The sequence below is a fragment of the Panthera leo genome, chromosome C2 (genome assembly GCF_018350215.1).
Source record: "Panthera leo isolate Ple1 chromosome C2, P.leo_Ple1_pat1.1, whole genome shotgun sequence".
NCBI lineage: Eukaryota > Metazoa > Chordata > Mammalia > Carnivora > Felidae > Panthera > Panthera leo.
In genome coordinates, this window is record NC_056687.1 from 143,611,017 (window position 1) to 143,683,105 (window position 72,089).

Genomic DNA, 72,089 nt, shown 5'->3' on the forward strand with positions numbered 1-72,089 from the left:
GGGAGCCCCTAGCTTGAGAGGCAGCAGGATCCGAAAGCAGTTTTATTCGGTGCCTTTAAAAGAGATCTTTATGTTTGAAGGTAAAGGCAAAGAAATCAGTACAAGAAAGATTGATGCTGTGGGGAAGGAAAGAGATAAATGCAGAAGGAGTTTACAAAGAAGATCTGCTCCTTTGAGGCCAGAGAGAATGTTAAGGGCTCAGAGATATTTTCAAGGTGGAAAATGAGGGATCACCTTTGGAAGGAGATGGCTTTATCCATTCAATAAGAGAGCTGCTGAGAACTGAATTAAAGAGAAATGGAATGAGATTAAGAAGAGTGAAGAAGTTTTCTGTGGCTCCTGGGGAGGGGGTCTTGGCAAACCTGTTAGTGTCGTAGTTACTAAGTAGTTTGTGGTAGTGATGATGTACGCAGAAAGGTGAGAAGAGTAATTTCAAGTTGGAATAGGAAATCCAATCGCCGCTCAAAGCCAGCATTAAAATTAATCCTAAACTTTAACTTTCATCAATTCAGAATCAATTAGAATTCTTTTAAGGGGTCAGGAAAATGTGGCCTCGGAGCAAGAACTAGAATAATCTCAGGCCAAAATTAGAGGAAGTAACTTTCAGAGGGGAGGCAATTCATGTTCATCTGCATTCTCAGTAGTGACGGAACTAAAATATAAGCTCCATGAAAGTACGCACTTTGCTTTACTACTGTATTTCCAGCACTTAGACTAGCAAGGCACACAGAAAACACTCAATGAGTATTTACTGACTGAGTGTTGAATGGATACATGCACGAAGGTTGTAATCACGTATTCTCTCTGCTCCAAACCACTGTTACTTTGAGTTACTGTTTACACACGTGCACACACACACATACACACTCTTTTGCATATTTTATAAAGTTTCTCTTTTTTATAAACTTTATTTATTTATTTTGAGAGACAGAGTATGTGTGAGCACTTGCACGTGTGAGTGGGGTAGGTGCAGAGAGAGAGAGAGAATCCCAAGCAGGCTCTGAGCTGGCAGCACAGAGCCTGATGGGACTGATCTCATGAACCATGAGATCATGACCTGACCCGAAATCAAGAGTCAGATGCTTAACTGACAGAGCCACCCAGGCACCCCTATTTTATAAAGTTTCTTAAAGGACCCAAGTGCTCCCTTCTTGAATTGAGTATCCTAGGCACCCTTCTGTGGTTCTGCCTACGTGGTTCCAGGTGATAATGGTTGATGGGACTCCTGAATTTCACCTGTGCTCACAAGCATAAGAGCTTAAAGACTCAGTTCAATGCCAAGATGAAGGCTCAAAAATAACAAAAGGAACATAAAGATCACCTACCTCTCCATCTATGGTAACTTTTATAGAACAATGGAATCATATGATAGACATTGTTTTATAACTTTTCTTTTGTTAACTTAATAGCATCCTGGCCATGTTTTCAGATCCGTAAATGTGGATCTACCTCGTGATTTCCTATTGGGGTTGCACTCTCATGAGTGTACCACAATTTACTTAGACATTCTGTTACTGATGGGCATTTTCACAGTTTCTGTTACAACCTCTGATCCAGTGAGCATGTTTGTACACATATCTTTTTAGGCTTGTGACACTTGAGACACGATGAAATCCTAAAGGTAGCTTTGTCACTGACAACTTTTTCATCAAACATTATACCCAGTAAGTCCTTAGCAACCTGCAAATGCTTCTTTTCCAGAACTTTGCCCACATTGGCTCTTAATAATCTTTTAAATTTTAGCCACAGAGAAGCAAAATGACTTCTGTTTTAAAATTTGTGTTTCCTAAACGTAAAATTAAATTAAAATTAAATTAAATTAAATTTGTGTTTCCTTAGTTACAGCTAATGTTTACCATCTTTTTCTATGTTTGTTGTCATTTGTGTTTATTTTTGTGTAAACTTCCTGTTCATATCTATTGCTCAATTTCCTATTAGATTGGCTTTTCCATGTTTATATCTGTATCCATATCTATATTTATATGTACTTGTATATCCTATGTTTATATAAATGCATTTTGTATTTGTAATCCTTTATGTGTCATATATTACTATTGTTTTCTCCTAGTCTGCCACTTTCATTTTAGTTTATGTATTCTTTGCTTTAATAATGTTTTTAACACTCATATAATTATATTTATTATTAAGTTTTTGCTGAGAGATTTTGGATTTTAAGTTTTCCCAATACCAAACTTAAAAAAATTATTTCCTGTACATTTTCTTCTAATACTTCTATCATTTTTTTATATTTAGATCTCTAATCCAGATGAAATTTATTTATTTATTTTTTTACAATTCAAGCTATCATCTGTTTCCTTAAATACAGATATCCAGTTGCTTTAACACAAGTTGCATCAATCCATTTTCCCCCAGGATATAAACTACTATTGTTAGTACATGTTAAATTTCCAATTGTTTTTGAGTTTCTCCAGATTCTGCTCCTGTAATTGGTTTATCTGATAGTGCTAACCTTTCATTATAATTCATTTTCTAAACTATATTGGCTATTCTCACTCACTTATTCAAGGGATTCCACAGTCAGTTTGTCAAGTTAAAAATTAAACACATATATGAAATAATTGGGATTGGTACAGAATCATCTTAAATTTATATATTTAGTGTTTCCATTTGAGCATATGACATATCTCTCTATTTATTCAAACATTAATTATTTCATGTCTTCAGAACAATTTTGGTATTTTTATTGTCCTTTTGGGCACTACTTTATACTAAGGAACTAACACTGTATTAATAGATTTTTTTTTTTAAGTGTGTGAGTCATCCTTAAAAATAGTGTCTTATTGTTTTAATTATTTTCTGCATTTGATTTACTGATGTTTTGTTTAGAAATTTTTGTGTATATATAAGTGCTAACCTACCAGCCTATTTCTTCCAGTGTTAATATTTTTGGCTTTGATGTTTCTGTTGACTTTCTCGTCTGAGTAACGTGGAAATTACCTGTTTCTGGAGGGTTAGGTTTACTCTGATCCTGGCACACTTTCAAAGAGTAGATCTTTGACAAACCTCAGTTTCCTGTTTGGATTTTAGACAATTTAGCTTATATATCTTTTCCTGAGTGTTTTCCCCATTTTATTTTGACTATTTTCATTCAGTCTTGACCTTCAAATTTTTAGTGAAAGGAACACAAAATAATTACTTAAAATTTTGGAACTTATTTAATAACTGTTGTAGTTCTTTCCTATTTCATTCCTAATATTATCTTTTTTCCCCCTTCTTTTATAGTTTTCCTTAGTATATTAAGTATTTATCCATTAAATTCAGTTATTTGAAGAAACTTATCTTAGTTTCATGTATAAATTTTATTTTTTAATTTTTAAAAATATTTTTATATTTTTATATTTCTTTTTAATTTTAGCTTTAAATGAATTCTTTCCTTCTATTTCCTTTTGGTTTATTTTATATTTTCTTCCTTCTATTCCTAGTTTGTGGAGAGTTTTTTTTTTTTTTTTTTTTTTTACCATAATTGTATGTTAGATTTTATCAAAACTTTTTCTGTACCTATTTTGAGGTGATCATACAATGTTTATTTTTGTATCTGTTAATATGGGGTTACTGATTCTTAGATGTTAAGCCAACATGGCCCAAGAATGCCCTTAATGGGTTATCCTTTTCTATATTGTTGAATTTAATTTGCTAATTTTTTTGTTCAGTTTCCTAATGTGTTCATGTGGGATGTTGGTGTGTAGTTTTCTTACATCTTTGATTTAGTATTAGAGTAATGCTGGCTTCTTAGAATGTTTTCTTCTCTTATAACTTCTGCAAAGACTTTGTGTAGAATCGATGTTATTTCTTCCTTAAATATTTGATAGAATTCACTAATGAAATCATTTGACCTGAGTTTCCTTTGTAGGAAGTTTGTTAACTACAAATCAAATTTTCTTTGTCAATAATGGTGACCACAATAATGCCTCATCTGTTTTATTGCTTATTATGTGCCGGACATTGTGAAATTTGTATGAAAATGTCAGTGCTTACAACATTCTTATGAAGTTTGTGGTATCATTCTTCTCATTTTTAGACTAAGTAACTATGTCTTAGGGGAGCTCAGTAAGTTGCCAAAACACACAGTAAATAATAAAGCAAGGCTTAAAATTCATGTCTTTCCTACAGAACCCATTAAGCACATATTGATTATAACTTTTTCATTTTAGTAATAGGCAGTGAGTAGGAAGTATAGTCTCTAATTCCTTTGTTTACTTATTCATCTATTCATTTCTTGCTGTCATTCAACAAGCATGCTTACCATGGTGCTTTACTACATGGCAGTCTCTAGGTACAGGGCATGCTTATTAGAGACCCAAGAAAAGAGGTAGGAATAAAGGGCAAGTTCCTGAGGATGAGTGTAAATGTCTTCTATACACATTCAGTGGAAGATTTTCTGCATAGATCCTCAGGAATGCTTACCTCTGCCAGTATTACAGTATTTTGATGAACTTCTTTCCTATCTAACTCTTCCCTGAACTCTTTCTAACCTCAGTCCCATGATTCAATATTTCCTCATGCTTAAGAAACTTTTTTACCTGGATGCCAGTTCAGTGTATTACCACCAATAAAATCACGCCATTCCTTGACAAATAAAGACAGAAAGTAAACAATGTTAGACCCTATATACCAGCTGCCATGCTAGGGCAAACCAAAATTCTCTGATGTGGAAATTTTCAAGAAGCAATTGAAACTAAGTCTACATAATTTCCTTAGCAATCAAAAAGACAGACACCCCCCAAACCCTGGCCCCACCCAATAGTTTTTGGTTTCTCACCAACAGTCCTGAAGTATTATAGACTGACAGATGTCTAACATTTATCGTCTTGCTAGGTACAGTAGAGATAGAATAAAATCATCTGTGGAGCTCCTAGGAGATTCTCAACTATTTTTTTCTCTTACTTGACACCAGTTGTTTCTTTCCTTTAAATATTTTTCAGTTGGGTTAAAGGAAGCTAGAAGATGTTCTTACACTTAAAAAATAGTTGTTGCCAGGAGGGTTTTTCCCAGTTTGAAAAATAATGCAGTGTGCCTCCAAACAAATTCGTCACAAGAACTGGAAGCCAAGAGGCTAAAAACAAACAAACCAAAAACAAAACAAAAAAATGCTCAGCCCTAACATCTGCTTGGGTATATGTTCATGCTTGGTAGAAAAAATTAGGCCCACATCTGTTATCGCTGTCTAGGGTCATATTATGCGATCTATGCTTTGATAGGTCTGATTGGAAAGCTGGACCCAGGAAGAGTCAGCATTACACTTGTACCCAGTGACTCCTTGGATTGTCAGAAATTTGGCTTTAAGTTACAGACTGTGGGGGCACTTGGGTGGCTCAGTCAGGTAAGTGTCCGACTCTTGATTTTGGCTCAGATCATTATCTCACGGTTATGGGGATCGAGCCCCACATCAGGCTCCACACTGAGCATGGAGCCTGCTTAAGATTCTCTCTCTCTCTCTCTCTCTCTCTCTCTCTGCCCCTCTCCCCTGCTAGCACTCCCTCTCTCTCAAAATAAATAATAAACGTTAAAAAAAGGGAACTTTAAGTTATGAACTCTGCTCTCAAATCTCCTGACGAACTACAGTAGACCATCAGATGATGATATACACAATTTTAAAGCATAAAGCATTCTTAAAAAAACTTTAGTCTATGACATCATGTTTTAAATGAGGGAACTGAGACAAAAGAAGCCTAATTAATTCAGCCAAAATCCAACTTCTAGGTAGTAGTAGAACTCAGACTAGAGCTGAGTAGATCTCATGACTGAGAACTAGATCTCATGACTGGGACAATATATATTTTCCTCTACACCACACAACCTTTATACAGGTAAGAAATGTGGAAGGGTAAGAATAACATTGGAAAAAAGTCAAGCCTCTTTGGTTCTCTGTGCACCTGAGGATTCCAGAACCTGCTTTACTCCAACTCAGAACTTCTTTTTTAATTTTCTTTTTCTTTCTTTGTTTCTTTCTTTCCTTCTTTCTTTTTAGAGACAGAGAGAGAGATAGAGGGAGTATGTGCGTGTGTGAGCAGGGGAGGGGCAGAGGGGGAGAGAGAGAAAATTTTAAGCAGGCTTCACACCCAGCACAGAGTCCAACCTGGGGCTCAATCTCATTACCATGACATCACGACCTGAGTGGAAATCAAGTCAGACACTCGACCGACTGAGCCATCCAGGCACCCGTATTTCTTTCTTTTTCTTAAGTAAGTTTTTAACTTTAATTCCAGCATAGTTAATGTACAGTGTTTTATTAGTTTCAGGTATACAATATAGTGATTCAACAATTCTATACATTACTCACTGCTCATTATGGTAAGTGTACTCTTAATCCTCATCACCTATTTCATCCATCCGCACCCATGTCCCCTGTGGTAACCACCAGTTTGTTCTCTATGGTTAAGGGTCTCACATAGAATTTATATCAAGTAATGAAAGATGTTATGGGGCAAACTTGAAAAGATATGCATAATCAGGATATGGTAATAAAACTTGTGAAGATGAAATGAAATAATACACATAAAACTACTTAGAGCTTAATAGATGCAAACAGCACCTGGAACACGTAGGCATGTACTTAACATTTGTCACATCAATGAGCATTTATCTCTTTTCCCAGCTATGTTGAGAGTAAAAGAAGCTGTCTCCCAGAGTGAGTACATTTCCGTAGGGAAGAGTGTGTCCCTAGCGCAAACTTAACACTTTCGGCTCACTAACTGGGACTCCTAATTTTTAGCTGCTCAGTGGTGGCAGGTAGATGGGGCTGGGCTCTCTCTGCTGATGGAGAAGGACAACTGGGCTTCTGTTTGTGGGGTGGTGGAGACAGCCAGGGGCATGCTTCATCAGCTGGCTGCTGCCACCATGCTACTGCATAACAAACAACCACAAAGCTATGGTGAAACCAGTTCATTGACAGAGCAGAGAGGAGGAAGGTGAGATGCCAAGGGGAAAAAGGGGAAAAAGGGAGGATGAGGTCTTTAAGGGAATGTTTTCATGGAAGAGTAATACAGGAATAGAATTTTACTCTCCCTTCCTCTTAAGAACTAAAGGCACTGAGCTGTCTTAGAAACAAGTATCACCAATCACGGTCTCCATCTCTTCATAAGACAGTGACTAAGAAGACTATGTACCGAAAATACTACTTCTGTTAGAGTGCCCTGTCATTGTTGTATACGAAGAAGTGAATACAGGTTTACAAATCAGACAGATATGGGTCTTAATACTGGTTCCTGCCTTAGTAGACCTTGTACAATATATCAGGAAGCCTTGATTGCCCTATCTGTCAAATGGCAATGAGAGTAGGACTTACTCAGAGGGCTTGTGAGCATATGTATATGAAACACCTTACTTAGGGCCTACCTTCTCATATTTGGTTTAGTCCAGCTGCTAAAACATCACCAAGTTACACCAGATCTATTCCTCTTGAAAGTCCTACCACAAGCCCGACTTTCATGGGTGGAGACAGTATCTTATCAGACTAACACGACACAGCTCTATTTTTTCTCTTATTCTTTTGGCTACCAGTTTGGTAGCCACCATCGCCCATGGCAGCACATAGACATGTAGTAAGAATTCAGTAAGTTCTACTTAGCCCTCTGTGGTTATACTGCAAGCAAATACTTAAAGAGCAAAATAGGTCACTAACTAAAAGCAACTGGAGAGTTGACAGGTTGGTAGGTAGCCAGAGTGGTGAGATGTTCGCTTGAGTGAAACAATAATGGAGAATCGTTGACTGTGAGAAATGATGAGACAGTGTCAATCCCTCTTCTCAAACCTTCTAGGCCAATGACATTATTTGCAGCAAACAGAGTTATGAAGCAAGAAATCAGTGAACATTTGCTAATGATATTGGAAGAAAAATCCAGTAAAAACCAGCAGTAATCGAGGATTGTACTTGCCATACAAAGGCTGATTTGGGAGTTCTGACTTGATCTAAATGTTGCTAAAGTATAAAATATTATGGTGCCTATAATAATACATGAGTCAGGAAATATTATTTTAAGTTAAAAATTTTTATTTTGGGGGCTGCTGAATGGCTCAGTTGGCTTCCAACTTTGGGTCAGGTCATGATCTCACTGCTCCTGAGTTCGAGCCCCACATTGGGCTCTTTGCTGACAGCTTGAGCCTGGAACCTGCTTCAGGTTCTGTCTCCCTCTCTCTCTGCCTCTCCCCTGCTTGTGCTATCTCACTCTCTCTCTCAACAATAAATAAACATTAAAAAAATTTTATCTGACATAATTGTAGACTCATGCAGTTTTAAGAATTATAGATTCAGGGGTACCTGGGTGGCTCAGTTGGTTAAGCATCTGACTTTGATCTCGCAGTTCACGTGTTCAAGCCCCGCATTGGGCTCCATGCTAACAGCTCAGAGCCTGAAGCCTGCTTCAGATTCTGTGACTCTCTCTGCCCCTCCCCTGCTCACACTCTGTCTCTCTCTCATAAATAAACATTAAAAAAATTATAGATTCATATGCAGTTGTCAGAAATAGTACAGAGAGAGCTCACGTAGCCTTTATCTGGTTTCTCTCAATGGTAACAACTTGCAAAGCTATAGTATAACATTACAACCAGGATATTGACATTCATGTAGTCAAGATACAGAACAGTTCCATTACCACAAGGATGCCTGGGGTTATCTTTTTAGAGTCACCCTCCTGCCTTCTGTCTCCATTCTCTCCTTAGCCCCTGATCCGATTTCTGTAATTTTATTATTTCAAAATGTTATACATATGGGAACATACAATGGAAATGAGGTAACCTCTTGTGATTGGCTTATTTACTCAGCCCAGTTCTTTGGGTTTGCAACCAAGTTGTTGGGTAAATCGATAGTTCATTGGTATTTATTGCCAACTAGCCTTCCATGGTACAGATGTACCACAGATTGTTTACCCATTCACCAGTTGAAGGACATCTGAGTTGTTTCTAGTTTGGAGATACGATGAATAAAACTGCTATAAATATTCTCGTACAGATTTACGTAAACACAAGTCTTCATTTCTCTAGATGAGTGTTCAGGCGTGCAATTGCTGGCTTATATGGTGGTTACATGTTTAATTTTGTTAAAGACCACCAAACTGTTTTCCAGAGCACCCGAACAATTTTACATCCCCATCAGCAATGTATGAGTCATCTAGTTTCTCCACATCCTGCCAGCATTTGGCATTGTCACTATTTTTTATTTTAACCATTCTGATAAGCATGTAGCGATATTTCATTGCGGTTTTAATTTGCATTCCCTAATGGCTAATAATGTGGAGCACCTTTTCATGTGCTTATTTGCCATCTGTATATCTTTGGTGAAATGTCTCTTCATATCCTTTCCCAATGTTCTAATTGGATTGTTTACTTTTTTACTGTGGAGTTCGAGTTTTGAAAGCAATTTATATATTCCAGATGCTAGCCTTTGTCAGATACGTGGTTTGCAAATATATTCTCCCACACCATCGTTTGCATTTGCATTTTCTTAGCAGAATCTTTTGCTGGGCAAAGTTTTTAATTTTGATGGGGTAAAATTTATAAATTTTTCCCTTTGTGGATGATGCTTCTGGTGTCAAGTCAAAGAACTCTGCCTGGTCCCAGCTCCCAGAGTTTCTCTCTTGTTTGTTTCTTAAAATTTTATAGTTTCACTTCAAAGCCCACAGTGAATTTTGAGATACTTTTTATAAGGTGTGAAGTTTAAGTAAATGTTTGGGTCTTTTTGTCTCTTTTTTACACCCCATTTGTTAACATTTATTTATTTATTTTGAGAAGGAGGGAGAGAGAGAGAGAAAGAGAGAGAGTGCGTGCACAAGTGGGGGAGGGGCAGAGAGAGAGAATCCCAAGGAGGCTCCATGCTGTCAGCACAGAGCCCCATGCGGAGCTCGATCCCACAAACCGTGACATCATGACCTGAGCTGATATCAAGAGTGGGGTGCTTAACTGACAGCCACCCAGGCACCCCGGGGTCTTTTTATTATTTTTTTTTTAACTATGGATTGCCTCAGTGCTACTTGCTGAGAAGGCTAAGCTTCCTTCATTAAATTGCACTTGCACCTTTGGAAAAAACCCAGTTTGGCATATTTGTGTGGGTTGTATTCTCTTTCTGAATTCTCTACACTGTTTCATTGGTTCATGTCCATTTACGTCTGTCAATATTGCAGTCTCAATCACTGTAGCTATAACAAGTCTTAATAACGGATAGATTGCTTCAACCCACTTTATTTCTCTATGTCAAGATTGTTTAGCTATTATACGGTATGTGCTTTCCCATATAAATTTTAGAATAAGCTTTTCTATATGTACAAAAAATCCTGCAAAAATATTAATAGGAATTACATTAAATCTGCATATCAGTTTGGGGAGAATTGACATCCTTATTATGTTACTTTTTCAATCAATGAATAGAATACATTCTCCATTTATTTAGGTTCTTAAAAAATTTCCTTCATCAGAATTGTATAGTTTTCAACATATAGATCCTATACATGTTTTGTTAAGTTTCTATCTAAGTATTTAATTTCTTTTGAGGTTGTTAGAAGTGGTATTGTGTTTTTAGTTTTGCTTTCCACATGTTTGTTGTGAGTACATAAAAATGAAATCAATTTTTGCATGTTGATCTTATAAACTGACATTTTAAGAAAGCAATTTTATTTCACAATATTTGTTAGTATTCTATCCTGTGGAAATAACATCACATCATGGGGGATATTAAAGTGTAGTTAATTACCACCTATATTTTGATGGTGTTCATTCCATTCAATTTACCCCAGCAGAGGTTCAAAGTGAAAACCATGAGAAAAAATAACATGAATCCACAGATTATACAGCATACTTGAAGAACTGATGAGAAGTTTGGCAAAGGGAAAAAACTGTTGGATGAAAGGAGTCTGAACACTATATCAGGGTGCACGGCACCCAGGCCTTGTGTTTGAAATACCTGAGCTGTTTGGCACTCCTGATTTTCTCTGTGGCTCAAGCAAGTCTCTGAATGATTTCCTCCTCCATCAATGGTTCGCATAAGTCCTTTCTGCCCCAGAAACATATTTTAGAATCCAAAGAAATCACACTTGTGGACAGGCTTTGGAAACACGGAAATACTACACTAACATAAGCTTTGAAAGCATTCTTTCCTCCAGTGATTTAAATCATTAAGAGACATTTTCCACTTGGAGAATGATTTTTAAGTTTTATCATAAAGGTGAGATGTGTCTGATCAAGGTAGTCTGCCTACAAACAGCCATGTTTCTGGGGAACAGGAGTTAATTACATCACACCATGTATGAGTGAGTGCCCCTTCCATCCAGGCCAACTGGGCATTATTACAAGTGAGTAATTGCACTGCTTTTCATCACTCGCCTAAATCATTAGAACACAAGATTATTAAACCAAGACCCTACCAATTTAGCTGCTCAAGGATGGAGTCTATTAGACCATCTGCTACCTTATCAACACCAGACACAGCAAGTCCAGGCAACTTTATACCCAACATGTAGCATCTTACCGTTTCCAACCGATCCATATACTATTTTTTAAGTGATGGTTATTTAATCGCTAGAGCTAACAAGCAATAACAACTGCTTCTCGGCTGTTAGTAAGATTTGCCAAAAGTGGACTGTTTGGTTCAGAAAGAACCATCGCACAACGTAAGGGTATTTCAAATCATGTTGTTCAGGGTAGTGTCTGGAAAGACTACTTCAGGAAGCACACGTGTTGGAACACAGATTTGTGACCTCACTCTCCTCTCTGCTGTAGTGCTTTCGATAGTGCTTTCACTATATGGAGGCTCAGTTATTTTAAATTTTTTTTTTTTCAACGTTTTTTATTTTATTTTTGGGACAGAGAGAGACAGAGCATGAACGGGGGAGGGGCAGAGAGAGAGGGAGACACAGAATCGGAAACAGGCTCCAGGCTCCGAGCCATCAGCCCAGAGCCTGACGCGGGGCTCGAACTCACGGACCGCGAGATCGTGACCTGGCTGAAGTCGGACGCTTAACCGACTGCGCCACCCAGGCGCCCCGGAGGCTCAGTTATTTTAAAAGGTGAACAGGAAAAGAGAAATGTGGACTCTAGAAAATATTTGCATTTATTTTTACCTTTTCTCTTCTAGTCCCTCCTCTCTACCTCATGTCTCATCTCTCTATGAATGCGGAAGTCATTTCTATATTGTTCTCTATCATTTACAGCACCTTGTAAGTGCTTAACAAGTATTTCATGAACAGATGAGTGTTGTTAAATGAATATATAGGTGTACACACATACCTAGGAAATGAGGCAAGGGATGATATACACAGCTTGGTAGGAGGAGAACAGGTTTACAGGAAGCAAACAGGCCACTCTCACCACTTCTACTTCCACTTCCATGACTTTCGAGGATCAGAAAGTCTGGGAGAAATTACCTAGGTGTGTTGGAGAACTGACTGGCCGGCAGAGCATCGTAGAAGAAAAACTAGAATGCTTCGGGTAAAAATGGAACGGAGAACTTGCCATCCTCTCCCAAATAAATCCTACCTTGCCATTCTTCAACCATGCAGCACCTCCATGAACCTCAAATTTCTGGAGTAATGAGATCTACCCTACTCACCAGTACTCAACCACTCATTGCTTAATAATGTATTTCACTTTTCGCCTAAGTATGTTTATAAGCATTACAAGTTCTTCAAATGCAAAGCCATGATTGCATTTATATTTCTCAAGGGCACCTGGCTAAGTATGGAGAGCATATTGACCACTGAAGACTGACTGATGGAAAGACCTTTGTTTTACCACCTCAGGAGTTGGGAGGAAGGAACCTGTGTGTCTATATAACTGTCCACTAGGTTCTTCAGAGTTCAAGGAGCTAAATCACTCAACTTTTCAAAGATTCCCTTCTGATCCCCTTTAAAAAATTAATGGATAACAGGGCCATTGCTTTAAAAGTATTATTTTAGTTAGATTGCTCAAGATGAAAATTTTATTTGAAACATTAAGAGTGAATCAAAACCACACTCAGATATCACCTCACGCCAGTCAGAGTGACCAAAATGAACAAATCAGGAGACTATAGATGCTGGAGAGGATGTGGAGAAACGGGAACCCTCTTGCACTGTTGGTGGGAATGCAAATTGGTGCAGCCTCTCTGGAAAACTGTGTGGAGGTTCCTCAAAAAATTAAAAATAGACCTACCTTATGACCCAGCAGTAGCACTGCTAGGAATTTACCCAAGGGATACAGGAGTACTGACGCATAGGGACACTTGTACCCCAATGTTTATAGCAGCACTTTCAACAATAGCTAAATTATGGAAAGAGCCTAAATGTCCATCAACTGATGAATGGATAAAGAAATTGTGGTTTATATACACAATGGAGTACTACGTGGCAATGAGAAAGAATGAAATATGGCCCTTTGTAGCAACGTGAATGGAACTGGAGAGTGTGATGCTAAGTGAAAAAGCCATACAGAGAAAGACAGATACCATATGTGTTCACTCTTATGTGGATCCTGAGAAACTTAACAGAAACCCATGGGGGAGGGGAAGGAAAAAAAAAAGAGGTTAGAGTGGGAGAGAGCCAAAGCATAAGAGACTCTTAAAAACTGAGAACAAACTGAGGGTTGATGGGGGGTGGGAGGGAGGGGAGGGTGGGTGATGGGTATTGAGGAGGGCACCTTTTGGGAGGAGCACCGGGTGTTGTATGGAATCCAATTTGACAATAAATTTCATATATTGAAAAAAAAAAGAAACATTAAGAGTGACAGTGATGATTGGGGCGCCTGGGTGGCTCAGTCAGTTAAGCATCTGACTCATAATTTTGGCTTAGGTCATGATCTCACCATTGTGAGATAAAGCCCCACATGGGGTCCATGCTGAATGTGGAGCCTACTTGAGATTCTCTCTTTCTCTCCCTCTGCCCCTCTCCTCTGTTTTTGTGCTCTCTCTCTCTCTCTCTCTCTCTCAAAAAAAAAGTGACAGTGATGGTATAACAGAGAGTGGTTTCTTTGGAGTCAGACATTTGGTTTCAAATTCAGGCTCATTCCTTATAACCCTGTGGCCAAAGGCAAGTTATTTAACCTTTACAATTCTTGGTTTCCTTTTCTATAAAACAGTAATGATGAGGTGCTGTGAGAATTAAATGTGCATGAAACCATAGGACAAGGGCTGGTACTTTGGTGAGTACTATTAAAGAGAGGTAATTATCAGCTTCGATTAACCTCTCTGATCCCTGATTTCCTCCTGTTAAAAAGGAAGATCGCAGAATATTCATCCCCACGGGGATATGGTGGGGAATGAGTATGTGCATGCAACTGAGGGTGCAGAGTCCTGCTGGGGGCCAATGGTGTACAGAGGTCGTTATCTTGAGGATACATTTTACTCTAGGAAGATGAATGCATGAAAGCAAACACAGAACTATATTAGAATAGAAAGTAAAATATGAGAGAATTATCAACAGTTAGGAGATTTCAGAACAAATCCCCTGTCTGCTTCAGAATGCTTAGTGCTACTCCTTAGGCCCTAGAGAGTTCCATTCACTCCACTCTGCCATTAGAGGTAGTTGGGAGGAACTGTTTGAGAAGCACCATGAGAAAATGACTGGTAAACCGTAAAATGCCATACACTGTTAGTTGAAATGATGCATCTGGTGTCTGCCAAGTTTCCTCCTATGACCAAGAGCCAGGCATCAGACACACGTAGAATAAAACAAATATAGTTTTCTTCTTCTACATTCTTAGCATAAGCCCGTCTCGCCATGGTTAGTCTCTCTGCCTCCCAGCCTCTCATTCCATGAAGGACTGCTCTTCCCTGAGATTCTCTCCAGGCTGGTTGATATTGTGGATCTATGACCCTAAAAGGATAGTAAGGAGAGTTTCAGCAAGTCCCTGGAGGTTTTCAAGTGAAGCCTATTCAATGTGTTGTCCCTTCAGAGAAAGTGGCAACTCTCAGTCCAAACACTAACCTACCATGTTCTCAGAACTCAGGAGTATCACATTTTATTTTGCTTACAAGCTTTTTCTAAGTTAACCGGATGCTTACCTTTCTTAACAACTCTTTCTATGTCTATCTAAATGTTGCACATTATTAGAATTTTGTGTGTGTTAGGAAAGCTATTTGTTGTAAAAGTTATACTCACACTTTTCCTGTCACTAATATAAGAGTCACTACACACTCCTGAAAACCCCTGAGTGAACCTGGTTCCAGGTGATATCCGGGTAGAATTGGACATGGTGTGTAGATTATAAGTGGCACATAGTAGACAATCAAGGTTTGGTGGATTTTTTTTACTCATTCATCAGATATTTGCTAAAGGTCTATAATAGGCCAGGCACCGGACAAGGCATTGGATAGACAAATGGATGGATGAATTTATGATGGTTATATCAATGGATGGATAGCTCTCCACAATGTAAGGCAGTTAACATCTGATTTAAATCAAACACAGCAAAGATGAAGGGTAGAAAGCATATTACTTTTTAAGGAACAAGGTCAGATTCATAAAACACTGGGACACACACTACTGCAGAAGTACCTTGGGCTCTGAGTGAAGTTTCTTGGGTGTTTGTGATAGTTAATCATAGGAAGAGTTATGAGTAATTTCAGATGTACTAGATGAAAGCTTTTCTTTGATTTTCACCCCCATAGACAAGTTCCTTTAATCCTATTGTGGGGTAAATGCTTTTATCTTCCAGGTCTATCTACCAAATCTGGTATGTTGGAGCAGAATCAGCCTTTCAAAGTCCAAGTAGAAACTGAAAGTGTCTGTTACGTTTTAATTTATTTTTTCAGTTTTTATAAGCTGTACCCAAACTTTGCCTTTAGAAAAATCATTATTTATTTCAGCGATTTCCCTGTCCATGTTATTTGGTGTAGTATATCCATTAAGAATATCAAAGGGGTGCCTGGGTGGCTCAGTTGGTTAAGCATCCGACTTCTGCTCAGGTCATGATCTCAGGGTTTGTGGGTTCCAGCCCTGCGTCAGGCTCTGTGCTGACAGCTCAGAGCCTGGAGCCTGCCTCGGATTCTGTGTCTCCCTCTCTCTCTCTGCTCCTCCCTGGCTCACACTCTGTCTGTCTCTCTCTCTTTCTCAAAAATAAATAAACAACAACAACAAAAAAGAATGGTTTTCAGCTTTTTGAAGACAAGGACTTTCTGGCCATTTGTAGCAACATCTTAGCAACATGAATTAGTACCTGGAGATTTTGTTGACTGAATAAATTCATTAATAAGTTCAAGGCTCAGATTAAGGTTTTCACTATGATAATGACATTCCACCTTGCCACATGAGGCACGATGCACCTATCCTCAGTGCCTTGTAACTGTTGTCATCTTTGCACTCCCCTTGAGCCTTGGTAACAATGCATAGTCAAAGAAAAGAGTAAAAGCAGTAGGAACAGAGTAAATGTATTAAAGTTGCCTGTATTGAAATAAAATCAGAAAACACCACCTGTGTCTCTGTGTCATACTGGTCATTTCTTTCTCCTGACCACACAATAACAGTGGCTCTAATATGTTTTAAAATCAAGTTATTCCTTACTACTTTCTCAGATCAGATTAGATTACTTCTCTTTAAAGAGATGTGCATCTTCTCTTTTTTCTAATCTAGGAAGTTCTGGGCAAAAATATCTGTCTTTTAGTGTAAGTTCAAGTGCTAGTTGACATTCTCTCCTAGCTATACCCAAGCCTGGAAGTAAACCAAGTCCCACCCCCTACCCCCATTTCCCCAGAATGTTATATGCAGAACATTCTAGAATCACAAAAAAAAAAAATAGTCCTAGTGGATTTCTTTTCTCAAATCTTATTATGTCTTCTGTCTGACCTTGGGATTATATAACCTTCATCCTTCAAGATAATGGCTAATACAATGTGCCTAGACCCATTTACACAGAAAATGTCAATTAAATCCTATCCTCCATGAATTCTGGACCAGCTTGCTTGATGTTTACCATACTTTACTCATTTGCTTCATTAAGACATATTTTCAAATAATAATAATCATAATCTCAATAATACCTCTCCTATCCTCCCCCCAGTGCATTAGGCTCCCCTGATATTGGATTCTGTTTTAATTTAGTCAAGTATCTTTCAACGCCCTGGATTGGTGGACTCACTCAAGTACAGGACCAGGAGAAAATGCCCATCTCTACCACTGAAAGCTGACTTGCCAGGATGTGTGTAGAACTCCCCTGTCTTGAGGCAGTACTTTTAACCCTGAATATTTTCCAAAGCAAGGAAAAAAATGGCTAATCCATCATTTAGGGCCAGAGACATCATTCACAGGTTCCAGTAGCACTTGGAATGTCCTGTTTGTTATTGCACACCCCGCTGCCCCAAATTGTGTCTCTCCTGAAATTCATATGTTGAAGTGCAGTGCCTCAGAATGTGACTGTATTTGGATATGGGCTCTTAAAGAGGTAATTAAGGTCAAAGAAGACATAGGGATGGACCCATTATGACTGGTATCTTTGTAAGAAGAGATTAGGACACACACACACACACACACACACACACACACACACACGAAGAGCATGTGAAGACACAAAGAAGATGGTCACCTGCAAGCCAAGGAGAGGGTCTTAGAAGAAACCAATCCTATCAACACCTTGATCTTGGACTCCTACCTTCCAGAACTAAGAGAGAATAAACTTCTGTTATTTAAGCCATCCAGTCTTTGGCATTTTGTTATAGCAGCCGAAGCAAACTAATACACTGTCTTAGAAAATCTAGAGAAGAGATGCCTGATTAAGGCAGAGGGGAAGGTAGAGAAAAACGGTGGGTCTTTGAGTTGCTGAGGTGGTAGGAGTCTGTGAAATGTGACTAGAGATAGTTGCCTGCTTAAAAAAACAAAACAAAACAAAACAAGTAGACCTTAATGAGGATGAGGGACCTTTCCTTTTGGCCCTACTTACATTCAGGTGAAAGCTAGATTGATTTCTGCTTTGTTCCCCAAGCAGCTTGCATTAGTAACTGGCCACTGCCAAGTTTGGGCTGGGAGGGGAGAGGGCTTTATCAGTATGCAGATGAGGCGCTTGGGGCAGGCTGCTAAACCAAACACCCTTGTGCCTTTAACCTGATGTAGGAATTCAGTCTCATTTCTGGCCAGCAAATCAATTCATCCCAGAGAGAAACCTTGGGGATAAAAATTCACACACCATCAGGAATTCAAAACCTTACCTCCTGCAAGACTGGCTTCCAACAATTTGGAATAATAATACACCCCAACACAAAGGCCCAAAGCAACAAAGGCCATCTCAGACTTAAACACATTTAAAAAGCTCTAAGCAGATGGTCAGTTCCATCCCAAACTGAACAGGCTGCACTGGACCTATCAAAATGCTGTGTTAGCCCCATGCTTTCATCTTGATTCCAAAATCTAACGCTCACTAAGCGTTTCCAGTTTCAGGCAAGCCCCATTTTCACTTTCATTTGGAGAAAGATGTGAAACAGTCCTCCCCAAAATTTAGGTAAATAACTATTTTTTTAATATCCACTAGCACCTTGGATACCTGAAATACCTTGTACATTTCTCCCCTCAGTATATACCTGGTTTATCTGATGCCCTGAGTGGCTCGTTTTTAACCCATCTTCTTCTGATCCACAAACTTATTTCCAGCAGTAATCATGCAATTAAATGAATAATGGCCAGAAAATCAATGCAAATGATAAAAGCTTTTCTTTCCTTGAACTTTGGATTTATAATCACGTTAGTGAAAAATAATAACAAAATAAAATGTCAATGTTTTAAAAAAGGAGAAAGGAATGAATTAATACTTTCCAATTAAATGCAAAAAGTCCAACTGATGTAACTATGAAGTCATACCGCTCATTTAACATTGTAATTTCTTGATCATTCACTTCTTAACTAACAAACATAAAGGAATCACTGTCAATTTTAAAGTTACTCGAATTATTTAAAATATTTCACATATGAACTAAAATTTGCACTTACCAAACAAAATATTGCACCTTGTGGTCCCCATCCTGGCTCACTGTTTTAAATTTTAAACACTCACACACAAAAACTCCACATGGTCACAAAGAAAGACAAAAAAATGAAGTAACTCAAGCTCTGTTTTCTTCGTCTTGATTTTTGTTTATAAAGAACCCACCCAGCAGGTGAAGACTCAAACTGTGCCTGAAGGGAACCTGAATGATTTAGAAGCATCAAGAACTCACTCTGGCAACAAACACGTGCCGCTGAGTCCACAGGTATCAGAGGTCAACTATGAAACGGGGTATTCTCCAAATTAACTTCCATGTAGACTACCTATGTAGTAAAGGGTCAGTAAGAAAAATGCATGCACTAATTTGAAGATTACGCATATACTAATTGTCTAGAACCTAGACCTACAAATTTTGTTGGGAGGGGAGATACTGTGCCACTGATAAGTTAAGAATTGTTGGTACTTGGTGACAATAAAAAGCATTTTCACTAATGATTTATGATTTTTAAATTCTTTACAGTGTATCCTTTTACTCTGTGTCTGGGAAGGACAAGTGTAATGCCCTGCCCTTGATATCCCACTGACTTCACTTCCCTATCACATCTGACACACGGGCTTCAGTTTTGTTCCCACACACTCCACCCTTTACAGACGTCCCTCCACTGAGCCACAGGACAGTTTGACCTTTCCTAGGGATGTTAAGATTTTGAAAGCAGGAACTATATCTCTCATTTCTTTATATCCCTCATGGAATAAATGCCAACTGAATAAATGAATGAGCCAGTTTATAAAAGGTTGACTAATTTATCTTATATGGATATACACATAGTGTATGATGGATAGTGATTTCAAGCATTTAAACTCTTGCTTAAAGAGTTATATAAAATGTTTAATATTATAAGTTTTAGGTAGATAAAAGGCAGAGCAAAAGAAATCAGATGCTAAAAGAGCACATACTGTATGGTTTCAATTAAATAAAGTACAAAAACAGGGCAACTATGCTAAGCTGCTAGATATCAGGATGGTTTCTCATGACCCTGGCAAGGCAGGGAGTTTGTGCTAATAACTAAATGGGGGTAAAAGGGGTATTGGGGAGGTTATAGTAATGTTCTGTTTGTGACCTGAATGCTGATTATATGGATGCTGAGCATTTATAATATGTGTACTTTGCAATAGGTACATTATGCTTCACTAAAAAGATTTTTCTTAGGGACACTTGAATGACTTAGTTGATTAAGCGTCTGACTCTTGGTTTTGGCTCAGGTCATCACCTCATGCTTCATGTGTTCAAGCCCCATGTGGGGCTCTGTGGTGACAGCCTGCTTGGGATTCTCTCTCTTTCTCTCTGCCCCTTTCCTGCTCTCTCTCTCTCAAAATAAGTGAACATCAAAAAAATAAAAAGGTTTTTCTTAAAAAAGGAATCACAGAAAAATGCATTATGTATTAAACAGTACAGATAGATTTTGACCACATATGGGAAATAGATATCAAAGCTTTCTACAGGGTTGGGTATATACTCTTAATCTCTCTAAACTTCCACAATCCCTAAAGCCACAGGATTTTCTTAGTTTATTCAGATTAGTTATTAATATCTGTAGAACTAAAACCAGGGTTAAAATCTGATCAATGGAATTTTTGGTTACAAACTCATCTTCTTTCATTTCTACAAACCAAGCTGACTCTGGAATGGTCTCTGGTTGTCAACGTTGTAATCATTCTTTTCTCTTGGTTCTTCATTCTTCTCCTGCCATGGCTCTTCTCTCCTCTCTCCTCATCCTAGGCTTTCTGCTTCCAGACTCTTGATGTCAATACCTTCTTTTAAGCATCCTGATAAGCACAGGAAAATTTTCTCCCTTTGTCCTCAAATCAACTCAGTTGATTCCCCACAAGTTTCTACGTGCCCTTAAAATTTATCAGTGAGGTCTCTGAGTGTCGGAATCAGCCAAAACTCCTCATCTACTTCATGCTCATCTCCTTTCCCCTGAAGACTCCCAAACTTCATGGTTTCCCATAAATCATACTCTTTCTCCAGAAAAGAGGATGATTTCTGCAGGAAGACAGTCTGTGAAGGGAAATGCCCATGAGCCATAGGTGAAATGGAAAGGCACTCGGGGCATGAGAAAAGAAGAGGAAGAGAGGAATTAACAACAGTAAGTAGGTGAACCACAGTGAGTCACGGGTTTGCCACAATCTAACACTATGGTAAGAGAAAAATATTTACTGGAGTTTCTCAGAATCTAATGACAATAGCAAGAGCAAGAGCAACATCAACACTAGCTGTTATTTACTGAGGGCTTACTATGTGCCAGGCACTGGGGTAGGAGCTCTACTTTAGTCTTATTTGATCCTCATAATAAGCCAATGAGGTAGTTATTTGCACCTCCATTGTGTAGATGCAATAGCCAAGACTCAACCAACTTAACAGAAGAATCAAACCGTAATTTGAATCCAGTTTTCATCTGGTGGCCCCTATCATCACATAAAATGGCAAATACGACACAGATAATGAAGAACACACAGTGAGCCCTCAATCCCAGAATCCATTTGAGAAACATTGTTAGTTTCAATGATGAGTGGTCCATGTTCATATAACAGAGATATTGGTTGAACTTACTCCTTTATCTTAGCATTTACCATGTTTTACTGAAATTGTCTGGTTACCTCTTGCCTACATCTTTAAACTTTCATGGCGTTAGCTATACAAAGTCATCTTTGTATCTGCAGCATCTTGTATGGTGCCTGACACATCAGTAACAATGGAGGCTATTACAGGAAATCTCAAGATTTTCAACTCTTGGCTTAACAAAATCTAATAGAGCACACCTCCCCCATTTCAATCAATCTACACTGAGCAGCAAACCTCCACATTCTTATATCATTTAGTCAGGCTGAAACTAGGACTCACAAAGCCAATAACTGAACCCAATGATAATGAATTTTAAACTCTTTGCCAAAGACCTAGGTGGCTTTTTGTAGGGAATTCCTTTTTGTTTACATGTTGTTTCAGGGGGATATGTTTAATTTATTCACTCTGGCACCATCTCGACTCCAAATTGCCTCATTTCTTCTTAATAAGTAGTTTTCCCACAGCTATGAAGTTATAGAGCAAGCAAAAATAAAACAAGCTGCAATTTGAATAAAAAAAAAAAACCTAAGGGTCATTTAAAGGTATTTATGCGTGTTTTTTGCTTTTATTTTATTTTTTATTTTATTATCATTATTATTTAATTGTAAAGAGAGAGCACAAGTGGGGGAGAGGGGCAGAGGAAGAGAGAGAGAGAGAATCTCAACCAGGCTGCATGCTCACCATGGAGCTCAACGCAGGTCTCAATCCCACAACCCTGAGATCATGACTGGAGCTGAAATCAAGAAACGCTCAACCGACTCAGCCACCTACAAACCACTGCTTTTGTTTTTTTAAATAAATAAAGAGATTATCAACCTTACATGAGGTCCATTTCCACAAGTTAAATGATTAGTAGCAGTAGGTTTATTTTATAGCACGGGAGGTTGTGTTTATATACAGAAGAAAGCTTGTTGACAAATAAGTGATGGAATGTACCGTAGGCTGCTGGCCAAGACTATCGTCTCTCTTTGCGACTCAACTAGTCATAGAATGAAGTGGCTACTTTGAGATAGTCGAAGTTTTCAGTCAAGAGTCAAATTCATAAGAATCCATCCTATGGAAAAAATAATTAACTCTAAATTATCTTTTCAGTTACATCTTGATACCGATTGACAAACCCTTCGCTCTGGAAAGCAGTATCATTAAAACATAAACTGGCTTGGCATTAAGTCCCTGTTTACAACCAAAATCTTAAACATAAAATATCAAACAATCTTCTCCATCAACCAAAGAGATACAGTGAAGCGTTGAGAATGAGGCACGCGTTCAGGTGTCTTAGTGCCCAGAACTTTGAAGTAAGAACAGGGCACAATTAACACTTTTTTTCATAATTCTTTCTGATCTTTCCTCACCAACAAGAGGAAGCACGAACTTGAATATAGTTAAAAACCCCAACCAAGTACAACTGATCTCATTACATGAGTACGGGCTCCTCGACTAACAAGTGAGAAAATGCTGTCTCAGGAGATATCCTTTTCCAAACATGTGTTCCTCACTTCAGGCAATAGTAGTTCTGGGCTCTACATTGAATAAGGCTCTTTTTTTTTTTTTTTTTCAAACAGAAGATGGCTCTTTCCTCTATAGGATACACCCACAGAAATTCTCTTCCTCACCCAGCACACATTAAGAGGCCCAAAGTGTATTCAAGATTGGGAGTGAGAACTGTCCCCATGAAATATCCACAGGTACCAACCTGTTTATGGAGAGAGCCAAAGGGAGATTTTTAGAATCTGTCTCAGCTCTGTGGCTACTCAGATAGATAAATGAACGTTACAGCTACCAGAGTGTTAATACAAAGAGTTCAGGATCAAAAGTGTAAACACTCTCTAGTTTCATGGTAGCCTTAAGCCTGGAAACATAAGTGAATGAATTTTTACATAATAAATGTTTTTTTAGCATCACATCACAGTAAACTATATAATCATAGCATTACAGGATATCTTCACTTGTTGTTTTCTTTTTAGCAATCCAAAGCACAATGCTTTGTGGAAAATTGCAATGAACATGGTACATTGATGTGACATTTCTATCAGTCCTGACGTGTGCATCTATGATGCAATATCTTAGTAATGTGTGTCTCTAATTTTCACTGAATAAACCTGTGCTCTAGCATATCCTAGAATAAGATTAAAGGAGTTCATATTTAGTGAGCATGCAGTCCACTTCACAGGACAGTGTGGTCCAACCCAGTTTGGGAAACCACGTTCCACCGAATCTCTCACCCCTCTGGTGTAAGAGATAGTGCATCGCCCTATTGAAACCACTCTGATAGATTTAGCCTATCAATCTAGAATTTAGACACTTCTTTTTGTAAGAGTAGACTATTTTCGTAGGTAGGAATCTTGTCTAATGAACCATTTGGCTATGATTCCATAACCAGAACAAACTTATGTTTCTTTTTTAGACTCTATTATTCCACAAATATTTATTGAACATCTACAACATGCTAGATGTCTGAGCTACATCTGCAAACAAAACACAGTCCTGGCCTTTGTTAAGCTTACATTCGAGGGGATAAGGACAATAAACAATGAACATGATAAATATAGACTAGAGTATGTTAGAAGGTCACAAGCAATGGGGCGGGAGGGCAGCACAGGGTAAGGGGGATTCATTCATATTTAGATATGGCACATATTTCACACTTTTATCCTTGGCTATAGGATATACATTGGGGGAAAAGATCAAAACATATGGACAAACTTACATAGCCAATCTGTAACAATATTTGTGTATGGTTGAATTTCAAGAAAAAAATGGAATTAAAAAAAGAAATGCCCATTGGAGAATTGGAAAGAGAACATCCTTCAGAATTTCTTCTTTTTTTCTGTCAAATAGGTCTCTGATTGTATCACAGGGAGAATTCACATGTGGAAAATTAAAAGGAGATTTAGGTTTATCACTACAGTTGGATTCAAGTCACCTTACGTAAACAAACACCAATCTACTTAATTAGCCAACTTTTATTTTGACTTGAAATGTTGAAACAATCGAGACACCTTGGATATCCTGACAGATAGTTGACTGTATAGGCCACATAAGCCAACAATTCAAACACGATTCAAGTGAAGGTTTAGAAGAATACAGTTCAATATTTGCTATTACTTGTACATTGATTTCCAGAAGAAAATGGCTGGTTCTTGGCCGGCTGTTTGGTGATGCATGCTTATGAGAGATGAAGACCGAATTCTAGCTTCTAATTATGAGAGGAAATGCTGTTTGAATGTAACGCATTTCCTGGGACATCTTTGTGTACCCCATCATCCCTCCTCCCCAACCAACAAACTGTCACACCCTGACACGCTCCATCCTCAAATCCATAATCCATGACTCCTACTGACCCAGGAACAATGGGGGTGCTCCCTCGGAAAAAGGCATGAGGGGAGCGGAGTGACCGTTGAGCATATTCTGATTTTTTAAAAAACTGTCATATGGCGAGATAGTGGTAGGTTTCAATGCTGTCACCTATTCAGTCAGTCCAGATGAACTAGAATCACCATTTCAGTTATATCATAGCTCCAGGCAAGAACATGTCACCCTCTTTATTTCCAGCTTCCAACAAGCTGCTTAGGCAGATGCTAAATGTGGTCCTCCCTGCCACGTTCAGTAGAGTGGCCTTTGTGTGGGTTAATTGAGCCCCCACTCCATTTAATAGGCTGTTGAAGTCTTATTGAAACAGAGCTAGTGCCGCAGGTTAAATACATTGCAGTGCTCTTGCTAATCCTCTCATTAACAGGGCTGGAAAGCTCGTTGGGAGCTGTGAGTTTGCATATATTAACAGGGAGCTCTTCACTCAAGTGCTATCAATAAAATGACAAAGCCAGTTTGCAAATAGTGAAATCAACAGTGACGCAAAGCTAGATACCTTTAAAAAAATAAACAGCTTAATAACTGATAAATCTTATATTCACACTTGAGAGAAGAAAAAGATAAGCTGGGGACGATGTCTTTTACTGGGTCAGACTTAAGGCAGAAACGAGACTAATGTCAAACCACTGCAGAGACTAGTGGATGAAGCTGAGCTGAGAAATGATGTTAATGAGCCACCGAGGATAGGCCCACGTTTACAAGTGCCCAAGATGGCACATTTTGCAGTTTTACAAAAATAAATAAGATCCTGGCAGTAGCAGAAATAAGTAAGATGAGAGAGTGTTGAGCTGCCGGGTGTCCTAGGAAAACAGTGCCACCATGACCATTCAGAAAGCATGTGGCATCGGGAGCAGACTCTTGGCGCTGAGACTGCTCTGTGCCAGCAGGGGAAGTAGGGACAAGGGGAACCTGGAAGAGGGGGAGGACCACAAGTGCATTCAGCTGAACACTGTCCATCATTGGTTTGTACGTCATAAGAGAAAATGGAATGAGGATTTGGGAAGGAGGGTATCAATAGATACAGTGTCAAAAAGGGCTAAAAAGTGGGGCACAAAGACAAGAAGCTTTGTCAGATGCTGGGATCTGTTGCCCACACTTGACGCTTAGCAAAAAGATAAAGCAATGCTCCGTGGGGCTTCTGAGGCTGAATGGATTCTGAGTATATTGGGTAAAATGATATCCTCATTTTAGGAAAAAAAAGAATTTCCCCATGCCAACAGGTCAAATGGCAAGTCTTTACAACCTCTGCTAAAATTTTGAAAAGTAAAAGCAGATGAGGGATAAGTGATTAGTGGTACTTTTCCTAGGAGTGCTGAATCACAAAGCTGTTTTGCTGTCCCTCCTCCAATCCCCCCCCCCCCAACCATGTAATTACAGTCCCCACCCCTATAGACCCTCCTTTAGTGGGAAAGCAAGAGAAGACCTATCTGGGGCTTGTGTGTAATGGTTAGCTTCCAGAGATGTGCGGAAGACTGCTTGTTTTCCTGTCCATAATTGTTGACATGAATAGACAATGCCGTAAGAAAAACACTCATAAGCATTCCCAAGGTTAGCCCCAAAGTTTCCAGCATAATTCACACGATCCTGTCTCTTGAACTTCTCTTTAGTCTATGGACTGGGCAAAAGAAAATATGCTTCTAAAGTTTTCCATAGATACCCACTAGACTGTCACCTCTTTAAGGTAAATTCCATCCTTACATGAGATCCTTCCTGAGATCTTAGATAATAAAGTTTACTCGGCACAACTAATGACCTTCAATTTACAAACTTCAATAAGGCTGGAATAGGGTCATCATTTTCTTTGGTTTGCCTGAAGGTATCTTGCAAAAAGCCTTCACCTAAAAGGGGATCAATAAAGATCTGTTTGATTAAATGGAGTGATTTGCAAAAAACACCCTTAAGCATTCCCCTTGTGAATTCTAAGCCACCACTTAAGTCTTTTAAAAATGAGGATAACTATCTGGGGTTCATCCTTTGATACCTTGAAATCCCCTCATGTCAGGTTGTGTGTGTGTGTGTGTGTGTGTGTGTGTGTGTGTGTGTGTGTTTAAGAAGGGCCATACATGTGAGTAGGCAAATAACCTTATACTGAAAAAGAGGAAATCCGGGTTCTCACGACGATCGGTAATATATCCAAGATCACATGCAACTCCTTACTGACAGACCTAGATGAGAAAGTCTGAGTTATGCTGATCTAGTGAAAAGGTGGTTCATGGATCAGGATCACCTGGGATTTTATGGCCCCATCCCAGACCAACGGAGTCAGAATCTGCATTTTGACAAGATCCCCAGCTGAATCGTGCACCCATTAAAGTTTGAGAAGCGCTGCTCACAGACCTCCCACTAGAAAAAAGTAACACCTTGAAAACTTTCAGGGATCAAAAGGTTTATTTTAATCAAGACTTGTAGATGCATATATTTTCATCAACCCATATCTGTTGTAAAGGTAGTCTAGGACAAAACAAACAAACAAGGAATGACATCATTAGCATCCATTCTTACTAGTTTAGGACCAATAGTTACATTAAAGGTCGAACTAATGTTGAGCCCCTTCTACCAGCTCACATGAGAAGTCTTTGGCTACATGCTGATTCAATGAAGTCAAATGAATGACTACAATAACTTTTTCCTCCCAACTCTGTCTAAATGTTATTATCCCAGTTTAGCACGGCAACTTTCAAGGCTGCTCTAAGACTTTCTGAACTACTCTAAAATTTCAGCCACTAGAATCAAGTATCCTACATTTTAAACCCATTTCTCCACCAGATATAAAAAATAAAAATTTTCGGGGCGCCTGGGTGGCTCAGTCGGTTAAGCGTCCGACTTCAGCTCAGGTCACGATCTCGCGGTCCGTGAGTTCGAGCCCCACGTCGGGCTCTGGGCTGATGGCTCAGAGCCTGGAGCCTGCTTCTGATTCTGTGTCTCCCTCTCCCTCTGCCCCTCCCCCCTTCATGCTCTGTCTCTCTCTGTCTCAAAAATAAATAAACGTTAAAAAAAAATTTTTTTTCTAAATAAAAATAAAAATTTTCTTTAGTAAAATCGGGGCTTATTTTGGTCTATAATTATGTCAGGCATTGTTTACACCAGTTGTAGTAAAAAATAAGGTACATGGGGGAGTCTCATAGCCAAACAATGAACATGACCACCTGAACGGAAATAGAATACTATGAATTTAAATTTGTTCTCTCCTCTTCTTCCTTCCCCTCACCTCTCTTCCACTTTTCTTTAGAAAACAAGATTTGTCAGGGAGTTTCCTTGGAGAAGCACCTTGTCATTTCGCCAGACTTGAAGACAACTGTGGAATCCAAGAGGGAAGTTCTGCCTTAAGAATTCCCCAGTATCGTGTTGCCCCAAGTCAAAACTGATCACATTTATCAAACACTAGAGACGTGCTAATGTTATGCATTGTTATCCACAGTTAATGCAATCAAGGGAACACCTTCAGTATTCGGGTGTGTATGTGTGTGTGTTTGTGGGTATGTGTGCAAGAGCTGCTCTTTGGGTAAAAAGAGCAGGAAAGGTTATAGCAAAGGCTAGTGTGGGCTTTTCTCCTTTTGAAGAAAGACATTAGGAGTTCTCTGTCAGTTTGGTAGGATGTTAACAGTTCCTGACAACCCCTCCCTCAATGTTCAGTGAAAATGTAAGTGAAAATGCAAGGAAAGAGAGAGAGAAAGAGAGTAAAAGAGTTCTTAAAGGGCAAAAAAAGACAAGGCTATAAGCCATAGCGAAAGAATAATTTCTATTAACTGTAGCTTTGATGCAGTTGCTCAGAGAAACATAGTCCTGCAATACTCAGATTTTGCCCTCTGAAGCAAAAGCAAACTAGCATGTAAGGGCTGGAACAGTAAAAAGAGCAGAGATGGAGGGAGTGAAATAGTCTGCTGACTTCATTGAGCTCAAGGTGCAAATACAGCCCTGAATTAAACCTGAGTCATAGCTTTTACTCCTTCACCAATAACATGACATTTATTTTCTTTATCAAAAAAAGTTGCTCTTAAAAAAGATTCTGGGCCCAGCTAGTTTTACAGGAACACTTCCCCCCTAAGGTTTAAAATACAGAAAATTTCCATGTATAACAATCCATGCCACAGCATGGTTGAAAAAGAAAAAAAATGAACCTCATTCCATTGTATCTTATAAAGACACCAATGCTAATGCAAAACTGGGTACGAACCATCCCCAACTCCCACTCCCACCAAGAATACTATAGATAAATCTCAATTATGAATAAGTAGAAAAAATACTAAATATAATAGTATCAAATAGATACAAAATAGAAATAATTGGAATGGTTTTCATTTTTAATCTATCTCCCCAGCAAACTATTTCATCCCAAGTAGGCCACATTGGGTTCCCTAGGAAGCGGACTGAAACACTGTGTGTAGCAGACAGGGTGGTCCTAGGGACCAACATCTGTGGTAGGGAGAAAAAAGGAACACAACTGGACGGAGGAAGAAGTTGGCTTGTGATGCAGACCCCAGTACCTCCTCAGCAGGGCCTCAAGGAAGCTCTTAAGCTAGGACAGCCCTAAGTCTGCATAAGATGTCCAGCCTTCTTACTCCCACATTAATCAGTCTTTGGATGTTGACCACCTTGAGAAGGGATATGACTTAGATAAAGCATCTCTCACAACCAATGCCAGGAAAGAAAAGCTCCTTCTTTCCTCTTCATTTGTCGTGCGTGGTCTAATGGCATATAGAGAGGGCCCATGTTTCATGGCACATGGAGAAAGCCTGTCTATCCTGATACAAAATTTAAATTACTCCAAGAGAGAGAAAGAGAGGAGAGAAAGAGAGGGACTGAGAAAAAGTTCTGGGGTCAAAAGTTTACTACTAGCAGTCCCTGAGGCTTGGTTCCTTCAGTTTTTCTTCAGTCCCCTGAGATATTCCAGTATCCTTTCTCATTATACAAGGAAAGAAAACCCCCCTTCCACCTAAGTTCGTGTAAGTTGAGTATTTATTACTTGACTTATACACAATATCAGGTTAACTCAGTTGCCAAACCTAAGTAAAGAACACACACACACACACACACACACACACACACACACACAGGCTAATATTAAGGATGAATATAGAATCAACCACATAAAAATTATCACAAACAAGCATTAAAACTGTATGTGAACTAATGTACCTATTTAGTTATGGCTTAATATTAGAAAAAATTGTCAACATAACCTACAGAATCACATTATATTCAAAAAGGAAATATATGTGATCATATAGTAGGCCAAATAATGACCCCCCCTCCCCCAAATGTCCATGTCCTAATCTCCAGAAACTATGAATTTGTATTTTATATGGTAAAGGACACTTTGCAGATGTGATCAAGTTGAAAATCTTGAGATGAGGAGGTTACCCTGAGTTATCAGGCGGGCTCAGTGGAAACACAAGTATCCTTATGTAAGGGAGTTAGAGACAGAGAAGACCAGGCAACCATGAAGCAGAGAGTGGAGTGATGTCCTTTGAAGAGGAGGAAGAGAACCGACAACTGAGGAAAGCAGGCAGCCTCTAGAAGGTGGAAAAGACAAGGAAGTGCACTCTTCCCTCAGAGAGCCCAGGAGAAACCACTCCTGGCAATCCCTTCACTTGAGCTCAGCAACACTGATTTTGGACTCTGATCTCCAGACAGTTAGAAAGTAGATTTGTATCATCTTAGGCCACCAAATTTGTGGCAATATGTTACATCAGCAACCAGAAGTTAATACAAAGGAGAAAAGATAATAATATTTCATATTCAATATGAAATACTGAATATAATATTGGGGTTTTTTTTAACATAATAAGGAACACTGTTTTTTTAGCATGACAAAGACTAACAACCTACTTTAAGTAGCCACACACAAGTTTATGATTATTTGTTAGACATCGTTTTGGAAGTTTTAGTAAATCCAATAAGAAACACGATATGTTAACTAACTAGAATTTAAATAAAAATTTGGAAAAAAAATACAAATTCAGAGGGGTACATGCACCCCAGTGTTTACAGCAGCATAGCCAATAGCCGAACTATGGAGACAGCCCAAATGTCCTACGACTGATGAGTGGATAAAGAAGAAGTGGTATATATATACACAATGGAATATTACTCAGCCACCAGAAAGAATAAAATGTTGCATTTGCAAAGATGTGGTTGGAGCTAGAGTGTATTATGCTAAGTGAAATAAGTCAGAAAAATAAGTAAGTCAGTACAAATACCTTATGATTTCACTCATACGCAGACCTTAGGAAACAAAACAGATGAACATATGGGAAGGGGAAAAAAAGAGAGAAAGGGAAGCAAACCATAAGAGACTCTTAATGAGAGAACAAACTGAGGGCTGCTGGAGGGAGGTGGGTTGGGGATGGTCTAGATGGATGATGGGTACTAAGGAGGGCACTTGTTATGATGAGCACTGGGTGTTGTATGTAAGTGATAAATCACTGAATTCTACTTCTGAAACCAATATTGCACTGTATGTTAACTAACCAGAATTTAAATTAAAATTTAGAAGAAAAAAAAAAAAGAAATGAAAGAGAATTTAGGCATATTCCCTGAAAAGGGAAAAAGTGATTTTTTCCCTAGAAAATACAAGAGAGTGAATTATGAGAACATTAAAAGTCTGGTCACCAATTCTTTATCTATATATCCAGCAATCCTAAAGCTCTGAAGTCAGTCTGCTTTGCATAAGTTCAATGCCCACACTCACGGGTCATTTAATGACATTAAAAACATTCCACTTACATAAATTGTATAATACTTAAATTAAGTGTAATCTCTCAGCAGGAAATATGTGGGGCTCCAATGAAAAAAGCTACAAAGTGAATAAAAAAGAAAAACGTAAAAAGACATGAGCAGAAAGATATACTGTGTTTCTATGTAAATAGGCTGAATATTGTAAAAAAAATCGTCCTTTTTCCTCAAAATAATGTAAAGAGATAATGCCATCCTAAATAAAATCTCAATAAAATTTAATTTAGAATTTGATTTTTTTTTTTTTTTAAATCGCTGCAGACTGTCTTTCCTGACTTCAGGCTGCTTACAGACATCACAGAAACCCCTCGCAGTGTCTTTCCTGACACAGGGTGATTCCCAACAGGGCACATTTAAAAGAATTTACAGTCACGTGAACACTAGCATAACCAACAGCAGTATGTGACAGTTTAAGGAGATGAGACAAGTTCATGAGTGGGTGGGGGGTGGAGGGGAGTGAAAGAGAGTTATATCTTTTTCCTCCATAGGGAAAGTCGATAGATAATGCTTAAAACTGAACCACAATGATACAGCAACGTAAGCATATCGCTTAGAGATATGGAGTTAAAATACCAAATAACAACGAACTTGGCACAGTATGATTTCAAACTTTGTTCTTTTTACTACCACACACATAGTCCGTAATTGTAGAACATCAGGGTCATTGTGCTCTCCTGGGAGGTGGCAGGAAGTAGCACAACAGTCAAATCATGGGTTAGGATTGGGAGATCGACTGATACAGTGGGTTGCACTGGCGTAAGGAAGAAGGGAAAAGTATTTATGGAGAGCTAGTGATATACGTAAAACCTTGGATTGCAAGTAAATTGTCCTGAGTGTGTTCCGCAAGATGAGCAACACTTTCCAATAAATTTTAACTTGATAAATGAGTGATGTCTTGATAAAATGAGTGATGATCATCACTTGATAAATGAGTGGTCTTGATAAAAATTTATTTTCCAATAAATTTTAACTTGATAAATGAGTGATGTCAAGTAGTAACATGACACCGAATGTCACATGATCACAATGGAGCCGATGGTTCTTGAAATATGCTTGGATATATGAAGGCTTTGGATTACAAACATGTTTCTTGAAAAATTATGCTCACAAACCAAGGCTTTACTGTGTTTGGTTTTTTCATTTAATCCTGTTGGTCTGAAAAAACCAATAATAGTTGTATCTCTCAACGTCTTAGCCTGAAGAGTATCCAACTTGGATATTAACCAAGCCCTACTTTGTTTATTTCAAAGTGGCATTTGTTCAAGATGTCCACCACTTATGCTAATGCATAAATTTTATGCTCTAACCATCTACACAGTGTGCTTGGTTTCACTGGGACCTTGTAGACCCCAGAGGTGCTGGAGGCCAGTGTTCATACCGATTCATTCCAAACGTTACTTTATAAAACACATTTTTTATTTGTACATTCTCATTTTTGGTTTATTCTGATGGTTAAATCATAGGAGGATGGTTCTGAAACCTAGCTTAAGAAAAGTATATAAATGCAACAGAGTACGAGACATAAAGGAGAGAGGATATTTGGTTAGCTCAAAATGTTCCAGCTTTTGGATCCTACCTAAGGCTATAGTCCATAGAGATACAAGCTTAATAAGAGACTGTTAAAAACTGAGAACAAACTGAGGGTTGATGGGGGGTGGGAGGGAGGGGAGGGTGGGGGATGGGTATTGAGGAGGGCACCTTTTGGGATGAGCACTGGGTGTTGTATGGAAACCAATTTGACAATAAATTTCATATATTGGAAAAAAAAAAGAGACACAGGCTTAAAGGGAAACAGAATCCTTAATTATATTTCATCTATCCATCAAATATTAGTATGCTTTTTGATCACTGGGGTTTAAATGCCAATCGAGTTTTCATATTCTTTGAAGCAACACCTCCAAGCTGAGTTAATTGTAAAAAACAAAGAAAACCAGTCAAACTGAAAATCATAAAACACTTAAGAGGTGTGGATTTTCCCAACAACTTTAATAGGGGCTGTTTAAAAATCTAGTTTTAATCATTTCACTGCATTTCAGTCTTGCTTTGAAGCCCACATCTCTCCACCAGTTCCTGTCACTACATGAGAGTCATAAAATATAGATGGCAAAAATTATAAAGTTGGGTTTCCATCTCAACATCCAGGGGCAGAAAATGAAATATACCTCAACCATACAAACACATGGAATGATGGACACATATGCACTTATCAACTATTTCAAAACAAATTCAAAATAAAAACAGAGAAAGTGGATCCGTGCAGGTCCTCATGCACCAAGGCCTTTAAAAAGTATTTGTAGTTAATGCCAGGCAGTCACAATTCTTGAAAACCGAGTTGCGTTCTTTTTGAAAAATAATGTTTTTGTGAACACAAAGACTTCAAAATCTTCATTAAACTCTTGAGTTTTGAGATGAGGGACCTGAGGCACAGAGAGGCTGAACAATCTCCCCAAGGTCACCTACTAAAGAAATTGACTTTCAAGTCAACAAATACCAGTCTAGTGTTCTGTTGGTTTGATTGTTCATTCATTCAAAAATATTTTTTGAACATCTACCTTAACCCGACACCAGAATATAGCAATGAAATTTAAAAAAAAAAACAAAAAACAACTCTGCATCAAGAAGCTCCTTGTCTGGTGGAGAAGACAGAAAATCAACCACAACCCTAACATTTAACCAGAAAAAAGAAAATGAAGGATGATAAAAAGCTAGAACATGAAGGTCAATTGGTTTGGGGAATCATGATAGGAAATGAAGTTGGAGATGGAACCAGGGGCCAGGTCATGTAGGACTTTGTAGGCCATCATAGGACTTTATTTTATTTTAAGCATAAGGGGAAGCTTGGTGAGGATTTTGAGCAGGAGCTTGACATGATCAGTTGTACCGCAGTGTGTTTATTTACAGAACTGAATGGTTTACCTAATGCTATGGCTATATTTTCCTTTATTTTGTTTCAAAAATTTATGGCTACTGTTTATTTTTAAAGACAAGGCAAACCATATCTACAGCAGACACCCCCTAACTTTGATGAAGTCGAGGCTTTGCGAGCAAACCAGGCAAATTTGCTGGGTCTGAGGGACAGATGATCTATTTGTCTACCGATCTAGGTTCTTTCCTCAAGATTTCTCTCTCTCATTAGTCTAAGTCCTATTTCCTTTCCCCCACCATTTCTAGTGATATCTAAATAGCAATAATGACTTGTCCCAGAAGAAATCCACTGCACCTTAAAGATGCAATACCAGCAATGCTATAAAAATACAATTTAAAAACAACAATAAAAACTGTAGCTTATCTTTTTTAGAGAGCATACATCCTGGACTTTGTGGCATGATTTTCATTTCAGGTATTTTGTCCTTTATGTCCCTAAAAGATGTTTATATTCACTGCCCCATTATTTCTGGTGCTGAGTAGATAACTGTACTTATTTCACATTGTATAACCAAATGAACTGATGAATTGAGATTTGCTCAAAAGAGCCTTCAGTTGATTTATATAATTACATAGTCACTTTGGAAATATGTATCAATTTGCTTTCACCTTTTCATATCCTTAAAGAAAGAGAAAATATCATTTAAAAATACCATTTTTGAGAGGTGGGTCAGGATTCTTAAAGTTTGCAGATTTTACTAACCTTGGAAATAGAGATTCCTCTTCAGGCTTTGGGCAAATAACAAGTTATTTTAGCTGAAAAGCATTTTTCATGTATATTGCTATAATAGACATTTTTGAAGAAAAGAACACCTGAAGAGAGAGAAGAGAGGAAAGGAACTTTCTCTTTCATGCTCCTTCCCACACCTCCTGGAAAACATTTTAGATTTATTTTAAGGCTCATAATCATAATTAACTTGATCCTGTTTGATAAGCACTCCGCGACTGCCACTTTTCTCTGTGTTTCATTTTAATTTATCTAAAACTATTGTCTTTAAATGTATCTTGAATGCTGGGGTTTGGTCGTCTTTTTTTACAGTTCCAACCTGTACCAATACATTTTGGCACTATGTTACATAGATATTTGCTCCGCGGAATAGAACACAATTTAACCAGACTTTTTAAAAACCCAGAACAAAAAAATACATATTGAGAATACTCTTGGCAGAGATCAAAGATATCTCTTTAGTTTAAATCCAGCTATAGTCTCAGAGTCAACCACAGTGGCAGTAAGCCTCTTGTCAAATGCTCTTTCTCACAAGATCAAATCTTACTCCCATCTAACTGCATCTATGAACGGCAGAATCGTAGACGGACCAAGTGAGGGGACACTAGAATTAGCCTTTACTAGACCTGTGAGCTTGAGTAAATTCATCTCTTTAAGCCTGTGTTTTTCCATCTGTAAGTGGAAAGGAAATATCACACAGAGAGTGTTTAGCACCGTATCTGACACATAGTAAGTTCTCATCAATGTGAACTATTTGCTACAGTTAAGCTGGCCCCTGAGTTCTCCCCACACCCCTGCTATCCAGAGGCGGCTGTCCTGATACACAGCTGTGCATCAACTGTCAGGAGACCACAGCAATTTTGAGCTGGAAAGTACCTCAGAGGTCTTTAGGTTCAACCTCCCACATTTCAGAGATGAGGAGACTGAGACCCGGGTCAGAGAAATACGGCTCAGGGGCACAGGGTGAGCTGTTGACAGAGAAAAGAGGGTAGGTTTTCTGATGGCCAGACCCGTTTTTATTTCCCATAATTCAAGCTGAACCAAACCCTTTCTTATAAGGTGTTATATGCAGCAGGGTGATTCTTCCTACCATGTAACCACCAGCATTGTCTGGGGAGCTCATTGGTCACACAACTGGGACTTTAACTGGCCCCCAAATATTGCTCACAGGGGGGGCTGCTGTCTGAAGTCTGGAGTGGAGGGTAAGTGGGAGCCAGAGGGTGGAAATACTCTTTGGAGGGGGCAGCTAGCACCATCCTTTTAAAGCATATATCAGATCCTGTCACTCCACCAAAATTTTCCAGCAGGTTCCCATCTCATTCAAATCCTAAGCATAGCCTGTGAAGCCCGTCCACCTCTCTGATGTCCCCTCTTACTGTAACCCCCCGTCCTCGCTCTGCTTCCAGCCCCTCTGGCCACATTGCTGTCCTTGGAATGTACCAGGTACCTTTCAGCCACAGGCCTTGACTTAGCATTCCCTCTACCTGGATCACTGTCTCCTAGACATCCACATGGCTCTGCCTTCTCCTCATTCAAGTCTCAGCTCAAATGTCATCTCAGTCCAGAGGCCTTCCAGGCTCTCCCTATATAGAACAGTGCCTCTGGACCTGCTACTCTCCTTACCTGGAAGCCTGTGTTATTACTCTCCATAGCACTGATCCAGAGCTGGCATTAGATGGATATTAATTTCCTAGCTTATTGTGTGTCTCCCCAGAATGTGATTCCTAGGAGATCAGGGAGTTTGATGAGAAGAGTGCCTGATGCATAGGAAGCTCCCTAAGCCCACAGGAATGGAAAAGAGGAAGGGAGGCAAGGAGGAAGCTGGTGGAGGGATCTGTAAGTTTAGAAGACTCTCCTGAACAATTTTGAGCTGAGGTGGAAGGATCATGATAAACAACTCTCAAGGGGGACGGCAGGCAGCCTCTTTCTTCCGAAGTCCTGAGGCCACTCACTTGTTTAAATATAGTGCTAATATTGTCTGTCTCCTGTTCCTCTTTGGCAACCTCATGAGAGCAAGAGCTTTGGTTCCCTGCGGTGTCCCTAGCACTAGACCAGTGCTTGGTACATGATCAGTGCTCAATAAATTGAATGCATCAATCGAGTAAGTTTCATCAAGAGGAAGGGAGAAGAAAAAAATGTGGAAATAGTTGCCTTGAATATGAGTCATCAGAATTTAAAACTTTTAATGCATGCATTTGGGAAAAACCTACACTTTTAGAGACCATATTTAGCCATTCAGTCTTGTAATCCCAACATCTAACTAGTACCATACAAATAAGTAGATGCTAAATAAGTATTTGTTGAATGACTATATGAATGTGTGCCAAGTGCTTTTTAAAACTCAGTCTGCTAAATGTGATATAATTCGATTCAGTGTTCATCGGGCATACTGCTGGAAAGCACTGTGTTAGAACCTGAAGCACTGGATTTTAGAGGTGGAAATGAAGGAGTAAGCCCATGGCAGGGTATGGACAACCAAGCAAAAGGGTTGCCTTTTATATCATTGATACCGCCCTGTGGAAAATGACCCAGAGGACTTCACTAGAATGAAGCATCCCCGAACTTTGGCATTTGGAGTGGGTAAGCTCATCCCAGTCATTTTCACTGGGTCTTTGTTCTGTAAAGTAACTACAAGCCTTCAAACGGGGGTCAGCAGACGCTCGACTCGGGCGTGACCATTCCCCCCTGCTACGTCAGTGACAGACATCACTAATGAATCTCGGTGCTTTATAGCTTGGTGTCTAGATGTGGCCTTGGACTCCATCTCATCCAGCACTTCCCAGCTGATCAGTTAATCCCAGAGAAAAACCCATCACAACCGCAGGTCTGACATGTGACCTGGCGAGAGCCATTCCCCTGCCAAACTGGTGAGGCGGATGTCTCATTACCCTGCTTCTGCAGAGAGTGGCCCCTCAGGGTTCCGGAGTTTAGTGGGGAGAGGAGACTTCAGGCGCAAGGCTTCATCTGGGTCATCTTCCATCCGAGGACTGGCTCTCAAACGGAGTATTTTTCCTAGCCCTCGATAGACACGTCAGCACTCTCCCTACCTGCTGGCTCTGGCAGAGAGAAAGGGAGAGACAGGGACGAGGCGCTGCCATGGATTCCAGGTGTCCCTTAATGCAGTCCAACGTGGCCACCGCAGGGCCTCTCTGCTTGCCTGCAGATATCCTTTTGAGCGTTCAATTAAAAGGGACATTTGCTGACGTCCGTAGGTGGTGCGCATGGCCCTGGCAGTTTCGACATGTTGGCTTCCAGCATTGATGCTTATAAGATTTGGGGATTGTTTTTGTGTTTGTTTAAATGCAAACGTTAATGTTTACAGGAAACTGGGCGATTTTGCGCTTATTTAAAGCCTCAGAAATAACAAGGCCTCTTTCTTTAACATGTTTTCCCGCAGCGGCCACAGGTGTTCTAGCATTAAAATTTGAGATTCGGAGCCAAGTGCAAAGAATAACCTTCACAAATCTCCTAGTGAAAGTTTAAAAAGTGACATTATGAAGAGGAATTCTTTTTCTTACTCCTTGAATCATGATCTGAGAAAATTTAGGAGTAAGGGAGGCTTAGGTCTGAATTCGTGGGTTTCAGTTTCCTTAGCCATAAAATAAGGCTAATGATATCTGCTAAAGGATGGTTGAAACAATGAAAATAATGAGTGAATGCTTTTGGAACTTTGGGGGTGGGGGGAGGAGCAGGTGGTAAGGCCTTTTAACAAGTACTCAAAATCCAGAGACCATAAAGAAAACTGGATACACTCAAATACATTTTAAAAATGAGCAAATCAAATCACAAAAGAAAAACTGGAAACATTGCCTTGGTCTTATATTACAAAGAACTCATCTCTTTAATATATAAAGAGCTCCTAGAAATCGAGAAGAAAATGGTCAAAAGTTTCACGAACAGACTGTTTAAGGGAAGAAAAAAAAGTGCATGCCACGTTTATATGTATAATATGAAAAGAGCTCAGTTTCACTCCTAATAAGAGACAAAACAGTGAACGTACACTAAAATAACATTTCTCACCTATCGGATTGGCAAAAACCCAAAAGTTTAACAACACACTCTGTTGGCAAGGTGGTAGGGAAACGGGCACTCTCATGCATTGCTGGTGGGAGTGCAAAATGGTACAACCCCTGCAGAGGGCAATTTGGCAAGCGTTATCAAAATTATAAATGCATTTACCCTTTGACCCAGCAATCCCACTTCTGGGAATTTATCCTACAGGTACACCTCGTAGATACGAAACAGCGAATGTACATTAATATGCGGTACAGCATTAATTAACGGCAAAAGATAAGAAACAGTCCAACTGCCCACCAACCGGGAAATCAACTATGGTGCATGTATACCATGGAATATTATGCAGCTGTAAAACAAAGAATGAGGTGCCCTTTATGCACTGATATGGAAAGATCTCCAGCATTTATTAGTGAATCCTTTCAGGAACAGATACTGTCTACAGGGGGCTCTATTTGTCTAAGAAAGTTGAGGCACTGAGGGAGAAAAAGCACTTATATTTGTTTTAAATTTCAAAAAGAATTATTTTTAGTACCCAAAAGAAACTAATAGAAATAGAAGTCCTTATGGGACAGGGAGCGAGACGTAAAACGAATGGGAATGACAGTGGAAGCAATACTTTTTTGACATCTCCCTTTTTATACCATTTTTACTTTTAAGCGTGTGACCTTGCTACCTTTTCAAAAATTTAAATTTATGAAAAACAAAGAATTAAATGAATGAATGGACATAAAATAAGTAGCTAGTGTTCCAGATCCGTGTAGATATAAACGTTTGTGTTTAGCGGTTTGTGTAGTTTAAGAAGGTACTTTCATGGTTTTTGAATCGGGCTCTGCAGCATTCTGGGACCATGTCTTATAGTGTGGCCTTTCAGACCACCAACATCAGAGTTTTCTTTTTAAAATTTTTTTTAGTGTTTTTATTTATTTTTGAGACAGAGAGAGACAGAGCATGAGCAGGGGAGGGGCAGAGAGAGAGGGAGACACAGAATCTGAAGCAGGCTCCAGGCTCTGAGCTGTCAGCACAGAGCCCAACACAAGGCTTGAACTCACAGAGTGTGAGATCATGACCTGAGCCAAAGTTGGACACTCAACCGACTGAGCCACCCAGGCACCCCAGAATTTTCTGAAGTGTGTATTTAAAATGAAGATTCCTGGGTCCAACCCAGTGCTTGCATGCATAATTGGAATCTCTAGAGCTGAGGCCTAGGAATGGAGATTTTTTTCAAAACTCCATAGTTTTGATTCTTATGGACCTTGAAGTTGAGCCCCACTATGCTCTACCTCAGCTGCACACGGCGATGGGGGCAGCAAGCCCCTAGGAGCCAATTCAGGCCATGACTGCTAATACCACAGAGAGCCTGTCAAGTTCCAAATACACTTCTCCAGTCTTGAGCTCCCATCCTGCACATCCAATTGCCTGCTGGTGTCGTCACTTGACTGAGCAACAGGGATCTCACATATAACACACCCCAAGCTGGATTTGGATTGATTATGTTGGAAATGGTCTCCTGCACCCATCCACTCCCTTACACGTTCTTCCCGCAGCCTTCCTTACTCAGTAAATCACATCACAGCCCTCCCTATTGCTCAAGCTGAATGTTTAGACATCATCTTTGATTCTTACATTTGACTTGTTCCTGGATCGAATCCATTAGCAAATGCCATTTTCAGCAGGGGCCGCCCCGTTTTGCACATGCCTCAGCCCTGTATGAGAGCACCCGGAGGCTTCTCTTCGGCTTCGCCAACAGAAATTGAAATTGGGCATCTTTTGCACATGTACGAGCTGTGTTTCTTTTTTTTTTTTTCCTTTGAACATTTACTCAGGAACTTCACATTGTTGGTTTTGTTTCTATTCACTTTCGAGGTGCTCATACACATGTGAAGGCTTCCCTACACTCAGGATAAACCCTGTTTTCCCCACTGTCACGTCGGCCTGGATGACCTGCCCCTTACTTTCTTATTTCATCCTGTGCCGCTCTCTCCTGCCTCTGCATTCCAGCCACACTGCCCTTCTTTCTTTCTTTGAATAGGCCACACTCACCCCTGCTCAGGGCCTTTGTATTCGCCAGGTCTTCTGCCTGGGATGTTTTTCCTGAGTCTCCGGAGACTCATCTGTGCGAGTCACTGGGGACCCAGCTTGGATCTCGTCTCCTTAGGGAGACCTTCCCGACCACACCATCCCAAAGTGGGCCCCCTCGCCCCTTCCCCCCACTCCACCGCCCCCAACACGTCACTCTGTCGCCTGTCTCCATTTTGTTTTCTTTATAGCCCTCATTAGTGTCTAATATCTTTTGTATTACGTTTACCTCTTCATCGCCTGAGTGCCTCCCGGAAGCTGGGGCCGTATCCCCACCTAGAACTGTGCAGCACACAGTAAATACTCAGTAAATATTTGCTAAGGGATCAATAGCTTTCTGCTTTCCATGGCTCCTTATCCCATCTCTTTTACCTCCTCTCCCTCAGCCCACTCAGCCTCCTAGTCTTGGTGCCAGCTATCCCAGTTCATACCTACTTCCTTTTGTCACTTTTCAGTATAAATTCCTTTTTTTTTTAAGTTTGTTTACATGCAGGGGAGGGGCAGAGAGAGAGGGAGAGAGAATCCTAGGCAGGCTCTGTACTGTCAGCAGGGAGCTGGAGACGGGGCTCAAACTCACGAACCGTGAGATCAAGACCTGAGCCGAAATCAAGAGTTGGATGCTTAACTGACTGAGCCACCCAGGCGCCCCTAATGTAAATTCCTAAGGTAACATATGGGCTGACGGATCTCGTCCTTTTTCCCCTGTCATAGGTGGCTGTCTTGATTCAACATCCCACCCCTGACCCCCCGATCCTATGTGGTGTGGGTGGGTGGGGGGTGGTAGAACCACGGTCATGTGGCTTGCATCGGAGCCTGGGAATGAGGCTGCTTCACTTAAAATGATGTATCTAGAAAACCATTAGCATATTGAGGGCCTATAAAAGTGTGTGAAGAAAGGCCCTATCAGGATAGAAAGGGGACAGGAAGGAACACTGGGGACAAATTTTCTCATTTCACCATTTTCAACAGGGTCAGCCTTCTTTTAGAGGCTTGCCTCCATTTTCTTATACTGGGACCCAGGTCATTTACTAGAAAAGCAAATCAAGGACAAATCAGACTGGGAGCAGAGTGGAGCTCACATCTCTTGTGAGCCCAGACACAGACTCGAGTGAGCCAAGCTTTACAAACATGGGGTCATGGTGATCTGTTGCTCTGTGCCATCCACATCTCTTCACTATAACTAGCAAAGGAAACTGGAGTTTAACAGAAGAAGCAATTCCCATTTTAGTGGGCCATAAAAAATAATTTAAACTCTGCTTTACCCTGGGCTCTCGGCTTCCGAGCAAAGGAGGCATTGCGGTCCGTTATCAAACGAGATCAGCATCTTCTTCTCCTGTTTGCAAGCTCCTCTAAAATAAAACCACCAGATTCCCAGAAGATAAAAAAATCCATTCTCTCCCTTCCGTTCACATAAGTGCATCCTCACTTATTCACAGGCTTCTGCAGATTTTAATAAGGTCCCCTGTGTAGGTCTCTTCAAATATGGGCAAAATACTCAGGGTGAGAAAATGTCACATCTAATCAAGGGTGCTATAAAGGCAGCACCCGTGGAAGGCAGACGGCTCACAAGTGGCTTGAACCAAATCACAGCCTTTGCCTGTTAGTAACCAAAATTGAAAAGTCTCGTTTTGGGTCTTCATTTTGACAATTGCAATGAAATATTTATGATTTTTTTTAAGGAAAACTATATTTGAATTGGGCAAACACCCCAATGGTGAGAGATCCTCAGCCCTTTTATTTTCTGGAGAAGTGCTCTAGAGACTGATGTTCCTTTTTTGAAATTAAAAAAAATTTGTTTCCCCAATGTTCCTTTTAAGCATAAACACCTAGAAAACACAGATATGATTACCCCTAGCTCCCACTGCATCCCAAACCCTGTCTGAGTCTGCATTTCTGCTTTACATTGCTGGAACCTAGATCTGTAGCCTGGATTTCTTTAGTCCTATGGCTTAAGTCAACATCCCATGCTTTGCAGGTATCTGAGACCTTCTCAATATGTCTGGAAGGTTTGGTGTAGGGTACCTGTTCCTAGCCAGGGAGATTTTGCCCGTAGAGGATATCTAGAAATGTCTAGAAACATTTCTGGTGTCACAACTGGGGCAAGAAGGGTGCTATTGGCATTTAGTGCGGTAGAAGCCAGAGTGCCCCTAAATATCCTGATAGGCACTGGACCGCAACCCACAACCAAGAATGATCAGGCCCCTCAGGGCGCCTGGGTGGCTCAGTCAGTTAAGCATCCAACTTCGGCTCAGGTGATAATCTCACGCTCCGTGAGTTCGAGCCCCGCATCGGGCTCTGTGCTGACAGCTCAGAGCCTGGAGCCTGTTTCAGATTCCGTGTGTCCCTCTCTCTCTGACCCTCCCCTGTTCATGCTCTGCCACTCTCTGTCTCAAAAATAAATAAACATTAAAAAAAATTTTTTTTAAGAAGAATGATCAGGCCCCAGACATCATCAGCGCCAGTGCCGAGAAACCTCAGGGTAGGGACTTGAGCTTCCACGGGGCACTGCATGCTACACACTGCTGCTTACTCAGCCAGCCCACGGTCCCATCTCCAGTGCTCAGCGTGGACCCACGCCTCTGCTGTAGTGAAACAGCCTGTAGCTCTGGGATTTCGCCCTTTCTCTGTGTGATGCTGCTGCCACCATGCTGGTATCAGCAGAGTGTCATGGGGGAAACATTATATTCCTCTTTACTGGACTGTCCCTTTGTCCCCCAACACACAAAGGCCTTTGACTGAAAGTATTAAGATCAAGGAAGGAGAGAACAACAGAGCTCAGTAAAGGGAACAGTTTAATATGCTGACATTCAGTTGTCCTTTAATTGAATTGTTTTTCAAAGACGTTTCTCTTCTAGGACTTTGTCTAACATGGCTAGACATGGTTTGTCTTTTCTCCTAAAGCCCCGACACCTGCCATGTTACTCAGACTCATCTTGCCCTCCATTTGCACCTGCTGATCCCCATCCCTCCACCCCCCCCAATCTTCTTCACTTATTAAGCTTTGCTCTCTCCACCCAAACTTTTTATCTATTTCTGAGTTTTATTTTTTTTTTATTTTTGCATTTAAACAACCACAGAAAGGCCTTTCCTTAACCAAAAGACTCTGATTTTAGCTTTACCAAAAAAAAAATCTGCCAGAAACTTGTAAACTACAGTATTTTCTTGAACATATTCTGGATCACAATTGTAGGCAGGAGACCCTTTCAAACTAGTCTTTGAGAGAGGAATAAAGAAAAAATACATTTCCTCTCTAACTAAGCAAGGGAGGAGGACATATATGTTTTCTTTTGTTATATTCTCAGTTATGGCAAGAAAGAAGGGCTGAATAAAATAATGATTAAGAGTATCAGCAAATTCTAGATTTGAACCGTAACTCCAACCTGTAAGCAATGTGATCTGGGCCACATTGTTTGTGCTGCTTAAGGTTGGGGTTCCAAACAAAGGGTGACAACAGCATGTACTGATTAGAAGTCATAGGATTTAAATGAAGCAACTCATGTAAATACTTACAAGTGCACGGCACATAGGAAATCTCCAAGGAATACTAACTCTTATTATTACAGATCTCAAATTTCTGACGCCATTAACATGAATGTCAGAGATTCTAGACCAACTCCTTTGAGAAATGTGACCAATCAACGACTAAAAAGCAGAGGGAAGATAGACCGAGCTTCCCACAGCTCTGAGGATAAAACCAATTTCCTAAGTATACAATTTTCACTCGAAGTGTGACCCTCGGACTGTGGCACCAACCTCCTGTGGGAATTTGTTAGAAATGCTGTACCCCGGGACTCACCATAGAATGCCTGAATCAGAACCCCAGGAGACGTGCATGTTATATAAAGGTGTGAGAAACACCAGGGAACTTGGTATAAAAGACGTGGCTGTGCCAGAAGAATTATCTCCAGTTGGTTCTGTTTCCATGGGTCTGTGGCTAATCCAGATGACCTATTAATACTTATCTGTATCAATATTCTATTGCCATGTAACAAATTACCATAAGCTTAGCAGCTTAAAATAACAGCTACTTATTATCTCACAGTTCGGGAGGTCAAAAGTCCCACAGGACATGGCTGGGTTCTCCACTCAGGGCATGACAAAGCTGAAATGGAGACGCTGGCCAAGCTGAGTTCTCAGCTGGAGGCTCTGGGGAGTAATCCACTTCCACGATCGCTCAGGTTGTCGGTAGAGTTAGTTCCTTGTGGTTGGAGGGCTGAGCTCCCTGCCATCTTGCAGCTGTCGGTCAGGGAGCACCCTCAGCTCCTCCATGCCAGTGTGGAGCACACCTTGGCACGTGACTCCCCCGTCTCAGCAACAGAGAACCTCCCTTACATCAAGTTTCTTTCAACTAAAATCTCTTTGATTTGTCCCTTCTGCGGGACAGACAGAAAAAAACAAAAACAACAACAACAACAACAACAACACAAAAAGCAAAAAACAAAAAAAAAAAAACCCCTCTGCTTTTAAAGGGCTCATGTGATTCAGTTAGGATAATCTCGCATCTGAAGGTCAAATCTGCAATCTAACGTAGCCTAATCACGGGGTAAAATCCACCATGTTCATAGTCCTGGGGCATGTGCACCAGGGGGAGGGAAATCTAGGTGACATCTTGGAAGCCTACCTACCATGCCAGGTGTTATTGTCTGTGCGTGTCCCCCCTCCAATCCATATGTCGAAGCCCTAATCCCCCATGTGACTATATTTGGAGACGAGGTTGTTAAGGAAGCAATTAAGGTTCAATGATGTTTATAATGGTGGGGTCCCAATCCAATAGGACCAATGTCCTTCTATGAAGAGGAAGAGACACCAGGAGTGTGTGCTCACAGAGGAAAGGTGATGTGAGGGCACAAAGAGGTGTCCATCTCAGACAGATCTCTGGAGAAACCAAACCCGCTGACATCTTGGTCTTGAACTTCTAAGCTCCAGAACTGTGAAAAATTAGTTTCTGTTGTTTAAGGCACCCAGCCTGTGGCATTTTTTATGGCAGCACTAGCAGACTAATACACCAGATAATATTACTGATGAAAATCTCATTTTTTAAATCTGAAATTCGGGTGGCAAGATCCTTTGATGAAGTTGGAAATACACTCATCTATTAGCCAACTTAAACATTTGTGAGTCAGCCAGAAGGCCAGGATGTGAGGTAAGATGATATAAAAATCTGTATATGGTGGTGGATGCACCAAAAAAAATCACCTATGAACACAACTTAGTATAAAGCAATGTTCTAAGGTATATACCAAGGGCTATAGAAACTCAGAGAATGAAAGATTATCTGCAATGGTACTTAGATACTTTTGTAGATGGGGCAGCACCCTATCTGGTGGGCTGAGAGGATCTGATATGGCTTAGAAAAACGAGCTATACTTTGTATTGATATGGTTCCCAGTGACTATTTGTAATTGCTTGTTTACTGACTGACTGACAAAAACACTTATCCAGAAGGAATCCCTTGTGTAAAAAGAGAAAAAGTATCTGAAGGGGTATTACCAAGACGCAGAGGGAGAAAAAAAACCCCACATTTTTCTCATCTGAAATTTCACAATGATTCTGAGTAGTGTAATAGTATGGTTTTCAAAAGGCAGCAAGTGTGTATTTTAAAAGACATGCACTGACATATTAGTTTTACTTTATTTCTGTTCTTCCCAAGTTGAACTAGTAATATTAAATTGTGATGATGATGGCCCATAGACATAGCTAACAACTCTCAGTCTACTTGGGGGTACAGTTGGACATATAGTCCAATAGAAAGAGTGTTTTTCATATTTGTTGCCTATTATCCAGGTTGACTCCATGGAATTTAATTACACATTTTAGAAAATAGAGCTGAGTTTTTTTAGGCTTTTTTTTCCCGTTCAAACACCAACACTTTATTTTTTTTTATTTTTTGTAATTTATTGTCAAATTGGTTTCCATACAACACCCAGTGCTCATCCCAACAGGTGCCCTCCTCAATGCCCATCACCCACTTTCCCCTCTCCCCCCACCCCCCATCAACTCTCAGTTTCTTCTTAGTATTTAAGAGTCTCTTATGGTTTGCCTCCTTCCCTCTCTGTAACTTTTCACCCCCCTTCCCCTCCCCCATGGTCTTCTGTTAAGTTTCTCAAGATCCACATATGAGTAAAACAATATGATATCTGTCTTTCTCTGCCTGACTTATTTCACTGAGCATAATACTCTCCAGTTCCATCCACGTTGCTACAAATGGCCAGATGTCATTCTTTCTCATTGCCAAGTAGTATTCCATTGTATATATAAGCCAAATCTTCTTTATCCATTCATCAGTTGATGGACATTTAGGCTCTTTCCATAATTTGGCTATTGTTGAAAGCGCTGCTATAAACATTGGGGTATAAGTGCAGACACTAACGCTTTCAGAGGAGATACACAAATCCACAACCATCTTATTTTTGGAAGCCAAAATATAATAAAGTTAAAAACTGAAGGTCCCAAGTTCTCTTTGCATTAGAGATATAATCAGGAGTAAGCAAGGATCACAGGGTAAACCAACAAATTAAAACAAATTTCCAGCTATGAGTCTGAACTCTTGTGAAGGCTGATACAATCACATATGTAAATTGACCAGAGATTTTTTTGTTGCTTTGTTTTTTTTAAACACCTTGAAAAAGAAAAGGATTTGTTTTGAAATTAGCTGTGATGAAGGTGGGCACAGAATGGCAAAGGTTATCCTGCATGAGGTGTGACTAATCTCCAAACTAACTTCTCTCACGAGTTAATGACCTTATCCGTGGCCATGGGGGTTGCCGCTTCTTTTATGTGTCTTTGAGTCACATGTTGTGGGTGAACCCACACTTCAAAGACAAAGATCAACGGGAGGCTGTGTTTCTGGGTGTAAGATTTCTTCCAAATGGGACTTACATCCTGTCACAGTGCAGGGCTCATGGAGAAAAGCTGCCTCGTCAGGGATGTCTTGGAGCGGCCCCCTTGACAGGGACTCTTGGATTTTCCAGTAGATTTTAAAAGATACAAGTGGTTCATTTGCCATGTAGCTTCCAGAGTCTCATTGCCTTTCCCCTCTTTCAGCAGCAGCAGCAGCAGCCTAATCTTGACTAACCTTCATGGCTTGCAGGCATTTATAAGTGTCATAAGCAAAGCTTCATGCCTATAGATTGAGGACCCTGAATGCACAGTCTAAATGTTGCCTAAATTCCATTTTTCCCAGAGGACAGAATTTAGAGATCTCTAGATCTGTAGGTTCCTTCTCCCGGAGGAAGTTATAGTTGGTCTGTGAGACGTTATCACAGTTCCCCCCCCCTTTTTTTGGTAGTGAGCAGCTTTGGCTGTAACTTGTAGCTGATACTATTAGCTAGAAGTATGAATGGGTGAGTGAGTGAGTGACTGACTGACTGAATGAATGAATGAATGAATGTTGGCTGGCAGAAACCCACAATACAGGCACAAAACACCATTCTCACACCTGTATTCAATAGTTTCTCCAGATGTTACCCTGGTGAGATTATTGATCCATCGTTGTCCCCTTCCAGGCATCAGGCCTTGCAAAAATGAAAAAGAGCTTTTATTTATGAAAGGTTGGGATTCACCACCTTAAACAGCATAGAACACCCTGATGAATTCACAATAGCTTCCAACAGCCAGTGTTTGGTAGCTTCCGTGGCATTTACACAAAGCTTTGTGTTCTACACGGTAGAGCATTTTTCCTATTTTCTTTAAAAATTTCTTGGGGCGCCTGGGTGGCTCGGTTGGTTAAGCGTCCAACTTCGGCTCAGGTCATGATCTCACGGTCTGTGGGTTCAAGCCCCGCGTCGGGCTCTGTGTTGACAGCTCAGAACCTGGAGCCTGTTTCGGATTCTGTGTCTCCCTCTCTCTGTGACCCTCCCCCGTTCATGCTCTCTCTCTGTCTCAAAAATAAATAAATGTTAAAAAAATAAATAAATAAAAATAAAAATTTCTTATGAAATTTGTCTATTTTCAGGACCTGTATGTTTATGCTACAGGAAGTCTGTGTGGTAAATTCTGTGCATTAGACTGTTTGTTACACTAAATAGAAAGAGAAACAAGATATTTTTGTTCCTACTATTCCCTATCTGTACAAGACACACAGTTTTCTACATGAATATTTCTCTCTCCTTCTCAGCCACATAGAAAATTTGTGACATACTGCCCACGAAAGCAAGATCTGTGGTACATAAGAGTCTCTTATTTGCCATCTTTGTGGACAATGTTTTAACCTAGAAAAGGGAGCTTAAAAGGAGTAGGATTTCATTTCACCTGGTGGAAGCCAAGTTTTTGGAGATAGAGGGCAGATCCTTTCCAGCCAGGCTGGTGTCCCTCACAGCCCTGTGCATGTAACCACAGCTCCTGTACAAGGCAATCACACTGACCCTGCAACCAGAGTTTACTTAAGGTCAAAACTCAAAACTAAACTTCAACGAAACCAAAGCCCATCACAACTGAGAAAAAAAGAAAAAAGGAAACAGAGGGAGCTCATGTGGACAGAAAATGTCAAGTTTCCCAGTGCTTGTATTTGTCAGCACCACATCAGAAGTCCCCACCCACCTACCCTCCTCTCTCCTTCCCAAAGTGATGCTGAGGGCAATATGTACAGAAGCAATAGGAACGGGTACCTAAGTGAGCACTATGGAGCTTTGCCAGAATGGTTTTGACCGCAGCAGATAATTTACCTGGCTCTGCTTAATACAACTAATTCCTTTAACTTATTCTCTTTAGAGTTAAGTTTCAGCACCTAGCAAGTGACATTTAGCTTTGCCTCCTCGAAAGGGCACTTGGAGACCATTGCCACCCAGTCCCCAAGCTGCTTTCAGGACTTGAACTCATGTAAGAACAAAGGGCAAGCCACACAGTACTTTACCTACCCCACTCCCACACGTGGAGACCTAGCTCAATCTGGACTGGTCTTTTGAGAGCACCTTACTCGAACATCTCACTGCTAAAGGTGTCCTTTCTCCAGGACTCCAAAAGAATGTAAGCACAATGAAGGCTCATCATGAGCATAATACCTCACATTTATAGAGCACTTACAATGTGCCAGGCCCTGGGCTAAATACTGAACGAGGATGAGGCCATTTAATCCTCACAAGAGTGCTGTGATATAGAAGAAACTGAGCCACAGAGAGGTTAAGTGAGTTGCCCAATATCACTCAGCCGCTAAATGGAAAAAACCAGGCAATCTGAGCTTATGCTCTTAGGTATATTCCACAGGCTCCATACAAATACTTACATAAGGGTGTGTGTGTGTGTGTGTGTGTGTGTGTGTGTCTCCAATGTGTGTATCAGTGGGTTTTAGAGGAGAGATACTAGAGGTGACAGAAGAGTGGAATGAAGAGAAGGAGAAGAGTGACATATTAAGAGTCTTGGAACAATTCTTCATGGACACACCTACTATGGATAATCTAAAGGGACTTTAAAAACCAAACATCAACAGCAGGCTGCTGGCAGGATGTATAACAATTTCTCACTCCGTCCCAGTGACAATTTGAGGAGACCAATTCAATAAACATCAGTTACCAATTACTGAGGTTCCTAAGGAATTTACTTGGGAAAGGTGTGAATTACACTAAAAAGTATGTCCTAGCATTGTTGGGTCCCAAAGCTTGCTTTCTCCAGCTTTATTCTGAGAGGGGGCAGGAGTGGCCAGTGGGATGATGAGAAAGAGGGAGGAAGAGAAGGGTGAGAACACTACAAAACCCAGAAAGAATCTTTCCATCTCACGCTATTTTGTAAAAAGAAACTTAACTATCCTGCTTTGATTTTCCTCTCTACTGTCATTGGGACTTCATAGACAACGCAGGAGAGTTATTAAGACAAGAGGCCTTCTTCAGAAAGTAGCTTATGGATGGCTCAGTCAATTAAGTGTTGGACTTCAGCTCAGGTCACAATCTCATGGTTCCTGAGTTTAGCCCCGGTTCAGTGCAGAGCCCACTTTGGATCCTCTGTCCCCCTCTCTTTCCACCCCTCCTGTGTGCATGTGCTCTTTCTCAAAAATAAATAAATGTTAAAAAAAAGAAAGATATTTTTGTCTTTCCTTTAGGAAAGACACCTTAATAACACCTTGACACCTTATTAGGGAGTTTAAGATACACCATCCAACTGCAAGTTTGTGGATTTGCAAGACTATTACTTTGTACGTTCAGTTGCCTTTTAGCTTCTTTGTTTTCCCCATAGAAATTCCACTAAGCTCAAGAAATGTCCTATGTGGTTGGAAATCAAAAAGATGAAAACAGAGCTTATTGTATTATATTTTTAATTAACGTAGGCCCAGTAAACATTACTGCTAGAAGACCTTAGACATCATTTAGTGCCACCTTTTTATTCTTTGGACATGGAGAACAAGGCTCTCAATACCTCCCAAACTACATGTTATCTCAAGGTTTGATCCCACTCTGAATTTCACTTCATTCCTTACCTTTACAACATATTTTGTATAGCCCCATTTGCTCAAGATGGCAATACACATTCAACATGAGAAAGGTGGTTCAGAAGCTTTCACTGAACTAGGATTCTTTATTCCAATGTCTTTCTAAAGGGATCCCCCCTCCAAAAGTCATTAAAAAATGTGTGAGACCCTGTTGGCCAAACCTAAATGTTGGTAAAATGATACTTTTCTTTCATTATACAGTACTAGAGATAGCTTCAAAGTTCTAGGCAATGCAGCCACTTAATTGGATTGATTAGTAGTTTCTCTTACTGAGAATAGAGATAGAAGAAGCAAAAGGAGAAGGTGTTGGCCAGTGTGATGCCACGGTGTGACTATAGGTTCTGCGAGGACAAAAGGCTTGCCCGTTGTACTTACCACAGTGAACCAAGGATTAACAGAGTATATGGTAATTTGTAGGCACTTGACACATTTTGGTTAAATAAATCAACAAAAGGGTGATAGGAGTATAGAGGGGAGGAGGGGTTCCTCATACATTTCCATATGCTTCAGCTACCAATGTATTCTTGGCTCATGCCATATCTGACATCACTGGATCACACCAGGTAAATAGCATCTTCTTAAAGAATGGGACTGAGAAGAGATCATCTAGTGCTTAAAACGTATGAAGCACTCGTATGTGCAGTGAAGGGAGGAGTAAAGCGGGCTCCCAAGAATGGTTTTCCCCTTCACTATCTTATCAATACTTCGAGCCTCTTATTATCCTTGGAGGGTACCTCCTACTTCTCAGAGTTGCTTTCTCAAAGCCTTAGCTTCCTTGTCTGTGCAATGTTAGTCATTCTGGTTAAAGGTGGTAAATAAGAAAAGGTGTCATTTCTGGATCAGAAATTTGGGGGATGGTTGGAAGAGAGAAGCAGAAATGATTTGTTGGTAGAAAAATCACAGCATGGACTGGCAATCCCAAATTGTGCCACGAGCAAAGGGTACTAAAGCAGCCCAACCCTTCTCAATGGAAATGCAGCGGGCTGGGGTCAAGTGAGGATCCCTGAGATAACTTATCAGAGGACAGCTGAGTAGTTTTGCCGGTTGATCTCCATTCCCATCCATCTCCCCGTATTCAGCAGTCAGCCATGGTTTGGTACGCAGATTAAAACTACAAGAATGGTCTCTAAATAAATCGAGGATTCTGTCTTGAGAATGAACAGTGAGCGCTGGGACAAGAGAGAAAAGCTGGCTGCAACTCTGAATTTGGATATACAATAGAAAGGCAGCTCCTTTTTGAAATGCTAGGTATTAAAGCACATTGCCTCATATATTCGGCAAGCACAAAAGAAGGTACCATGCTCTTGGCTCACATTCTCAGAGAAGCCTAAATTCTACCATTCTTCATCCACTGAAGAGAAACCTTCCAGTGAGAGCAGAGTTCCACTACAGACATAATACTTCATATATGAGAAAACCCCAGGTCAGCTGCCTATATTAATTACTGCAGCTGTCAGTTTACAAAATTAAATAAACAAGCATGAATCACTAAACATTTGAGAGACATAAATCATAAATTTAAAAAAAAATTAAAATCTGGAACTGAAATATTCTAGGGAGAAAGGAAGAAATAAAAATAAGCCAAACACCTGTTTGTGTGGGCTATAAATATTGACTTATTTTGGACAATAGGAAAATATGCATAAATACATTAAAAATATATGGCTAAACATGAGATAGCTGGAAATAAGATGGAGAGCTTTCAAAACTACTAGTTTTAAACAAAGCAAAATGCAACACAAACTCAGGAAAAGAACAAAGGAAATTCAGTCAATCCAGTGACAAGAATGAGAAGATCACAGCAAAACAGAAGAGGAAATAAGACAGCAGGAATAAGATCAAATACATGTAATCACGTCAGAAGTAAAGGACTTGGACTTCATCATCAAAGACAAACACTTTCAGATTAGGTTTTTAAAGAAAAATTTCCATATATGCGGTTTACAAGGAAAATACTTTTAAGCTGTCTTGAAAGGATCGAAGATATCGAGATTCATAAACATATATCAGGCAGAAGATGAAGAGGCAATTCAAAAGGAAGAGATATGAATGGTCTATAAATCTATAAGAAGATAACCAAACTCCAGTAAGAATAAGAAGATGAATTTAAATGACCGCGGGATGCCATTTTCCACCTGTAATGAGATAGGCAAAATGTTTACCAATGGATAGCTCAGGATTGTCCAAGCTGTAGAGGGCAATAGGGAGAAAGAACAAGAATGGTCCGGTCCCACTGACTCACCTCCAAGATGAAGACTGGGGGACTGGACCACAGGTTGTGTTGACAGGTCATGTCATCATAAAGGGTGGAAATCCAGACCCGGATCTGATGCTTCATTAATTTTTTTTCTCTAGTAGAACTCTCTTTGCTCAAGTGTGCGTCAATTTCTCCATCTGCCTTACTGACTTCATAACATGAAATGAAATAGTATATGTAAAAGGCCTTGCAGAATACAAAAAGCTATACCCTGTATGGCATTATTGTTTTTATAACAAGAATAAAATTTATTGACATGTGTCCACAAGAAGCACAGGAAAAATGAAAGTGTGTAAAATTGGACAAAATCTGGCTGCCACCACCTGAATGTTTTTATTCTGCCTCAAAATTTATAAACGAAACAAAACAAACAAAAACCAAAACTTTAAAGGAAGTACATGCAGTAACCTTGGATAGATCCGAATATATGGTCAGCTTGTTTTCTTTATAGAAATGCAACAAGATGTTCCCCAGCTCCCCTACAGCTGTGCCTGTCTGAAGCATTCACAATCACTGGGCTTCTTGGAGATCCCACTTAGGAGAAACCAAAAGAAAGTGCTTTTAGCAGCTGTGTCCCAAACCCAGGCCACAGGACTCAGTGTGGCTTGTCAACCCTGAAGTGGGAAGCAGGGACTCAGGATTTTGGTTACCCCTTCCATTGTCTGCCTTTTACTGTCACAGCCACTGTTGTTAAGGGTGACATCTGAGCAGGCTTCAGACTCTGGAGAGAGAGAGCTAAGATTTCCACAGTCTAGGAATGACAGGATTTCTCAGAGGGAATGAAACTGTCTTTTACTCTAAGACCCTTGGTATCATCTTCAGAAGTCAGCTCTTTCACTGAAAATTTCCATTAACCTAAGGCATTCTATTTGAGAGTTGTTACTCTATAAGTTAAACAACAACAACAAACACCAACAACAATAATACAGTATTGGACAGATATCAATATACTTCAGGAGCCATTAAGATACTAGGTTGGAGTTCTGAATCTACTTCTTAGTAGATCTGCAATCTTATGTATATTGCTTCAGATTACGTGTGCCTCAGATTCTTTTTTATTTTTCCCTCTTAGCAACTTTCAAGCATGCAATATAGTATTATTAACTATGGTCACACATTACATTACACACCCATGTGCATTCCATGCCCATGATTTGCCTCTGGCAACCACCAGCCTGTCTTCTTTATCTATGAGGTAGGTGATTATTGCTGTTTTTGTTGTTGTTATTATTTTAGATATAAATGAGATCATAGGGTATTTGGATTTTTGGTCTGACTTATTTAGATAACGCTTTCGAGGTTCAAAGGAGGAGCCAAGATGGCTGAACAGCATGGAACCTTTTTTTGTGTCTCGTGTCCATGAAATACAGACAGATCAACAGTAAACCATCCTGCACATCCAGAAAACCGATTGAGGATTAACACAACAATCTGCACCACCTGAACCACAGAACTCAGCAGGTACGCGGCGCAGAGAGGTGAACTGGGGGAGAGAGAAGCTGCTGAGGGCAGGGAGCTGTTTTTGCTTGTGAAGAGAGGATGGAGATGGTGGGGGGAGGATATGGGAAAAGCACTCCCCCCAAAGCAGCTGGAGAGAAAGTAGAAAACTGGAAACAGCTGCAGAGACTGAACTAAAAATGAGAAAGGGGAAAGGAGAGGATTTAAATTCCAGTAAGACTCTATAAACAGGGGGACCAGAGTCTGAAACTCTGCAGCTCGTTACCTGGTGGAGCTCTGGTGAGAAAGGCGAATCCCCAGGAGCAGAGTCAAGTCCGGGGTCTTCGGGCCACACGGGGAGGGGCGGTTCCCCTGCTGGAAGGACTCCCTACAGGCAAAGGCCCCAGTGGACCCGGGAGAACAGCCACATTTGCTGGTGCTGGAACAAGGTCGCTGGGGGTGAAGCCTGGTGCCAGATATATGTTGTGATTTGCCATAATCCCTGAAACGCTGCTGCTACACGATCGCGTGAACTTTTTCTGGGGCGGGCTGGCACCGGCCGAAGTCTCTGGGCTTCGGCAGCAGCACCGCTCTGCGAACCTTCCTGGGTGTGGCCAGCACCCGGCCATCGCTCTGTGAGGCCCTCCCCCAGAGGGGCGGAGCAGGTCAAAGCCGCAGTCCCTCAGAAGTGAGGGGTCGGGAAACACAGCTGCATCTGAGATAAAACTCAGGAGGGAGGTGCTGCCTGGGGCTTGGTCACTGACAGTGTAAAAGCAGGGAGTGGTCGGAAGCCGAAGACAAAGGAGGGGTGCGCGATTGCTGATCGGGGAGAATAGAGATGCGATACTTGAGGATGGGGAGTTGGGTGACGCCATTTTCCTCGATCCCGCGCATGCGCACCGATCCCGCGCATGCGCACCACTCCCGCGCATGCGCACCACTCCCGCGCATGCGCACAGTGTGGAGCCTGCAAGCTCCACAACAATCCACCCCAGTAAGCTAGGCAGCACCATCTAGTGGAGAACGGAGCCATTACACTAAGCCCCGCCCAACGGGGCCAACCTTGCTCTGCAGGAACACAAGTCTCTCCACCTGCTTACTTTATGGACTATAAAGCACTTCATAGTTTGACTTCCAGGAGAAATAGAAGTAATTTCAATCGTATTTCAGTCTGCTCACTGCTACATCTATTCAATTTTCTTTTTTTTTCTTTTTTCCTTGCTTTCATTTCTTTTCTTTTTCTTGAAAACAGAAAGAAATTTATTTTTATTTTCAATTTTTATTAAAAATATTTTTCCTTAATTTTTTCTACTATATTTTTTACTTTTGTGTAAATGTTTTCAAATTCTATTTTACTTCCATCATTTTATTTAATTCTATTTCAGTGTACTCATTTTTTCAAATTTTCAAATGATTCCTTTCTTTTTTCCTTTCCCCTTTCCCCTTCTTTTCTCTAATCCGTCAAGCCTCTTTCAACACCCAGAACAAAACACACCTAGGATCTAGCATCATTTATTTGACTTTTTTTGTGTTTGTTGTTTTTCATTTTTTAATTGTAATTAAAAAAATTTTTTTAACCTCTTTAATTCCTTTTCCCCCTTCAAAATGATGAAACAAAGGAATTCACCCCAAAAGAAACAGCAGGAAGAAACCACAGCAAGGGACTTAACTAACACAGATACAAGCAAGATGTCTGAACTAGAATTTAGAATCACGATAATAAGAATACTAGCTGGAGTCAAAAATAGATTAGAATCCCTTTCTGCAGAGGTAAACAAAGTAAAAACTAGTCAGAATGAAATAAAAAATGCTATGACTGAGGTGCAATTTGAATGGATGCCACGGTGGCAAAGATGAATGAGGCAGAGAAGTGAATCAACAATACAGAGGACAAACTTATGGAGAAACTTATGCTTCATTATTGAAGCAGAAAAAAAGAGGGAGACTAAGGCAAAAGAGCACAATTTAAGAACTAGAGAAATCAGTGACTCATTAAAAAGGAACAACATCAGAATCATAGCAGTCCCAGAAGATGAAGAGAGAGAAAAAGGGGTAGAAGGGTTATGTGAACAAATCATAGTGAAAACTTTCCTAACCTGGGGAAAGACACAGACATCAAAATCCAGGAAGCACAGAGGACTCCCATCAGATTAAAAAAAAAAAAAAAAACTGACCATCAACAAGGCTTGTCATAGTCAAATTCACAAAATACTTAGGCAAAGAAAGAATCATGAAAGCAGCAAGGGAAAAAAAAGTCTTTAACCTACAAGGGAAGACGGATCAGGTTGGCAGCAGACCTATCCACAGAAACTTGGCAGGCCAGAAAGGAGTGGCAGGATAAATTCAATGTGCTGAATCCCAGAAAAATATGCAGGCAAGAATTCTTTATCCAGCAAGGCTGCCATTCAAAATAGAAGGAGAGATTAAAAGTTTCCCAGACAAACAAAAATTAAAGGAGTTTGTGACCACTAAACCAGCCTTGCAAGAAATTTTAAGGGGGACTCTCTGAGGGGAGAAAAGATGAAAATTAAATAAATAAATAAATAAATAAATACCAAAAGCAACAAAGACTAGAAAGGACCAGAGAACACCACCAGAAACTCCAAGTCTACAAGCATCATAATGGCAATAAATTCATATTTTTCAGTACTCACTGTAACTGTCAATGGACTCAATGCTCCAATCAAAAGACATAGGGTAACATAATGGATAAGAAAACAAGATCCATCTATATGCTGTTTACAAGAGACCCACTTCAGACCTAAAGTCACCTTCAGATTGAAGGTAAGGGGATGGAGAACCATCTATCATGCTAATGGTCAACAAAAGAAAGCTGGAGTAACCATACTTATATCAGACAATCTAGACTTTAAAAGACTGTATCAAGAGATGCAGAAGGGCATTATATCAAAATCAAGGGGCCTATCCACCAAGAAGACCTAACAATTGTAAACATTTATGAGCCAAATGTGGAGCACCCAAATATATAAATCAATGAATCACAAACATAAACTCATTGATAGTAATACCATAATAGTAGGAGACTTCAACACCCCACTCACAGCAATGGGCAGATCATCTAATCAAAGTATCAACAAGGAAACAATGGCTTTGAATGACACACTGGACCAGATGGACTTAACAGATATATTCAGAACATTTCATCCTAAAGCAGCAGAATATACATTCTTCTACAGTGCACATGGAACGTTCTTCAGAATCAACCATAGACTGGGACACAAATCAGCCCTAAATAAGTACAAAAAGATCGAGATCATACCATGCATATTTTCAGACCACAACACTATGAAACTCAAAATCAACCACAAGAGAAAATTTGGAAAGGTAACAAATACTTGGAGACTGAAGAACATCCTACTGAAGAATGAACCGGCTAACCAAGAAGTTAAAGAGGAAATTAAAAAGTATATGGAAGCCAATGAAAATGATAACACCACAACCCAAAACCTTTGGGACGAAGGAAAGGTGGTCATAAGAGGAAAGTATATAGCAATCCGGGCCTTCCTAAAGAAGCAAGAAAGATCTCAGATACACAATCTAACCTTATTCCTTAAGGAGCTGGAAAAAGAACAGCAAATAAAACCCAAAACCAAAAGAAGACAGGAAATAATAAAGATTAGAGCAGAAATTAATGCTATCAAAACCAAATCAAAACAAAACAAAAACAGTAGAACAGATCAATGAAACCAGAAGGTGGTTCTTTGAAAGAATTAACAAAATTGATAGACCACTAGCCAGTTTGATCAAAGTCCATCCATGTTGCCACATGGATTTCATAGTTTTTTATGATTGATTGGTATTCCATTGTGTGTGTGTGTGTGTGTGTGTGTGTGTGTGTGTGTATGTGTGTGCGTGTGTGTACATCTTCTTTATTCATTTATCTATCAACAGACACTTGGTTTGCTTCTGTATCTTGGGTTATTGTAAATAAGGTTGCGATAAATATAAGGGTGGACATATCTTTTTGAGTTAGTGTTTTCATTTTCTTTGGATAAATACTCAGAATTGTAATTGCTGGATCGATCATATTTCATTTTTTGAGGGACTTCAAAACGTGTGTTCTATGGTGGTTGTACCAATTTACATCCCACCAACAGTGCTTAAAGATTCCATTTTCTCCGCATCCTCACCAACACTTTTTGTTTCTTGTCTTTTTAATAATGGCTATTCTATTCAGAGGTGAAGTGATATCTCATTGTGGTTTTCATTTGCATTTCCTTTATAATAATAATGTTGAGCATCTTTCAACAAAGTACCTGTTGGCTCTTCATATGTCTTCTTTGGGGAAATGTCTACTCATATGCTCTGCCCATTTTTAATTGGATTATTTAGGGCTTTTGCTATTGAGTTGTATGAATTCTTTATATATTTTGGATATTAACTCCTTTCAGATACAGGGTTTGCAAATGTTTTCTCCCACTCAGTAGGTTGCCTTTTCTTTGTGTTGATTGTTTCCTTTGCTATGCAGAAGCTTTTTAGTTCAATGTAGTCCCACTTGTTTATTTTTCTGTTTGTCCCCTTTGCTTTTAGAGTCTGATACAAAAAAGCATCACTAAGACCCATGTCAAGGAGCTTGCCTATGCCTTTTTTTTCTACAAGTTTTATGGTTTTAGGTCAAGTTTTTAATCCATTTTGAGTTAATCTTTGTGTATAGTGTATGATGGTAGTCTAGTTTCATTCTTTTGCATGTGGCTGTCCATTTTTCCCAACACCATTTAGTTAATTCATTTATTGATTCTTTCTATTTGCAATGATATAATAATAGCACTTACCCACAGGTTTGCTACAAGAACCAAATGAGACGATGCAGTAAAGCATTTCACATAGCCCTGGTATGTGGCAGTGCTCGATAAACAGCAGCACTGGTTTTTGTTATTGTCTCATTCATACTCTATTACCCTTTCACTTCCATTCAGGCAGAGTCATCATTTCATGAGCACACAATGTTAACAAATGAAAGCAGTAGGCAAGATAACATTTGGTCACCCAGGAGGAAAAGACCAGATGGCCTAGGTTGCATTTACAGACGCACACCAGGAGAAGCTGGGCTACTGTGGGTAAAATAGTTTCAAAATACACCATAGTAATCAGGAACCAGAGGACAAGCTTAGTACCTACCACCAGCTGTTGGGTCAGCTGAGGGGACATCGCTGGGAATTAGATCGAAGCAGATCGAATCAATCTGGCTTCCCAAGGCTTTTTCAAACTAATCTAGAAGTAAGAGAATAACCCTTTCCTTTCTAACAGGCCAATTCAAGTTCAGATTCATAGCCCCAAATTACACGGTCTGCAAGTTCTTCTGGAAACATGTCTTCGAATGAAGACTTCTCATCCCCTTCCTGACCCTTCCCTACTCTTAAAAAAAATATCATGGTTCAGAGTTCCACTATGGAACTCTAAGATGTGGAAAACTAGACAAAATATCCCTGCTAATCTAACAACAAGAATAATCTGAATAAATTACAACATCATCACTTTTCTTGAACTCTTCAGATTACTGAGATTGTAGGGCAAACAAGGAGCCTGAATCTAAGGAAAGAGAGGCTCCTCCAAGGAAAGATGGAATAAGAGCTTTGGCTAACTTGTGGAAGAGATGAAATGAAGACATTGGGTACCATACAAGCAGGTATAAAGAATTCAGCTAATATTTTTAACAAATTGCCGAAGATTAAGTGAGGGCCATCATGAGATAGCGTGCATGGGATACTCAGACATTTGAGAAATGAGAAACCCTCACTCATGGATTTTTCCATGGCTACTCCACCAAGTACTCAAAGAAACAGCCCAGAGAATGGGAGCAGTTGCTGCTGAAGAAAAAGATGGAACCCCATCTGCACCTTTCTAGCCTACAGAACGTAAGTCTTAAGATGCTAGAGGGGAAACAACACACTTTGTCACTCCAATGGCACAGGTGAAAATGCACTGCATCTAGAGAAGGAAAAAAAGAAGAAGAATCCTTCTATCCTTTTTTAAAAATTTTTTTAATGTTTATTTCTGAGGGGGGGGAGGGGCAGAGAGAGAGGGAGACACAGAATCCGAAGCAGACTCCAGTCTCTGAGCTGTCAGCACAGAGCCCAATGTGGGGCTCGAACTCACATTCTGCGAGATTATGACCTGAGAGGAAATTGGACACTTAACCAACTGAGCCACCCAGGCACTCCAGAAATCCCTCTATCCCTGGGGAAGAGCAGGAAATAGTTTTGGACTCAAGATCCTTTACAATTAACATTAGAGGTCTTTTACAGTTAAGAGAAGGGTCTGTAAGTCTAGTCTTGGATGATGGGCCCCGAGAAAGAAAGAGACAAAACCAACTGCCTCAAAATGTTTCCAATTTGGCACTTGTGAACATATAGAATCATAAAATGGTGTCTTAAGGGAAGCGGCTGATTTCATAGCGTATCCCCCAGAAATAAAACTTCAATTTATGTTGATGGAACATTTTTCTCAGAGCTGGCTTCTTTACATCAATCTAGGCAGGAAATCCCTTGTGACAAGAATTCTAATTTCATCTTAGGTAAGAAAGTTTGGTGACCTATTCTCTGAAGACTTTCAGAATTGAGGCTTCTGTATCATGTAATAAACCATAGCACCTCAAATTTCTGAAGGAAATTTCTTTCAAAGTTCTAAGTATCTTATATTCATTTTATTTTTCTTACTAGTCTCCAAAACATCTGCTTCAAATTCAGAAAACAATGTTTACATCATCCTTTACCACATGTACAAGCTAAACCATGGACAGAACTGGGTTCTTAACTGTTTCTCAAACTCATTTAGAGAAAATGACCACATTTGGAAGAAAATGATGGAGGCTTGGAATGTGTTGAAAAACTAGAAAGATCAGCATTGCGAATGTCATAGAAGTCAATAGAATACAACTTTTTCACCAGAAGCCATTTGTTTTTCAACAGTCTCATTAATTTTATCTTTTGAAAAGAACTTGACCATCATATTTATATCAAATACCAGAAGGCTGTCTTTTGGTTTTGAAAGGTGTCTGAGTCACTTACGAATCACGGAGTTCTGTGCTTAAGGAAGACTTTCTTTGGTGTTGAAAGATGTCTGAGTCACTTAGGATATGTAGAAAGATGGCTCCCTGCCAGCTCATGAGTTACCTAACATCTGAGCAGCCCAAAGTTCATGTTGGCTGTTTGCATTAATCACCATAATTTGACTAACAAGCCCGAAGTGACAGCTCAGCATCAGCATGGCACTAGGGCCACAAACTGAACAAAGACAAGAAGAAAAAAGGAGGCAGAAATCCCCTATTCCCCTCCACGGTAGCTGAGAATTTCCAAAGCATCAGTGAAGGCATCAGCAATTCAAGCAAAAAGAGATCATGAAGGGAAGCCCAGGTGGGAAGAGGACAGTTCCAACTGCCTGCTCTCTTAGATATGTTTTCACTTCTTTCTATTAATCTTAGCCTATTTCTCTCTGACTTTTGGCTGTGGCTTTGTGTAGGGTACAGCAATGACCTCCAGGGTACCCTTGTGTCCTTCGCCATGCTGATCAAGAATTCAAGCTGGGCACTTTCGATTTCCAGTAGCCAGATTTTGTCACTTTCTGTACAAAAATATAATTCTTCCATATCCAAGACCTAGGTAAGAATGGAATTTTTAGAATTTCGCAAAATATGGATGAACCCTTCATTTGCAAGGAAACTGAAGGGAGAGCCCTACACCTCACCACCACCAACTCCCCACACATTTTCAGACAAAAGCATAGAAAAAAAAAATGATCTTGTTTAACACAGATCACTTAATTCTTAAGTCAAGCAATGGATTTTATTTTCTTGAAGTCCAGCAATTAATTGGCTTTCTTCTTGGGTAGGACTCTTAACTTGCCCATAGTTCTTCAGTGCAGTCTGTCTCTTTGGGTCTGCCTGAAGTGCGTTACTTGGCCAAGTATTATGGCTGTGCTTTTTAATGAAGCATGCTTCTTTGCTTCCTTTGTGTGAGCACCTCAACCTACTGGTCAAGTGAGCACATTTCTTTCCACAAACCCTTCTTCAAAAATCCTCTCCCCTTTCCTGAACTGAGTGCCACAGAAAACTAGTCTGTGAGAATCGTTTTTAAGCAAACTTAAATAAGCAGCAGGGCCCCTCAGAACCTCTAGTATGTTTGTGTGCCTTGCAAATTTCCACAAGCAAATACCACATGCATTGTTTCCCAAACTTATCTGTCAGATGGGCCCCTTTAGTTCTCCCACTCACAGCACCTGTTGTTCCGTATAAAACCGTCTGGGTATTTCTGTCAACCTCATAACTTAATTTCCCATCCAAATAACGGGAGGGGACTCCTTCCTGTTCTACAAACCCAACACCGTATTTCATTTTCCGGTGAGAATTCTACCTCCGACCCTGAGCTCATTCGCTGAACAAGTATGATTGACAGCCTGAATCCAACCCCTCCTGCCTGAATTCACCATCGGCTGCATTTTCCCAGGCGCTAAAAAAGATGCCTCTCTTTGCGGAAGAGTGGACTTTCAGAATTGGATTCACTACAGTTTTAGTTTATGATTACTTCACACGTATGGTAACACCAGAAAGAGTGTGCTCTCACATTCCCCCAAGCTAATTCGTAGCCCGGGGACGTATTATGTGATCTTCCCACAGATAGTTTTCTTCTTTCTGCTCTACCTGAACAAACTATAATCTCTTGTTTGTTTGTTTGTTTGTTTGTTTGTTTGTTGAAATCTGCGCTGTAGAGAGTAGCCATAACACATACTTCGTGAAAGATCCTGAATTATTTTTTAATGTTTATTTCTTTTTGAGAGATAGAGACAGATTGCGAGCTGGGGAGGGGCAGAGAGAGCAGGAGACACAGAATCCGAAGCAGGCTCCAGGCTCTGAGCTGTCAGCACAGAGCCCGAGGCGAGGCTCGAACTCAGGAACTGTGAGATCATGACCTGAGCTGAAGTCGGATGTACAACCGACTGAGCCACCCAGGCGCCCCAAGATCCTGGATATTTAATAATAAGACAGAAACAGGTATGCATATACTTTTCTTTCAAGCTGTAGCCAGTATTCTTGTTCATCAATTAAAGCCTGATTTAAAAGAAAACAGGTTTTCTTCATACCCATAGATCTGCCTGATCATATCCTAACGTTTGATTTCTGGAAACAGGGACATAGAGTGACGTACTCCTCTTTTAATTGCTAATTGAAATTTGCTTCAAGGTTGTTGTGTTTTTTTTCCAATAGAAATGGATGGATCAGATTTACAGAAATATTTACTTTGATTAAGTCAAAAGATTCTGTACGTATTTTGCAATAGTGTAATTTGTTAAAGTTCTTGGCATCTGGATGAAAGCAAAGATCACTGGGAGTAGGAAGAAGTGTCTCGTATTTTCACAGAGATTTCAAAGCTTGAGTCATCCTTGTTAGACTCAACTGCCTAAATGTGAGTCACAGGGGTGAGATGAAGTGGGGGTTAAACAGTAGTCAGTTTATGAAATGATCAACTATTTTTTATTCTTATACCTTTTAGAGTCATTGTAAGGAATAAGTGCGTTGGTATATGTACAACTATTTGAATAGGGCCCACCACAGAGCAAGAGCTCCCTACTCACTAAATGTAAGTAACAAATGTCGGCTATTACTACTCCTACTTTTATTATTTTAGCTATTAACCGCCTATTTTCATCTTTACTGCAGACCTGAAACTGTGTTTCCCAAATGCAAGGCTTGAGAATAGGTACGGTTTGCTTTTATTAATATCATCCCAGAACAAGTGCAACATTTGTAACTTGAGTAATTAGCATCCAGTCTGTTCTTTCCAAAATGTGAGTATCTCCCTCTCTCTCACTAGGGATCGGCATGCTCCGCTCTCTCTTGTGCTCTCTCTCTCTCTCTCTCTCTCATTTAATTAATGCTAATGCATACCGTCCTACAAGAATTTGCAAGCTGTACTGAGAAATAATGCAGTGTTAGTTTTGTAATTTAGTGCACAGAGCACATTTGTGCAAAAGCTTTGTAAACTGGGCCCGTGGTCAAAAGGAGCAATTAGCACTTTGTTAGTATGCAATGATGTACTAATCTGTGCAGTCCCCAAAAGCAATTGTCTGTTCTATTTTGCCCGCATGTGCAAATTTTTTCCAGTGTATACAGCACTGCTCCAAAAATAACACATTGCATGCCTGGTGCTGTAAATTGGGTTCACGACGATGAAGACATATCAATTAGAAAATATTTGTTGGAGGAAATGCGCATAAGTTTGGCCCTACAATTTCCAGCCAAACAAGGAAGCTGGTGCACAGCCTTCAAGGGGAGCTACAGTTCTCTATTCCTCCCTCAGATTTCACAAGTGGAGTTGTCTTCATTTTCGGAAAAAGACGATGGGGAGGGCATTTGGTAGGAAAACAAGACCTCACACCAGAATAGTTAACCCAAAATCACACTGATGTCGACTTCGTTAACACTGCAGACTGATTTGCATTTAAACAGACACCATCCGTTTCTTTATTTAAATAGCACATATGAACCATATAACAATTTGTGCATTCTTTGGACTTCTCGAGTTCTTAGTGAAGCACATGACCGTGTCAGGTTAATGATAAAAATAACAATGTCTTACATTAATACAGCGATTTGCAGGTCCCCAAGATATTTCAGGTACACCGGCTCACTTGAGTCTCACCACACATCTGTGGGCAGGCATTACCATCACCGCTCTGCTGATGTGGAAATGTGGGTTCAGAGAGGTTGGGTGGCTTGAACAGAGCCACACAGGAGACAATACTTTGTAGTGGTTCAGAACATGGGCTCTGAGGCCGGGCTGCCTGCAGGCAAATTTCTGCTCTGCTACTGTCCGACCACGTGAACTTGACTTCACACTCCGGTGCTGCAGTTTCCTCATCTACAAAATGGGAAGGATGATCACAGGACCTGCTTCAGGGGGTTATTGTGAGGCTTCGAGGCAAAGCACTTACAGTGCTGCCTGCTACACATATGTGCTATCTAAGCATTAGCAGTTGTCATTGCTATTATAATTGTCATCCTTATCATTTAGCATAAGTAAGCTACAAAGCTAGGATTTATTCTCAAGTGTGGTGAGCATTCAAAGGATTTGAAGGTATCTGGTAAATAGACCTATCTTTCTTTCTCAAGGATCTATTTCTCAACCCAAAAGTATCAAACATACTTTTGATGGTAAAAGAGAGCTGAAGGGCAAATCAATGCTATTACCTTGAGGAAAAACTACTGTAAGGAAGATAGTGAATCTGGTTCTTTATTATCATCAAAGAAGGACAGAACAAGCTGGTAAAGAGCTGAAACACGATTTTGATCTGATATAGAGGAACAGCCCTGATGGTAGAGAAAAGGTGTTCTTGGGGAGTGTGGCAGATTGCAGAAATGACCACAGTCCAGCACCTCTCCTTGTACCAGTGGCCCCTGTGAGATAGCTTCACAACTCCTGCCATCAAGAGGTGGAGCCTACCTTCCCACCTGGCGATTCTGGCCCAGTCCTGTGGCTTGCTTTGGCAGACAGAATGTAGTGGAAGTGATGGCATGCCAGTCCTGGGCCCAGACCTTTCCACTTTACAACTTCTCCTTGAGCTCTTGCAAAGCTGCCCAGTGAACCTAAGCTGGCCTGCCAGGGCGGGGGGGGGGGGGGGGGGGGAAGGGGGAGGGAGTGCCCAGGGGACAGCCAGCAAGTTCAGGAGGCAACAATCTAGCCCCTGGTGCCTGACTGCAGATACATGAGCAAGCCCACCTGCATCCAGAAGAATCACCCAACTGAGCCCAGGCCAAATGGCTAACTCGTAGAAATATGAACTAAATCAATATTGTTGTTTCAAGCTGCCAGATTTGTGGTGATCTGCTATGTAGTGAAAGCTGATTGACATCGGAAGACTATGGCATCTTTACTCTTAAAAATTATTGAAGACAGCATCAGTACCTCCCTTTAGGAACTATTTAAAAAAAAAAACTACATGGGATAAGAGAATTAAATAGGAGCCTTTAGAGGTTTCGTTTCAACACACATGCTTTTCTGAGTTTGTTAAGTGGAAGTTTAAGCTTCAGCTAAAGGATTATTTTCTGCTTATAAGCAACCCATGTAATCTTTTAATTATGCATTCAGGAAACATTTTTGAGTAATTACTGTGTGCTAAAAGTTAAGAAAATGAAGTTATTTCTCTCCTAAAAATACAAAAAAATAAAAATTGTGTCAAATATAATGTTGACTATGTTTGGTGCACTAGATGACATTCAAGATTAAAATCTTTTAAAAGAAATAGATTGTGTTCCCAGAGAAGTCAAGTGAGCTTAATGACGATAGAACAGGAAAAACAAATAAGTTAAAAGGATGTTTTTAGAGCATACACAAATAGTTTATGTATCCTAATTATAGTAATACCTATTTGTAAAAAGTTGAAAATGTAGGGGCACCCTGGGTGGCTCAGTCAGTTGGGTGACTGACTTCGGCTCAGGTCATGGTCTCACAGCTGGGGTTCAGGCCCCATGTCGGGCTTTGCGCTGACAGCCTGCTTTGGATTCTTTGTCTCCCTCTGTCTCTCTCAAAAATAAACAAACATTAAAAAGATTTCTTTTTTAAGTTGAAAATGTAGATACAGACGTTGTGGACGTCAGGCCACATCATCATTTGATTTTCCCCAGTCCAATTTAGTAGAACATGTCCTGACCCCTACACTCAACTGTTGCCCAAAAATGTATGCACCAATCCATATTACCTGTCGTACAAATTTGACACATACACTTTGAGCCACCTCATTTTTTTTTTTTGAAGAAAAAGTTTCTGACTCGTACTTGAAGTTAGCTTTTTAACCTCTTTGGTCAAATTACTAACAAATAGCCATGGGTATCTGGTAAATAGACCTATCTTTCTTAACTATCTTAAGTTATAGTCCAATAAGTTAATGTAAATAACTGCCCCATAATCGAAATCCTTCATAAACTTGACTTTTCATATTGAATTTTCTCAATGCTAAACATGCCTTTATCTCTATGTACTAGAACTAACTTACTGTTATTCAGGTGAATCAGAAAGTGTATGACTTTGTAAAGGATCAGACATAATTATCAGTCCATAATTATCAGTCTACTGGCTATGCTTCTCCAGAAGCAATAAGACAAAAACAGCATATAGTCTCTACTCCAATTCTAATTGATTTATCTGAAACAGAATTAATGACTTTTGGCTTGAAACCCACGCTGGGTTAATATTGTACATTTGAATGATAACATTTTATGAGTATGCAAAATGCTTTTGGAAACAGTAAAAATCAGATAATTCACACCAGCGACAAGGAGGTCCAATACAGATTAGCACATTTCTTGGGAGGGAGGATTAATTGAAAAAAAAAGTGATGTAAGTTTACTCACTCACCCTGTAAACTGTGCCCAGAGAGACATACACTGTTGACAAGAATCTTGTAGTAAAGATACCATAACATATTTGGTAAACATAATGGGGCTTGCCCTTGCAGAAGACCTCATTACAGCTCTTGGCTATGAAATCTTGGTGGAGAAGCAAGGTGCCACTGCTGGGTTTTCTGTGAGAAGTATTCAGTTTGTGGATTATTAAGGAGGTGAGAACCAGTAAATAAGTAGGGGTAGGCTGCGCAGCATTTTGCAAAATTCATTCCGTCTTTGACATTTAGGCTGCTAGAGATATACCTTCCCAGATTCAGCTCAATCCCAGGAAATGCCTTTTTTTAAATCTAATTATTATTTTGCTTTGTTTGGTTTTGATTTTATTTTTTCTTTTTCTATCTTTTTTTTTAATTTTTAAATTTTTTATTTTTTCTTGTGGTACCAGATGCCATTCCTTATAGCAATAAAATCTTCTAAAGGAGAGGAGAGGAATTGGACTTGGGGAGAGAAATAACAGACTGCTAATAAATAACCTTTGGATGTCACCTTCTCTGGCTTTCCCAGCTCTTAATAGGCCCATGAGAGAGCAGAAAAATTTAAAACCCAGTGGGAAAGGAAATTAAAATTACTTCTACCATGGGCCAGACCTGACCAATCTAATAAAGAAAGCCGCACGTTTCCTTCGTAGGTCCACTCTCCATCCCATACTGTTTTTTTTAATTGTTTATTCCTTGATGACCGATTCAACAAGTTATTTACTGAGCACCTAAGAGACACCAGTTTAAATCTCTGCAAGTTTGAGGGGCACCTGGGTGGCTCAGTTGGTTGAGCGTCTGACTTCAGCTCAGGTCATGATCTCACAGTTCTAGGTTCAAGCCCCGCATCGGGCTCTGTGCTGACAGCTTGGAGCCTGCCTCAGATTCTTTGTCTCCTCTCTCTCTGCCCGCCCCTTCCCCCCCCCCCCCCGCCAGGTCATGCTCTCTCCTTCTCACTCTCAAAAATAAGTAAATATTAAAATTTTTAAAAAATAAATCTCTGCAAGTTCCACAGAAAGGTATAAGTGGTGCCTGCTGTATTAGTGAGGGTGGGAGAGATGTAATGAACAATGCCAATGTCTCATTGAATTAACATAATAAAAGTTTCTTTCTTGCTCGCATAACTTTGGAGTGTTGAAGTTGGTTCCCAGGTCCCTTCCCTCTTGTACCTCTGTCATCTCTCATATTGTTTCATATCTCAGGGGTTTCTATTGTGCTCTCTTCATCAGACCAGAAGATGAGGGGAAAGAAAGTCAAGGATTATGTGAGAATGTCACCATGAAGCAAGCATGGCAGGGGCATATATCACGTGTGCTCCCATTTCACTGGTCAGTGCTCAGTCATTTGTCCACAGGTAATTGTAAAGAAATGTGAGAAATGTGGTCTAACTCTTGCCAGGAGAAGAAAGAAATGGATTTGGGAAAGAGCTAGCCAGTGTTGGCCACAACTACCTTCAGAAAACTTACTTTCTCCCACATTCCAGCCTGGGAGCACTCAATGCCATCATGCTTGCAAGGATTAACATTTCTTTCACGCTTCATACCACACAAAGGTCTGAAATCTTGTAGCCTCCTGGGATCATTGGAGGCCGGGCTAGGAACTGATATCTGGATTAGAATAGGAAATTAATGAGAAACCACGCTACGCCATTATTTTAATCTTACTAAAATAAGTAAGTGTTTATCTAAAGCTGATTCAGTCCTCACAACCACTCTGAAATATAGGTTCTATGGTCAACATATTGCCAGTGACAAGCAGATTCAGAGAGGTTAAAATCCTTCCAGAATGACTGGGGTTTCATCTCACGCCCACTGAATCCTGTGTCTGGCATACTTCACTACACTGCTGGTCTCCAATCTTGAGTCTTCTGTGCCCCACGGTCTGCCATTTGCCATCCTAACAGATCCACATTCGTGTGGAAAAGATCCCCTTATCAAGGGCACCTGGGTGGCTCCATCGGTTATCTGTTCTACTCTTGATTTCCGCTCAGATAATGATCTCCCAGTGTGTGGATTCAAGCTCCGTGATGGGCTCCACACTGGCAGTGTGGAGCCTACTTGGTATTCTCTCTCCCTCTCTCTCTGCCCCTACCCCTTCTCAAAAATAAATACATAAACTTAAAAATAAATAAATAAATAAATACATACATAAATAAATACATAAAAGATCCACTCATCAAAACTTGGCCTCAACCAAAGCTATGCTCTCTGTTGATATGATATGAGGGTACTGTATTTTCTGGTGCATCTTTAATCCAATGGTCAATATCACCCACCTTGGCAATCACCCTATTGCCTTTATTTTCATTTTTTGTCATATAGAGAAGACTAGGTACTTTTCAGGTTGATATTTGTCATTTAGGACAATAACCTGATAAATAATTCTCAGCAAGGAAGAAAGACTAGGGTTGATCAATCTATAACCCTTTCCCTGGGGTCTTTGCATTTTTAAAAAGCTATGCCAAGTTTAACCCAGAGGAAGTATCTCCAAAATGATATCTCTCAAATTAAAACCACCAGAAGTTATCATTTCAGAGCCGATGGAATGACTAAAATTAAAAAGACAAATTTAAAAAGCAAATTCGACAAGAATGTGGAGCAACAGGAACGCTCATAAATAGCTGGAGGGACTGTAAAATCATATAACCCCTTTGAAAAGCAGTGGGACAGTTTTTTAAAAAGGTTAACATACATCTATCCCTGACCTAGAAATTCCACTTGCGGGTATTCACCCAAGAAAAATGAAAACATATGTTCACATACACACCAAAAAAACAGTACAAAATGTACAAACATTCCCAAACATTTTGTTCTTGGAACTCCTTTCAATTCTTTATAATCACTGAGAACTCCAAATCCTTTAGTTTCTGTGAGTTTTATTTATTAATATTTACTAAATTAGAAATCAAAAACAAGAAATGTAAGAAATTCATTCATTCATTCAAAAATAACATTAATAAACTCATTACTTAACCTAAGTAACATGTTTTTACAAAAAAATGTCTATATTCTCCAAAATTAAAAAAAAATCAATGTACAAGTGGCACTTTGATTTACATTTTTCAAATTGCTTTAATGTCTGGTTTGATAGAAGACAGCTGGATTCTCATATCTGCTTCCACATTCAATCCATTGTGATATTACATAGCACGTAGTGTCTGAAAAATGCCACTGTACGTTTATGAGAGAATGAGCCTGAAAAAGTCGAGCCTGAAAAAGTCAAATAA